General features: G+C 42.1%; 2 protein-coding genes across 3 annotated transcripts; both read left to right on the top strand.

The window, feature by feature from the left end:
- The first annotated feature begins 39,448 nt into the window (after window positions 1–39,448).
- Window positions 39,449–43,484, top strand: LOC135167169 (uncharacterized). Of its 2 annotated transcripts, none has more exons than XM_064130063.1 (3): window positions 39,449–39,946; window positions 40,446–41,535; window positions 42,629–42,730. In XM_064130063.1, the coding sequence occupies exons 1-2, from the start codon at window positions 39,823–39,825 to the stop codon at window positions 41,531–41,533; spliced, it is 1,212 nt and encodes a 403-aa protein (XP_063986133.1). In that variant the 5' UTR covers window positions 39,449–39,822; the 3' UTR covers window positions 41,534–41,535; window positions 42,629–42,730. The 2 variants fall into 2 exon arrangements, with proteins under 2 accessions (XP_063986133.1, XP_063986132.1); XM_064130062.1 differs by lacking the exon at window positions 42,629–42,730 and adding an exon at window positions 43,347–43,484 and having other exon boundaries at window positions 39,450–39,946.
- On the top strand, window positions 41,810–44,937 carry LOC135167121 (uncharacterized). Its single transcript, XM_064129967.1, has 6 exons — window positions 41,810–41,818; window positions 41,864–41,899; window positions 41,947–43,236; window positions 43,347–44,340; window positions 44,563–44,847; window positions 44,894–44,937. Exons 1-6 carry the CDS (start codon window positions 41,810–41,812, stop codon window positions 44,935–44,937), a joined length of 2,658 nt encoding a protein of 885 aa, XP_063986037.1.
- The last annotated feature ends 27,152 nt before the right edge of the window (window positions 44,938–72,089 follow it).

Here is a 72,089-nt window from a genome sequence, read left to right as displayed (position 1 = left end):
TTAATCTCCTTAAGGACAATGTATTTTTAATTAACATAAATGAGGAACTAGTGATGCTGTGACACTACAGGTTTTTTTTCATTCCGAAGGAAAAATGCGAATCCACTCAAAAAATTACGATATTGACTTAAAAAAAATTCTCAGGTTATTCCGTAATCATCGAGCGAATTACTGAATTTTTTGAGTAATTTAAAATAAGAAATCCGATTGCAAAAAATAAAAAAAAGGGTCGTAACCCCCAGGGTCGAACTGGGAAATGTACAAAAAATTTTCAATCCCATTGATTTTTTTATTCCGCAAAAAAAATCCTTGTAATGCAAGTGCGATTACACGTTGGTATGAATTCTTGTGGTTGTTATGCAGAAAATGGTAGCAGTGGGGCCTGGGTTTCGGTCGGTTGGCAAGGTAGCCTTTGAAACACCCCACAAGGGGCTCGTTTATCTACCTCCCTACCTAACCTACCACCCCACCTCTCTCTCCCTTCTCTTCCCTCGTGTTCTCTATCTCCTTACGTTTATAACCGCCACCGCCACTGTTCGGCCCACATCTCACGCCGCCAAGACTCAAATTGTGAATAATGCTGATTATGTAAAAACACTATGTTACCGCCGTTATTGCGATTACAGTGTTTTATGAGGGCTACCAGCCCTTCCTAATCCAGTATTTTACGCCGCGTGCCCTCACGGAACGGATTACTTATTACAAACGAGTGGATCTTGTTAATTGCTCATTAGTTAATCGTTAACGAATACTATTTTGACTGGCGAGTAATTTTGAAAGAATTTTCGGCGTCATGTTGGCTTCCAGTAAGTCCCATAAACCAAAAAAAGTAAAGAAAAAATTATTTGGAAGAAAGAACCGCATAAAACATGGATTTTTGACCAATTTTTTTCGTGTAAAATAATTTTGGTTAGATTGCATCGTTAAATGGAAGAGTGGCGATGAATAGTTTGATGGTGGGTGTAGCGATGCGCTACGGAGATATCGTAGATTGGCCAAGCACAGGTTATACCATCCCTACAGTACCAACCAACCAGTGTGGCCAAACGTGCCTGGCTAGTGCTGATACGGTCAGCCCCCGGATAAAGTAGATATTAACACGAGATGATCCGTTAATGAAGCGTATGTTCTCCGCGTCGACGCTAACCTACCACCTATTACCCGCAGCCTTTCCTGTTATCTTACCCGGACACAGTTTCCCGCCGTTTCGAGCCAACCGCGAATTATATTAAAACCCTTTCCCCCCACCTCAGGTTACCCTGGCCCACGGGTAACGTTCAAAAACAGGGTCCTCTTTCCCACTGTAACCCATGGACAACCTAACCCCGGACATTTTCATCCGCTCAAACCCTAATTAGGCTCAACCAACCGACCACTAAACTTTATTAACTTTTAAATGTCCATTCACGTTAATTTATCCAGCCAGAGAAGCGGAATGACGAGGAAAAAAAAGAGGGGAGGGGGGGGGGGAAATAGATGGATTAAAGAAACGGATGCACGTGTAGTCGGTGAGACCTATTAATAAAACGTGAGTGCGACGAGATGCCAGGAGTTAACGTACGAAGAGGCGAATAGGGAGATGAAAATGCAGTTGGTAACGAGCTGTTGGGTAATAAAGATTCCTGTGGAGACCAGTCGAGCACACACAGTAAATGTTATGTACATCGAAGCTGATTAGGGAGTCAGTGATGACGTACTTGCGAATCAACGACTACATGGATTCTTACATGAATGTGCAGAACGAATGTACTATGAACTATTCAGAATGATAAATTTGAATTATAACACACGAGGGGAGTGAATACTCAACAGATTTATATAGATTTTGGTATTCTGACTGTCTTGATTTAAATGTGCGGAGAAAAGGGCAATGGGACAGAGACCTATGGACTGATGGAACGGATGAGTTATTGTTAATGAATGGATTGAAATTTTTTAATCATAAAGTCTCTAATGGTTCAGTAATCTCTATCATTCGCGTTTCTCGGTCTGGAAATTGTTACGTCAACACAAATTGATGGAATTTAGTGGTGAACAATGGGGATTATTGGGGACAGGACCTACCGCATACGATAAATTTATTCCATAACGCCAGATAAATCGTATAACGAGCTCGTTAAAGTAATTAATTGGGAGCGATAAAATTGGTTATGCGATTGTGTGTAGGTGAGGGGTGATGTTACGTCCGGTGAAGAAAGAGGAGATTAAAAAATAAGAGAAGTTTGAACGCGTGTTCTCGTTACAGCCGTGTAAATCGGCTGTGCAGGGGGCTGAGGGAGGGGGAGGTAGGTAGGAACAGAGGTGAGACCATGTCGAAGAGGCTGCGACGAGATGGAAAGGTGTGCACTGGAGAATTCAAACGTTTTTCGAGGCATATCAATGTAGGCATCTTTGGGACGGCGCCAAGGACACAGTTAACGAGGTACCTGAGTTTGTGGTGTTGAATACTGACGTCATTGAGTTTTAAGATGTCCAGAGAATGATGTTGATCCACTCAAAGATGAGTTAAAGTGAATTTTTCGGTTAAATAAAAAATTGAGTAATAGGGAACGATGAGAGATTTTTTTTATTTCAATTTTATCTACAGTTTTATGACTTCCTTTTTCATTAGACAAAAAATGTATCTTTTTGGAAGGGAGACATTAATCTGAGGCCTATAAAAAAATAATTTACGTCTCTCTAATGGCTGTTTTATATCTGGAATATTGTTACTGATGTCTATCTAAATTTTGAAATCAACATCAAAAGGAACATTTTATCTCTGTATTCATTCACTCGTTCATTCAGAAAAATCATTCGGAAACCTGAGACCCCGGCGTCGACACTTTATTGCTTCTTCTACAAAAGTTATCTCATGGCTGAGACAAAGACCGGGGGAGTGACGAGGGGACATTGAAATCAGAGATAAGGAGGGGGAAAAAAAACATTCGAAAAAAAAGGGACAGTTCTGGAGAGAAAAAGATTAAAATGAGAATCAAGTGGAACGAAAAGAAGTGAGAGAAGCTGAGAAACCATTCACGCACACTCCGTAGTTACCTGGAAACGGCGCTAATGATATGCCCCGGACCGTTCTCAATGGACCTTTCGGGAATTCTCCGACGGTTTCGAAGAATTAGGAATTCCGAGGTCGCGCCTGTGCCATCGTCCCACACTCGTATCCATAAAGATGATACCGAGTGTGTGGGAGAGGGAGAGCCGAAAAAAGTCGGGCGGAGGAGCGAGAGAGAGAGGGAGAGGGAGAGGGAGGGAGTGAATTTGAGGGTGTGAGTGTGGCTTTGTAAGAGTTCTTCTCATCTTCCTCCTCGCGCTTTTTGGCGTCACCCTACCTCGCAATTCTCCCCCGTTTTTTTTTCTTCCCTCTCGCCGTTCTCATCGCCATCCGCACCGTGCGAGATTTATAAGCGCGAACGATCCTTTTCAGGGACCCGCCACGGTTCATCTTCGAATGGGAACAATTTGGCGTGTAAGCGGCATTCCCCGGGTTCCTCTTTACGCCCTTTTTTTCGTCAACCGAATAGAAGCTTTTGTCTCATCTCAGTGGAGAGAGAAAAAATGGTGAATGAAAATTTCGGGTTTTTTAAGTTTCAATTAAAAATTTAACTCCAGTATTCCCTGGGCATTTGTTGAAATATGCGAAAATGATCTTTTACATTCAGAAATTTTACGTGACAGTATCCGATTTTTTCACTAACGATTCAGATAAAAATTAAGAGTTCTAGAAAATTTAAACTTTCAGTTCCTCGACTGCTGTCGATGAGGAATGACCTGAGACTAAATGAGTTAATTACTCTGATTAAAATTTCTACTTCACTTATTGCGTCCCTCACTTGTCTCCCATATTCCAACACAATTTGAAGTCAATCACTTCGCTGGTTCTTTAAAGTGGCACTCATTAGCTCAATGATAATTACTCACCGCTCGTGGGATGAGTGAAAGCACAGGCTGATGTATATTCTCCATGATGTATTCCACCAGGCGAGAAGCTGAAGTTATTCAGTGGACAACGCGCGAAACCTGAGGGCTACGTGAAACGCCTGCGGAACAGGTTTACAGATTTTACATTTTTCAGTGTAAGTCAATTGTTTTATAGCTTTGAATCGTACCAATTCCCTCTGCTTCTCTGTCGGTTTTCTTTTGTGCCCGTGTATTGCTGGACTTGTCTTGTCCGGTGTCTGTGAATATTCCGACTGGGTGGCGCCATTGCTGGACAACTGAAAAAAAAACAATTTGCTTGAGTTATTTGTTTGGAGGAATTGTGATGGCTAATGATTATGTGGAGGGGCGATCCATATCCCGGAAAAATTGAGAGATTCTTTTAGTTTCCATTTTTGGGTAAGTTATCGACACATCAACTGTGACGATTCTTAACGCCGGCTCGTGCCCAAAAATGCTATAAAGCCTCTTACTTTTCTTATAATTTATACGTTAAAACATCCAAAGTTGGACTGACTGAATGACCCTCGGGATAATATCGAATGTTATCTCATTTGGCTTTTAAAATTTATTTCAATTTTCAGTGTTGAGTCCGGCGTATTTTAATAGTGACAGCAGTTGTCGAGGACATTCAGATAGTAGAATAGGAAACTGGAGTTTTCACCTGTTGCACCTGCCATAGTTGGGTCAATGTCGAATAGTCCCACTTCGATGAACCACTTCAGGGCGGCGGACAAGGTGGGAAGTTGTTGATCAGGTGAGAAGTTCGATAGATCTTTCATTGCAGTGGTAGCAGGTTCTCAGTGAACACACGACGGGTTCCAAGTACAGTGTGCCTTTGCCATAGTGTAATTACGGAATTTCCTAATTAATTGACAGGTCAGCTATAAAATTTAGGAAATATCATTTTGACACATTTTTTCGTGAAAAAATTTCAGAATTCAACTTTATCGATTGTGGAAGTCATTGGCAAAGTTCAAGTGACGATATCCTATTTATTCACTAACGAAAATCCCTAACAATTCCGTACAATTTTCCTTAACAATTTTTCGTATGGGAAATCCGGAAAAGAAATCGCTGTTGCTGAACCCTTCAAAACTATCATTCGAATTCCCTATAATTTCGGTAGGGGAAGTTGCACACCCCCACTACTTACTCTGTCATGCAAGTAGTGGTAAGTGTATGTACCCCTTTGCGCAGTGAGAATGCGCCGTGTCTCTCTACAGCCAGTGAAACAACCAGACTCCACTCCCACTTCGTTTCCCTCCTCAAGTCGCGTAATCCACGGAAGAATGGGGGGATTCCCGGTAGTTTCAGTACCCAGACTTTCTATCCCCAAAGACGAAATACTAAAGAGATTATTCTAGTAAAAATATGTCAGAACATCTGTACCCGAGATGTTCCTTAAAATTAATTTCCAAATACTGTTCAGTCATTCACTCCCTGATGTGGAATATTTAATTCCGTTGGCATTCCGCGACAAAATAGGGCCCCAAAATTTGCGACATTGCTTCAATAAAAGAAATTCTCAAGACTTCCCCTGAGACAACATTAATAGCCGTTGATGGAGCACATCCCAAAAACAGATGTACTCTTTTTCTCGCCGACAAACTTCGAGTTATGTGTCGTCTTTAAACCATTTCCCCAGTGATTTCCCCCAGACACTAGAAACACGCCCAGTCGATGTTAAAATCTCTGTCTCACCTCACTCGAAAAAAAACAAAAAAAAATTATCGTAAAACAAAATAAAAATAGTCTTAACACTCTGAAAGGGTGGTTAAAGACGAAATAAACATGTGGGGGTCGCAATGGCACAAGGCGTAACGCACGTATGTAGAACGCAGATCGAGCATGCGATGCATGTAGTTTTGGAGTAACGCCCAGTCAACAAATCATCGACACGTTGTGTGCAACTCTCACTGACAAAGACGCTCAGCGTCGCTGGGAATAGTATCGACGCTTCTGTACACTGTGTTCTCATCGGTGTTTAGGACGCACATGTAAACGGCAAAAGTCTTCGAGACATTCTTCATCTTCTTCTATTTTTATGGCACTGACTGAAATGTCTTGCGATCGTTCTTCCAAAGGGACTTCAATTTTCGATTGATGACATTTTTTCTATATTCGCCGGAGTGGGAGATAATTTTTGAGGGGGAGGTAAATGTTTCTCCTTCAGTCACCCCTCGAATAAACCGCAATAATTATGAGCATTAAATAATAATCCAAATCCTTTCCTCAAGAAAATAACAATTTTGGAAAAAATGAATATTTCCCTGAAGTAAAAATTTAGCAAAAATAATTTTTGTTCTCCGAGTAGTCTCCGGACGGTGCGAGGAATTCCAACCGGCGGATGTTAACGTCTGGCTCCTCGCTCCTCGGCTCCTGTCATTTTTCCTCTTTCCTCGATCATCTCGTTCTTTTTCAGAAATAAATGAACGATGAAAGCAAAGCAGAGTTGCGTTTTCAGTGTAAGCAAGAGAAGAAGCAGAAGAGAGTGCGACGTCGCGGGGGGGATGACGAGGGAGACGAAAGAATGAAAAGTTGATGCCTGATGCTTTCTCGAGTTCCTTCCACGGTTTTGCACGGGTGCGCGACGAGAATTATTTAAATGGATTACCGTCCGCTCTGCCAGTGTGGGCAAAAGTTTTCCAGAATCTGGCTGATCCGCTCTTAAAATTTAGATGGATTATGAGTACGAACGAGTACCGCCTCGGCTACCCCACTCCCTCCCTTTCGCTATTAAACTAGGGTGTTGGTTACACTCTCCTTCGTATTTTCCCTCCGCCAACATTCCTTTTCCCTTCTTCAACGTTAGCACCACCCGCGACTTGGTACTTATTATACTTAAGGAATGAGTTGAGATGGAGGAAAATGTCTTTTTAGGTATAAGGGAAAACTAACAAAGAGGGATCGGGTTGGACCCGTGGAAAGATGTTTAATGCCGTGGAAAGTAAACGCGCGGGTAATTAATATCCATTATCCACTGCTACCGTCATCTAATTACCCTCTCCTCAAGAATATCCTTTTGGAGTGCGAGACCAGGAGAAAAGTAAAACGCCATTGAATTTTGAAATTTTTTGGCTAAAGTCTCACGGTCTTTTTTTAGATTTTTAGCACATGACAATTCACTAAAATTCCAGGGAATTTTATTATTTACCACTGACCTGACGAATGCCTGATCGAGTCGTCACCCTCATCAGTCGATTTTCCCTGCGACCAGGCCAACCGACCAATCGCTGCCCCCGTGCTGCCCTCTACCCTCCACTTTCCCTCCTAGTCCTGAAATGACGTGAAAAACACATGACTCCGATCGCGTGTGACTAACAACGTACAACATTAGTCACAGCAAAATAAGGAAATAAATAAAAATTATTTGTTTACCCGTATTGCCATTACTTATCGCCCCCGGGGTGTACATGAATGCGAACAAGTTCGATAACGACTTCGCTTGATGGAGATAATAAGGGCAATCATCGGTATATGATACTATTTTGCAAAGTGACTCGTTAAACGACAATTTATAATCGACGAAGGAGGTAAGTGCATTTTGAAACCTGTGTCCCCTCTGACTTTGAGTTATTTTATCGCAGCCCATGTTCTTCTGCCTGACTTATCTCAGACGATACTGTGCGAGAGACAGAGAGAGAATGATTTTTTTGATGTACGGAAAACGCGTTTCATCCAGCGGTGGTTCATACGCATGTTGACGCTGTTAAACTCGTGGGCCCGTACGCCCTGCAAACGTAATCGTACGAGAGATCCCATTGCATGAATATAATTTGCATACAAGTTGGTTATATGGCGGCATCAGCTGGCACGCCCGTATAAACGATTATGGTGCCAACAGATGTAGGCGTACGAGAAACGGCTCACGAGGAAAATGTACACATTCACCTAACACTGTTGTATGTAACCCAATGTGATTGGACGCTTTTGGTTTATATATGTGTGTATGACTTTTATACCACATTGCTCTCACTGTGTTATCAACGTAATGCCCTGCTAATGGCACCGAATAATTTACGATTTCAGGTGTTGAGGTATTAACGAGTGCGTGATCCTTCATCCCTCCAATGATTTTGCAATTTTAGTTTATTATTTTTATCCCAAGTGGGTCTTAATGGCACTAATTAATATTCCTATCGGGTAAGAGTGAGAGATAATTTCCACTCAAATGGTCACACGGGGGCATTGAAGGGGGAAAGAGATTTTTTTCTCGTGATGTTGGCGGTTTCAAGGGTTCAGTCCAACCAATTATGGTATGACGGTCTATTGGACCAGGATTCACTCCGACTATCCTGAACATACCTCTTCTCCGGAAGGGCACAATGTTGTTTTTTTTTTTTTTCAAATTACACCAGAATTGTTAATGGACTCTATTAAAAGGCAATTTGATAACGCAGTTGTGATACAGTTTCTTCACTATTTTTTGGTTTATTGTACACTGGTACATCGTACCATTGTTTAGGGACTCATGGACTGTATCCCATCGCAGTCGGAAATTCGCGGAAACCATGGGAAGACCTCAGTCGTGAAGTCAGTCGATAATGCAGGTACCCCACTGTATCCACTCACCAATTTAACCTCTTTGAAGCTCGTGAAGCGATGGTTTTCCATTCTTTCGACAACAAACTGACAAATCTCACCAAAAAGTTGATAAAACCCATCAAATATTTTCAGAAATTTCTCCCTCCATACAGATAACCAATAGAAATCCACATACCTCAAACATTTTCAATTCCTCTGATGGTAACCCCATCATTTCATTTCGGAAATCGAAAGTTCCTTGAGTGAATGGAACCCGACACATCATTAAGTCACTGGTGGTCATGTTCCGCAGATTCCAGGGTGTTTATTCGAAACGGCCGCCATCGTCGCTTGGTTGGACTCTCCGGTAACATGTATCTCTCCTCTTTCCTATAATACAAGATTCTCAGGCCACCTAATTTAATGGGAGAGACAACGGAATAGGAGAGACTGGGGTGGGCAAGGGGGGAAACATTTTAGTGGATATCTCGATTGTCACTCGAGAAGAGGCACTGACTGGGGTTCAGTGGGAGGACTTGCTGAGTGGTTCAGGGATGGGGAAGGGGTTTAGAGAGGGGGGGGGTGCGGTGGAGGGGCAGAAGGGGGCAAGGGCTAGAGATACGAGAACAGGCTGAGCTCTTTGATGCAGCCGCCGCCACTTGTTGGTTCGATCGCGGCAGCTCTCACTGGACCCCCTTTAAATCCGATCGCCAGCTTCTTCACTTCACCCCGTCCTTCTTCAGCCCATACTCCTCACCATTCTCATCTGCACTTACATATACAAGAATTGTAGAGGCGCCCCCTTTTAGGGGACGATCCACGACTCGTTTCCTTGCGCCTCACCGGCTACAGGGAACGTTACACATTTTTGTTTACGTTTTATGAGATCCAAGAAATGCAGTGATAAATCGTCCTGACTTTAACCATCTACTTTAACCGTGAATTTATTTTCAAATTTTTATTTTTATATTTTTTCCATTTTTTTACAAGCCAGTCTGTCTCTCACTGACTTTATCCACTCGACACTCATTTATTTCCACGTGATTTACCGAAACCATCAAAAGACGCGGAGGGAAAAATCCTGGGGAATGTTCATGACTAATCACGTGATCGTCGCCTGGAGAATCATTTCAGTCATTTGTTTAATGTCATGATAAGAATTAGAGACGGACTGGCAGTTGTATTATTTGTAAATTTTTCTCTTCGTGTACTAATTTTCCCCATTTCGTCCCACGTTTAGTTATCAAACGTAAATTTTACAGAACTTCTCACGTACTTTTTCCAGTATTTTTTCCTCCCCTCACAAATGAAAATAATATCTGGGTAATTCTTGAATGAACCTCAGAGGGAGTAAAATTTTATTTGAAGGGTGATAAACGCAGGATTACCACTGGTATCGGAGGGTCTCGATGTTTCGGAAGCTGAGTAAGGGTATGAGGACTATCTATATGCGCCCATGTACTCGATAGTGTCTGGACAAAGTGCGGTGAACAGGTTACAAGGATAACCAAAAATGAGAAGAAGCCTGGTTTGGAGGATGGAAGAGGCTTTATCAGGCCCCCCTGAAACGGTTGTTCGAGGTGAGGCCGAAAAAAAAAAATCCCACCTTAAAAAAAAAAATACATACCGACGATGCGGGGGGTGGTGAGGGGTGAGGGAGGAAGGTAGAGGCGCAGCCATGTTGAAAGGGAGGGAGTTGAGGCGCCGCTTGGTCGCCAATGTGTCCATCGAGCTTCGTGTGTGTTTAAAACCCCCCCAGCACATACGATCGTGGCGGTTAGTGGTGAACGCGAGTGAACTCCATCTTGTTAACAGCCGAGTTTTTTCCCATCGGCGTCGACGCCGATAGGCCTGTGCCGTTCGAAGTGGGCGTTCTTTCCTCTTATTTCTATTTTGTTCACTCTTACTTTTGCTCCGCCTCGATTTTATCCTGCGGTTTTTGGGGTAACTACTGCACTCCCAAAAACCAGTGGCACGCAAAGAAGAAAAAAAAATTTTTAAAAACCACCCCCTGATGTACCTAGTCAGCATTATTTTTTTACCCTCTAGAGAAAAAACAGAAAGCAATGGGAATGGGGGGAGGGGGGGGTATTGTATGCGAAGTTAGCGGGAGGAAAGGCGGAGAGTACGAGTGTCTGCTGTAATTCAGAGGAGAAACGAATAACGAATAAGGGTAGAAAGATACACATCCATTACCATCAGCATGCAAATTAGATCGGGGGATTAGTGAAAATCCTTTCGTAACAATCCATGGGACCACGAGGAAGAGGGGAAGGAGTGCGAGTGGTCTCGGGTATATCCACCGGGGCCACCAACCCTCCTCATCCCCTTTCGTTCATTTTTTTGTTCTCTGCGGTACCGAGAATCGGGTGAAATCGAGGGTTGGAAAAGAGAGAGGAAAGTTACAAGTAAAATATTCTTACTCTGTGTGTGTGTGTTTAAAACGTAGCAAACGCAGCGGTGGAAGACACCGGGGGTAGAGATAAAGGCTAGGTGGGGGTGGGGGAACTCTTAACGGAACTTAATTAACGTCTGCCATTGCTGGCTGACGCTTTCGAGGGGTTTACGAGGCTGAGGAACCCGAGTTTTCTGGCTGCGCTAAGCCGGTTCTTCTCCACTGCGGTCCAAGAAAAGCGATGTTGGATGAGTCCAACAATTCAATTACTCATTTGAATACCAATGAGTCTCGGAGAGAATTCCTCGTGGCTCCCTCCCCCCCCGTTTCCCCTTCCCCTGATCCTTTTGTGTCCACGATATCCATTATCGTTTGACTCGCTCTAATCGGGGCTAATCACCCTTAGGCCTTCTACCAACTAATAAATTTCAATTTCAATGATGTTTCGGTCTGGAATCGGACAACAGACCACATTGAGGGACCTCGTATGTCTAATCTCGATGGTTTTATGATCGCTCGTGTGGTTGAGTTGATGAAACCGGAAGGAGAACTCGTAAAGAAAAGGGCCTTCATTCATTCACGCGTTTCCATTCATAGCTTTTTATTTGGATATTTTTTTTTTCTCTTTGGAGTCGTCATTACCTCCTCAAGTGAATCTCGTTCTCTTATCGCTGAATTTTATGATTATTGTTACAGGCTGACATATACACTGGGACGATGCAGTTTCGTGAAGGGGTGGAAAATGAATCCGAGAGGGATTATATCATGCAACAGCCGGGCCTACAAAGATAAGGTGAAGCAGAATATTTTGATTATTTTTTTTTGCTTTTGTATTTTTGTTTTTTGTTTCTCTCAACTCGAACTACAGATATCGTTTCGTTTACGATTGCTGCTTCGCACTGCGGGGAATTGTTGGCGTGTTATCGAGACACTCGAGCGGCTTGTTTAGGCTCCAGAGAGATATAAAAATATATCGGTGAACTGAGAGTGAAGCAAGAAAGTATCAATGGCAAACGTACAAAGTAACTTAAATTACTGGGAATGTTTTGGATTTTGTTATCGTGCCGTTATTCATTCTGTCAATTTGGACTCACTGGCTGCGGGTAAATGAACCCGTCAGGAGCTGCTCGAGTGGAAAGTCAGGTCAGGTGCTGATCAAGCATCAAATCAGACCTGACGATGGGTGAAAGGGGGATTGAATAGTTGGACCAGGTCCTGACCAGTTGGGTAAAGAGGTGCCTGAATGTACCCAATTATATTCCGCAGAAATACTTCAAGGATAATTAATGATAATTAATTATTGGGGAATTGTCGGACAATTCGAAGGGTTGATCGAGGTCCCTCGGTGAAGCCTCGATCTAAGTTGAAAACACCCGGAGAAAATATAATTTTGACAATCATATTTTTTTTGACAACCAAATGCCCGAAATTTTTATTGGAAAATCTGTTTTAAAGTCCTATCAAGAGAATATTTAATTGGCCAAATTATATTTTTGTGTCTCGGTGAGTTTTCCAACTTCATCTAAGCTCGGTTCAACCTTGATTCACATTAGTATATCGGTGGGCTACGTTGGAGTATATCCTACTGGCTATAAGGTGGTACATAACGTGGTGTGTTCGTTATAAGTCTCCGCAAACAAACTGGAAAGAGAGCGTGAAACGTATGACACTTGGCTCGAGGCACTCGTAATATATCAGGAAGGGTGGAGGGAGGAAAGGGGGGGATTGTGCTCGACGATAGACTACGACTCCTCACACAACCGGAGTCTCAAGTATAAGGCGTCTATATACATTTGTCAGATTATATTTTATCCGTAAACATTTGGGGATTTATATCACCCGAGGAGCTTCATCTTCCGGTCGTAAATTCTTCACTTTTGGGGCTTTATACACTTTAATACAGCCAGTGCTTGATGAGTCAAAAGGCTGTTTGGATGGGGTAATTTGTCAGGGTAATAAAAAAAACTGATGCTTATTCATTTTATGTGATGTCTGAATGGAAACAATAAGGCACAAACATCAAACAGTTTTTGAATTATTGGTAGGGGAAAAGTGTTATTTGAATGAAAAATAAACTCAATGATTTAAGATCAAGATTTAAGGTTGGACTGATTGAAGGCATTAGTTATTGTTAATGAATGGATTTTGATTGTTTGTGAGAAGTTGTAATTTTCTCACGAGCCAAAAATTATTATTTCACGAACATTATATCATTGTTTCATCACAATCTGTAAAAAAAGGAGTTTCAGAGACGAAGCGCCTAAAAAGTTACTTTTTCTTACAGCGTAATGAAATGGGGTATTTTATAATGAGTGCAATAGGATTTTTAGCGAGTGGGAAGTTCAGCGGCGGATAGAAATAATCCACTGTCCGATGCTAATGAGTCATGAAAATCACAAAGTCAGTCGCCAATTCATCTTGCAATTCTAATTAATTAACTCACAAATTCACAAATCAAATTGGGTTAAAAAAATCGATTGTCTTTCACTGGCCTGTGATTAGACTGTGAAATTAGAAACTGAAGATAACTACGTGAGAAGAAAATGTAAATGCTGAAAGCATTGTTTTCTTGACCTTGGGTGATCGGTATGACCCGAAGAGGATGACGGCTAATTATTCGGTGGTAATTAAGCGCTTTGCGGAGAGTTGTCGCCGGTGGCGACATTGTGTGCCGCGGTACCAGTAGTACAGGCCCTTCAGAGGGTCAGACCATGAAGAGAATTCACGCGTGCAAATGGGAGGAGTGAGCTCACAATGGCAACCGATCGTTGCACGCGTGTATATGGGATACAAACACCTCTGACTATTACTAAGCTTGTCTCGTACTGGCTTGATTCAACGGCCTTGGAATGCTTGCGAATTCCCCTCGGGGGAGTAACGCATCGCCAAGCGTTTCAATTATGAGTTCACTTTCGAATCATTTGAATCATTAGGGAGTATACAGACGCCCTTTATGAGTGGAAGATGAAGAAGTACGGAACCATAAAGGTTTTATTAAATTTGAGAAGGAATTCCAACTCAATGAACCTCGATTTTACGTTTCGATGAATGAAAAAAAGGGGAAAAAAGCGCAAGAAAAAGCTTTGATCTCTCCGAAGCTCATCGAACAGTAGAAACGATAGTCCATCGAGTAATCTTTAAATTCATGTATCTCATGTATAATCTCAGTCCGTTACCAAAATTAATTAAAACGATGGTCGTCAGTAAATTCACCTCTCCTCTATCACAAATGGATCAATTAAATTTAATTAAAGTAAGATGTTTTCCGAGTCATCTAAAATACCCCATTACTCATAGTTTCACTGTATTTAACAGATAATAGGTTAGAGTTACCTTTAACGATCTCTCTCGGTGCATTTGACCGTTAATTTATAGACTCACCGCCAATTGCTGATAATGATTCGACGATTGTGGTTACCGATAATCGAGTGCCGCGTATGTACACGAACATTTACGCCTGTGAAACGTATAATATAAACCCGAGCGATAGAAATGAGGAGAGGGAGTGCTGAATAGGTTATATACTGTTTGACCATGTGGAGACATATATATGTGTATATCGATTAATCGTAAATTATACGAGGGAGCAGTGCTGCCGGCATTCGGTGCCAGTGTATTTCCGCGTTTGTAAACCAGCGTATCGATAAATACCGATGGCACATCAGTACGGAGGGCCACTTTCAGCGATATAAAATCGTGTTTATTAAACCTAAGTTAGCCAACAACCGGGGTAATCCTGACGGATGCGTTTATTAACATCATAATTCAGATTGTAAAATTTTTACGATATCGATAACGAGCGGTGAGGCCCATTATCCCGCCGTCAGTGAAGGCGGGGAGAAATTTCTGAGGAAAATTCTCCGGGTGGAACTGGAAGAGTGAATTTGTCTAGGATTTTTGTGGACATTTTTGCAGAATTCTGCTTGTAATTTACTGGATTAGTGATTATTGGAATGCGTCAAGTGACAGAAGCCACGCGAAACAAGAGGACAAGTTTTCCACTTGACTTGGACATATATACTTGTATATTTCAGTTTCTTCGTGCGTCTGGTTAATGTCGCTTCGTTCCTTCCATATCCTCGGAGCGACTTATCGATGTTTATGTTAAACCGACACATTTAACAGCCGAGCAGTTTATCTCAGCGATAAATAACGCTTGCGATTATTCAGAGGAGGGTATTATTCTGGTTTATACGAGTTAACGTGATTTTGCGGTCATTCGATGTTTGGGTTTTACAAATTTTTGGGGACTTGAGGGAAAATTCACTTGGAAAAATCATTTTCCACTCCCACAATCAAAATTAATCTTCCCCGAGGGATTATAATTTTTTATAGCACCAGAATTTTTATAGAAAAATTCTATAGGTAAGTGGAAGGCTACGAAAAAATTGTTATTTCAGTTGAATATGAATACAAAATTTTTCCAACAACACTTGACCTACAAATGGGTTCATTATCATTGCCTCCCACGTTTCGCCCTCTAGAGGTCTAATTTTTCTCCAAAATTTCTTTCCCTGTGTGGGTATTCCACGTGAAATATATTCGAAAGTGTTATTTACTCAAATCTTAATTTTTTTCTGTAAAATATCAAAACTTTTCATCACAATCTTGAAGGATTCGTATCGCACCGACCTCGTCAGTTCATTATTTTCTCAGAAACCATAAAGTTTATCCAAAAGATACAAACAATAAATTTCCGAGAATCCACCACATGTGTATACGTGAATCTCCTTCGCTTACTAATCAGCCATTGCTATACCCAGAGCATTAAAGTTAATGCTATAATTAACGATGGCTTGGTTGAGGCATGCGCGTAACGAGCCGACCCGTAATTACTGCATCAATCGTCGTGGCTCGCGCCGAAAGGCCAGTGCCTCAGATACCCCAGGATTCAGGATATATCTTTTCCCTGACTTTGATCTGCCACCAGGGTACGCAAACGAGCAATGATCCATGTAAGACCCTCGTTAATATCTTGCTGAGAAAATAACCGTCAACATTTTCTGTGTTTGACGATAATTTTTTTTTAATCCTCGTCTTCCGCTGGAGGTGGGGAAGGGAAACCGGAGGAGTTGAGGATTTCTGTTGTGCCTGCAAAGTATTTTCAGACATCCGCGACATCACTTTGTGTCGCACGAGAAATGCACATGCTATTCGTTTGACGGCGTTTGAGGCATAAATTTGGACTTTGCTTAGGCATTTTCTCGGCTTGTCACCTTTGTCATTTGTTGCTTATAAATACCGGAGTTTTACGAATTGTCCTCTGCTCGATAATTAATCCAACACGGACAAATAGTTCAATAAAAATTGAGGGGAACTTCCGGAATTCCCTAGTGGAAACAAAGGTTCGATAAAAAGTAGAAAATGTTCTGGAAAAATTACGTAATTAACTGTCTGGAAGGCCGGGACCTTTCGTAATTTTTACGAAATATTTCTCCGTGTGAATACACGCAGATAAATATTTAATAAACATTACGAATTGTTGCAATAATTCGAGAGCGAAGTGCGGCAGTAGAAAATTTTAAATTTCTATAATTTTTATCTGAATTGTCAATGAAAAAATCACGATAATCCCACGTGAAATGTCTCCGTCGATTACGTAATCAGTGAGTGGACTGAGAGTTCCGTAATGTTTCGGGAATATTTCTCTTCGGGTGATTAAAATTATCAATTATTCGTTAATTGCAGCCTTTATCCGCGATTCTGGTATTTCGTTAACGATTCAGTAACATATGACACGCTTCGTTGGTACCGTGGCATTCAAAGAGGTATTAAAGATGAAATAGTTCTCGAAGAGAGTTGGGTTAACGACGGAGGAGGCAACATTCGAGGAGCCCTCCGACAGTACCACACTAGCGTTGACAGACACTCAACATGCGCTTCTACGAGTATATTCTCCAACTTCTTTTCTCATCTTTTTTTTTGTCACATTTATGAGGCTGCTTGGGCCAGAAATATGGCCATTAACCGGGGGACGAGGTCGGGAGATGGTGAAAAAAATGAAAATGACACGATGAGGTGCCTGTAAACACGAGGAGAGGATGCGGGCGTCGAGTTGTACGACTTTATAATCCACTGCTCTTGACTGCTTTGACGTGTGAAAATGTATATTCACTATTTCATAATTTTTCCCAACGAGACAGCCAGTTTTTATTTAATTTTTTCGCGAGGGTTGAAACATCAAACACAGTCGCAAAACAATGACACTAGAACGCAATTGGAAGTTGGTATTTTTTTTTCTCCCGCGTTTTCATTACATCTGAGGGAACGGAAAAATAGAAAATGCAAAAAAAAAAACGGAGAAAAGTTTGGAGAGTTTACACGAATGTGCGATGTTTCGAGCTTTATCAACTGCCTCAGCCAACACTCGACTTCTCCAGTTTTAAAATCCGTCGGGTTTGCCAAACTGAGAAACAGTAAACACTATTTTTCAGAAAATTTTCTCCCCTTTTTCGGCATTTTCGGCTCCTCTTCTCATCCACTTTGGGATTTATCTGTTGACCTGCAACTTTACCTTATACGTGCGACTCGGTGTTTACTGGGGGATCGACTTATTTACCTCCCGCATATTTTTTCATGTACACAGTAGATCTCTGAAGTAGACCTTTTGGCTTTTCTCTTGTTTTATCATAACAAGCATGAAATTTTTATACTGTTCGGAAGGATAAACAAAATGTACACTTTTCAGTGGACCAAAATTTGGGGATTCTAGTAAGAAATGGTGAAACACATTGCCTTAAGCATAAATTATGAAATATTTTTACCTGAATAACTATTAAAATGACAAGTAACGGTATCTTAAACGTAAGATACGCTTCGTTTGAGCGTAATTTAACTTTTTATTGTGACGATAAAGCATGTCTTTTTAACGCCTAAATTCCGATTTTCATGGTGAAATAAAGTCACCCGACATCACACGGTTGTTAACCGTAAATTACACTTAACAAAATTTAATTTACATTTAAGTATTTCCATGTGCTGAGTTTGCTCCACTCCATCTTTTCCAGTAAATTATCTCCCCATTGATTTAAAAAATTTCAACAGATGTTTCATTTAATTATCGTCCCCAACTATTGCCTGTAATTTAATCATTTCTCATAGACTCCAAACCATGAAAACCCTTTTTCTCCGCATATTTACCAGCTCATGTAGTCGTTCATCAAGATCTCATTATCATTATCATCATAAACTCAGTCCCGCGGTTCTGCAAACGAGAAATACAACTCCCAATGCACAATATGACATTATGGAACAATACAATTTTCAATCACGACAATAATACGCCTATTGAAATCAATTATCGACGGAATAAACTGTCGATCGGTCATTGGATTTCACTGAAAATATCGTATGCACAAACCTCGGGGCGTGCGGCACGCGAATTATCAGAGGTGATCTCCTGTCACGCCTCACAATAAATCAACCTCAGCAAAAAGGAATTCAACGTTTATACCCATAAACCAGTGCTATTAGACCTTACATAGTAGACGATATGGAGGACAAGTCCAATGCTCGTATAATCAGTTGTGTGACAAAACTTATAGGCGAGAGTTCAACCACACGCGAGCCAGTGATTTTACCGAATAGCGCATACACTGTCTGTAATCAAACTCGTGCATTTACTTGCGTAATTGAGAACGTAAAAGACACGTTAAGAGGTGATTTAATGAGTATTTGAATATTGATTTTTCAAAAAAAACGACCCAAGGAGTTTCATAAAATTTCCAATTACTTTTTTCTTCCCCAGGGAGATTTGTGCTTTTTTTACCCCAAGATTTTATGCATAAAAACAATATTCAATAGTCAATATTCACACAATACATAACTTAACAAGTAGTATTAAAAAAAATTTTTACATAAATTTAATTGATTTATTAGAAATGATTTTTTAGCCCACGATTACGTCATTAGTCACGTACTTTTTCCTGTATTTTTCTCACCGTGTTGTTCTTGAAATATTTACACTGAGAATTGTCGCCAGTCGGCGAATAAAAATGCGACAAAAATACAGGGGAGAAACGGTGACGATGGGCGACAAAACTCACAGCTAAGATGTGCAAGTGAGACAGAGAGGGGGCGACATACCGGTGAGTCTACAAGCTGTCGGGATGCGATAGCATCGCCTATCGAGACCTAGGATCGCCCGAAGAGGTTTTCCGTGTTCTTCTTCGTTATACGATCTTGTACGTTTCGTACGAGAAGTGAGGAGGGGGCGGGAGGGGGGGACTATGCAGGTAACAAACACCCCCCAATTATGTCAGACTGAATTAGTACTGCCCAGGCTATTTCGAGGCTAACGAGCCGGAGATACCGGCGCTATGAGAGCGTCTAACCAGTGTCACCGGAAAACAATTTTTCATTTTTGAAGAGCCTTCGAGTGTCTACAGTAGCTATTTCATCCAAATTACTTCGTCACATATTTTCGGTGGCTTATTTAAGTTCATTCATTGATTTGTAAATGATGTTTTTGGGGTGACGAATGACCCTGGGGTAGGTTGAATGTGAAAAAAATGATGGAAAAAAAGGTTAAAAGGTTTTCTTGGCAGGGGTCGGGGGGGACAGGCGGGTGGCGAATGTCGGCATTGTGCAATGGCCAATTGACGTTGGTCATGGTGGTCAGTTTTACGTTTCTCTCGGGGATCCGCTGGGCAATGCTTCCTTTCTAATACACTTTTTCTACTGGTTTGTCCCCCTCAACTTGATGTGATCCAGTTCCTGAGGATTGGTAATACACCCCCTCGGTGGATCATTGCCGAGGTTCAATGTGTTCTGCATTGAGGAGGTGGGGTATGCAGTACTTTAGGGACTGACATGTGGGGTGGGGTCATTTATTTTTTTTGGGGGATTTGAGGGACTTTCGAATCTGAAAAAATGAATATTTTTTTTTAAGTAAATCGACATTTGGGTAAAATATATTTTTTTCTCTGAAAAATTTTATACTTTTCTTTCTAGTTAACGATTACGTGTCTCATTTTGTAGCTTTTCTTCACATTTCCTCAGCCGAAGCCCCTGAAATTTCACCTGGGTCTTCTCTCTTAACTTCCCAGGGATCCTCTTATCAGAGTGACCACGATGTAACGTGATATTTAGGAATGTTCACAGGATCAGTCATCAGGTCATTTATTGTGGCGCCCTGGATAAAGTCGGGGATAAGAAATGTCTGTCCGCTGAGGCTCAGGTATGATGGCCATATGCTTAAATGAGCCACATGTATTTGACAAAAGCCCATGTGCTCTCAACGAGCACCAACAAGATAAGAAATTGAGCACGTGAATGCCACTATTAGTCGCTCAGAATTTTTCCCTTGTCTTTTCTCTTCTCAGGAGAAGGGAGAATTCACCAGGGACCTCTTCTTGGGTTCCTCAACGACAAGATAAGCCTCGCGTCGAGCATACAGCACCCCCGTTGTGCCTGTGAAAACGCACAACGACAGGTAACTAGAACGAGAAAGCATTCTCGTGTTTTCACGTCACTTCGATTTGTAACAGGAAAATTGAAAAGACGGGAGAAGTGAAATTTTCTTGCTCGCTTTTCCTCTGTATTTTTTGTTCAACAATTAGAGGAAAATCGTACACCGTTTCAATGATGGATGTCATTATACCATTGAGTAATCGTTGTATAATGTGGGGTGGAATGTTATTGTCCTTTCCAGATTTTTTTGAATTTTTACCGCATAGCAGACCAGAAAAAAATTATTCTATTGATTTAAAAATCCTGTGAATAGAAAAATCACTCAACTATTTCTTTTCAATAGGAAAAAATTTCCTGACGGAGTTTAGGATGGTCTAATCTCCACCCGTCTTCAAACTCCAAAATTGAGAAATAAAGTAGAATCACCACTCGATTTTCAACGTAATTGAACCGGCGCAGAAAAAAAAGTAAATGAATCGCTTAGCTGGAAGTGGAATTAAATCGTTGAAGGCAGAGAGAGAGAGAGAGAGAGAGAGAGAGAGTTAGGTCGTTGAGACGCATAATGGTTGAAAGTATAGTGGAAACGCTGTAAACAAATCGTAAAAAGAATGAAAGAGGCCTTTACATTTGGCCTCACCACGACAATGTCCCTCTGTAGAATTTCAGCGTTGTGCCATCGAGTTGAGTCCAACGTCGGCGAAGAGGCGGGTGGCTTATAAAAACCTTTTGCTTTTCTCAAGCTATACCTTTTCTTCCTGGCCCTCCCCCATCATCATCAAAACACTTTTTTAACGCGTCTCCACAGTGATCGTTACAGTCGTTAACGCTATCGTTACCAGACTGAAAATTCCACACTCTAAGGTCGTTTATCTTCAAACTCTTAACATTGTCAGCCGTTGTATATACAGTAATACAAAATGATTAAAATGACAGGAGTATTTATTTGACTAGTTCAAACAAGTGTTCGACATTTTTTATTTTCCATCGCGTTGATGGCTTACATTGATGGAGAATGTTATTTTACCGAGTCTGTTTATTCAATATTTTTTTTTCTCCAACAATAATGCCTACATTGTATGAAGTATCAGGCGAGAGGACAATCGTGACCCCGATACTTTACCCCCAGCTCCACTCTCATCCACAAACACCCATCGATATCAAGACCAACCGCATCACAACGTTAATTAAAGTTAAATACAGACGATGAGTCGATGAGTGTTGGGTGTCATCCCTCCATTCTAGATCTTCGTGCTATCCAGCACCACCGACGACTTAGTCCTCCTCTTTTTCATCCCCAACAAATATTTAACCCACCGATCACTTCACCATCATTTCTCGTTTCCTTTTGACAAATTAATTTCTACCGAAATTTCATCGCTGTCATCTCCTCCGGTCCCTCATCACTTACACAATTGTATTTCGGAGCCCATTATCACTCGGCAATTAGTCCAAGGTCATTTTAGAAATTCATAACATGGGATATTTTCACATGTGACTCGGTAAATTGTATTTTAAATGGACGGTAGATGTGTTACCGTGAATTTAAGACAATTTTTGATGAGGATATGAGGCATTAGGTCCCTTTTTTTTGCAAAATTTGGCATCCAAAAGCTGTCCAAAAGCATCAAATTCGGTGGGTAATAGATCGACTCACCAGTACAGCTGCTTTAAGGTAAAATTTACCGTGGCCCATGTGAACAAACAGACAACTCATAAAGCACCTCCATATTAGTTAATCCCAAATATGAGTCACTTCTCGTTTCGTTGAAGAAAAATGGTCCATTCGTTGGATGTACATTTCACGAGAGTGGCCATTCAGAGTTTCGGAGTGTAACACACGTACACACGCCCACACGTGCATATGAATTTCAATACACAACAGGAAAAGAGACAAGAGACGGTGTAAAAGAAGCGATAGGCCACCCGGGAGGTGAGAGCGACGTGGATGTTTCTCAGGAGCATCGGTAGGACACCACACACATGGACACGGTTTCTCCGTCATCTTGTTCTTAGAATGAGTGTCCTCTTTCTTCATTCACAGCTCTCAGTAATGTGGGTATATGGCTGTTGCCCACCGGGGCTACCTGTTCCTGTTCCTTCACATTATCTCTCCCCCTGGTCTCCCTCTCCCCTCTCTCTCTCTTCCTTCCACTTGTATTTTTTTTTATTCGGCTATTTCACTCACTCGGCTCGTCCGCATCATCAGTCATTCCTCGGAGACGCTTTTCACGCGGCCCACGACGCTGTCCAGGACTGCCCAGGAGGCACCACCATTATTCGTCATTACACGCTCACTCGTGAAAACATTTCACTCTCATTCTTCTTTCTGGGGTTGATATATATTGTTTGGTCCCCTCCCCCCGTGGTGCTTGGAGGAGCCATGGAGAATGTATTTATCCTCGATTTCATTGTCAATTGACCGAAATTGTGGTGGGTCATGTCAATATTTGGATTCAACCGAAAACTGATCGATGAGCATCGATCATTCTTTCATTCCACTTAAATTCGTATTTCCGAGACGAAAATCCAGGAAATTCGGGGGGATGAGGGTGGCGGGTGAGGGCTCTTGGTGAATGTGGGGGTGAGAATTTATTGCATGGGACCGGATGTGTGTGTTTACAGGTGGAAACGATTTTTTTGGGGAAAGGAAGAGTCGGTGGGAATCTGGGAACGAAACGTGAGGCAATTGAAAGAGATGTTTTTTTGTTCACCACACTGATAGATATTTATGATAGAAACAACCCTATGGGCCCATAAAAGTGTGTCGTGAGTCATCGTTACCTCATTTCTATCTTGAAACTTAGTGAAAAGGATAAAAAAATTTTTACTCAAGTACTAAATTGCTCCGATGATGAAATCCGTTATTTGCTGTCAACATAAATCGGTAATTGGTAACAAATGGGATAAGTGAAGACCAAAACCTCGATGTTCGCTGATCATGAATAAATGATTTAGTGGAGAGCTAAAATAGGTGAATTTAAGCACAAAAAATAGAACTGAGCATTCAACGAAATAAACTCATTATTAACGAATAACCTGTTCTTTCGAGTGCATCAGTGAAAGAAATCTAATTGAAAATTAAATTTCAAGTGCTGAACGTTAAAAAGGAACATAAAAATTCAGGTCAATACCTGAATAAATTATTAGTAATTTGAGGGTTTAACACCGCTCTCTATTTAATAGTATTATTTGAAATTGCAAGCTCCGGCCTTAATTGAGTAATTTTGTCTTCTAGTGCTCCCTGTGAATTAACAATTTGCTGGTTTATTCTCGCTGATTGCATTCAAATGAAGCACGACGCAGTGTTACAGATTACGTAACACCCCCAGCTCACTTTTATTTTTATTCGGTTACTGATAAATTATCAAAGTGCATTGATATAACGATTGAGTTACTATTACTGAGAGCTTCTAAATATTAATGGTATTCTAGCTATTTCAATTCGAATGGAATATTTTTGAAATCTGACCTTTCACATCAGGTCAATTTGACCGTAATTTTTAAAAATTCGTGTTGAACCATTAGAAACCTTTTTTTAACATCTAAAAAATATAGAAAATTTATTTTAAATAAGCTCTAGAGGGAGTTAGTAATCGTTTGGCCAAATACTTTAATCATTTAAATTTTGGCGAAAGTATTTATAACTAGAAATTAATGGACACTGTCAACAGTAGTAGACGGTAAAAATTGTAAGCTTTTGCTGTTTTATCACCAGCACTCCCTGTTCTACGGCTAATAAAATTTGTCTCCAATTTTTCTCCTAACAGCCACGTGAAACCAAGCCCATTTGGGAAATGACCCAAACATTTCGCACGTACCCCGAGCAATTCAACCAGTACGTGCAGCTCTCACTGTTTCCAACTATCATCGAGAAATTGTAACTTATGTCCCCACCATTATATACTCAGAAAGTATAATTGAATCAGGGTGATTTCTCCATGGGTGTATCCCAGATTATATCCCCCGAGAAAAGAGCGTCTGGTGACCAGTCTAATCACAACTTGGCATTAGGAGAAGAGAGGAGCAGTGGCCAACACAGCCCATTGGTCCTTATGTTCATTAGACCTATCACAACGCTCCTCGCATTCTGATGATCTCATGCCAATATTCCAACGGTCACGTCATCTATTTTCAAAGTTTCATCATCGATTCTATCCACTCATATACAGGAAGATTCACAACGTATACGTGGCATTGACGTTATTTCATCTGGCAATTAGTGGAACTCTAAAACACTAATGGTCAATTAAACTTATCGTGACTAGATTGTTACCGAGAAATTCACAATGCCGACAAAGAGCCTCACTGTTCAGTTGGGTTGAGGAATCCATCTGACCTACTGGTATTTATCCATCACATGCTTGTAACCTCTCAGACAAATAATCAATTGAATTATTCACCTTAATATATGTATAAATGATTCACAAATTGATAGTTCAAGCTCATCAATACATTGTCGTTAAATTTCCGATGTTCATTCAGTCACAAAAGAAATAATTCCGCCATAAAAAATCAATCGGAACAGTATTCTATTATTTATCTCATGAATAAATTAAAAATAAAAATATAAAATTATAAAATTAATTCTTGTACACAGCACTCGTTCAAACTGAAAGACATCTCACTAGAAATCATTGCCTCTCCCAGTCTATCAATAATCGACCATTGTCAATCGCCTCCCCCTTACCCCCCGCCGCTCACTCATCGAAAAAATACGACACACGAGATCTGCAAATTGGGGCACTCCAACAGGTCGTAAACCAGCCTGATAAACAATCACCAAAATACAATCAATCGCCTGCTAACCTCAATCGTCACTACCACCTTCTCATCATCCATTTTATCAATCCCCCCTTAAAACAATCATTCATCCCTCCCACCCCCTTCCAACTCATCATTCATCCCCAACTAGACCCGTCAATCGGCGAGTCACTTCAATTCTCCAATATTACTTAATATTTCACAACGCCGAATTGCTCATGTGAATAAACGAATCCCATGGCACTCTTCAATCCAACCGGCGTGGGGGTGGGGGTTGGAATGACGTGCAGGGTGTGAAGAAAAGTGGTGATGAGCGCATTGAGGTAAAATGATAAAAAAAAAAGCCAACGATGGACTAACGGCCACTAGCCGATCGGACGGGCGAGCGCTTCTGCATCCGTTGGAATAAATAATTCGTGAGGTGCAGAGTGAACCCCTCCACCCCCTGTGACCCTCCCCACCCCACCAGACCCCCCGTGGCCGTCGATGACTCCAGTATGTCTCTGTATACCGTGGGGTCAGAGGTAAAGTGAGGCTATCGTCGGCGAGAGTTCTCTCTCTGCACCCCTCACCCTCACTCCTCCCCTCAATCCACCCCCAGTGGACAGGGCCAAATGTGTTCAAGCCTATCTATATGTATTGCGATTTCATTGGAGGCACAGAGTGGCGTTTGACCGACGTGTGATATGCACCAGAGGTCGGACGACGTCGGGGTAAGGGGGTGAGAGGAGGGATGAGGGAGTGCGCGTCACACGTTTCTATCCCCTTTTGCAGTAGCGCTGCAGTCCTCCTCCTCCCCCCCAACCCCTCACAATTCCCATGCACACTCGTTCCCTCTTTCTCCTCGTCTCATCCTCCCCCCCAACCCCTGACGAGCCTTTCAAACGACCGATGCAATATTCAGCGCCTCTCGACGCTTCAACGCCACGTAGAGAGGATCGGCAACAGCCACGGCGGGACAGTGGGTGTAGGGGGGTACCGGAGGGGGTGAGGGGTCGTTGGGACAATCGGCGGCACAGAGAGTGCGGTAGAAAATAAAATAACAAAAAAAAAATTGCAGTGGGGGTTTGAAAAAAAAAATTTACTAAAAAAAAGGGAGAACTCACGCGGCCGAAGCCTGCGACCGTCAAATTGGCGCCGCTGTCCATCACCGGTGCGCCGCACAGACTGCGTTCTCTTCTCTCTTTCTCTCACGCGAATGTACCCAGTTGATGGACGTCGATCCATCCGAGCGCAGAGGACGAAGTTGCAACACCTCATCCCCATATACTCGCAGCCTCAGATATATACCGTGCGAATCGAGCGATTGCATTCGAATCTCTCATGCGAAACCGATCTTTTTCAGCCTCTAAAGTTCATTTTTTTTTTATCCAGTTATTTTCATTTATTCTGTTTCAATTTAACTCGTTGGTTTTCGACTGTCCACCCTTTTTCGGAATTTTCCGGGGGATGATTGTTTATAAATGAGACTGAATTCGATTTGCTCCTTTGTTTTGTCGTGTTATTTCGAGAGGGACGAGGGAGAAAGGGAAGAAAAAAATATAAGTAGAGAACTAAGTATACAGTGCAGGTATGGGGGTGAGAAGTAAGGAGTTGAGGAAAACATAAAAGACTCGACACTACGTTATAATAAAGTCCCGCACACACACCCCTTGGAAGCCTTCACTTTTCCCTTTCCAATTCATCCCCTCCCGCCGTTCCCCAACCCTTGGCCCCATCTTTCGCTTCTTTCTCCAGGGTTTTCTTCTCTTCGTGGCGGCATTACGCCACCCAACTTACTTTGTTCCTCAACTTTATTAATTTTTCCCTGAGTCTTGGGGGAGCAACTCGACGTTGGTGGTATATACACTACTTCTCTTTATTCGAGTAAAGCTGTCTCACTTTTGCGGGTTATGAGGGAGTGAGAGACGTTCGGAAGGGATAAGGATGGCCTCGAGGGTGGTCGGGGGGGGGGGGGGTGGGGGGGATGAAGTACAGCGTGGAAAGAAAGGGTTCGGGGCTTGGGGAGGAGGGGGTGGTTTGAGGAAGGGGTTTGGCGCGGCTTGTGACGGGAAATTTTAAAATCTGTCTACGCGTTGTCGAACCACCGAAGGAAACTTTATTATTAGCGATGGGGTAGGTGGTAACAGAGGGGAGTTTCTCCATTGAATTGTGTACAGATATATAACTGTAGAGTTGTTCTCTGTCTCTCTTTTGTGTCTCTCCCTCTACTCTCTGAGATATTGCCTTTATAAACTCATTTGCAGCCGCGGCAAGACTACCCTTCCCGCTATCGTCTTCTTGTCTCTCTCTCTCTCTCGCTCCCCCCCCCCCCCGGTCTCTGCACCAACGGCAAACTTTTGACCGCCATCTTGAAAAGATGCTGCAGGAGAAAAGATCTGGGAGGAGAGACTTTCACCACACGCACTGAGGAACGTTGGGACGTGGACAAAGTGACAAGACCAGTGGTGATTGATGCTCAGACCGAGCCACCCTGTCGTTCTTTTCTTCAGTCACTCACCCCTGGTGGAAGGATGGTCTTTTGCGAGCCGCTAAAGACTCCGACGTTGCCGAATAATTAGCACCCCTCGGTGTACTTGGACACTTTGCCCTCGAGGTGTTAACTTTTCGAGAGGACCTTTTAGGATTTAAAGAATTTGATTTAAAGACCTCGAATGTTGGGGGATGATTCGGGGGAGTTTTTTTTAATCAGTGCAATGTCAGTCTGGTTCTCTTCTTGGGGATGATTTTTGGGTAATTGAGGGACAGCGATTCTTATGAATTTACTGCGTTTGGAGGGGAGATGCGGGGTTGAATTGCGCGGAGAGAAGTTCAGGAAATTTCGGAAAAATTACGGATTCTTTACGAACTTCTGAAGAATTCTGGTAAATGTTTGGCACACATCAATTTTTCTACGTGGAAATAAATTCCTATTTTCACGATATCATTAATCTCCTCAACAACAAACAACGCTAATTTTTTTTGTTGATAAATATCATCCTATTTTACTTATAAAACGAACAAAAGAAAGAATCGTTTGATACAGGATTTACCCCAGCACGTTTTAGTTGTTTTCCAACATAAAAGGAAGATCAATACCAGATATTTCAAAAAAAAAAATCCAATTGTGACATCTCGTGAACCGATTAACGCAGCCACTTCCCCGTTTTTGTATCCGTGAGGCATAAATATTTACGACTCATTCACGTAGCTAATATAAATGCGATTTGGGCATTTGCTCTTTTTAGTGTATGCTCTAATCGGCTTATATCGTAGAGAATAAGGTGGGGTAGACGAGGACAAACTGGAGATCTCGTAGCCATGTGAAAGGGAGACAAAGCTATTACAATGGAGGTTTTGAATGCATTGTTGTGTCGTCGAGCCCACCTTACCTAGAAAGGGGTCCCTGTTAGCCCCCTCCCCTTCCCGCCCCTCTCACCGTACCCTCTATTTTGGGTCGCTGACGCGGATTTAGTCGCTCCACAGCCTCTCCACCGAGGAAATACATCGCACGTTGGCCTTTTGCCTGTCCAGAAACATTCTCCCCCCTCGCCTTACCCCCTCCCCCCCATGATCGACCTATTGTTGACATTTTCCGTGTCAAGCATATGGTGAATCAAAAATCTTCCCCAAAAAGCCCAAAGTACACCTATGAATCTATTACCCAACAATTAAATTATTCCACCACTTCTGTCATCTTTCGTTCGACCATTTGTCATAACCGTCGATATCATTTACTCTATTCTCATTTTTTTTGTCCCACGAAAATGCGTTTGTGTAAATGGATATAAGTTAGAGAAAGCGAGTAGTGGTTTTGTCATTTTTATCGCCTCCCTCTGTATTAAGAAGGTGGAGTCTTGCTACTCCTACATAGGTACCTCTCTTTTATCACAAACACTCATCGATTCTCTCTTATTATTCAGGTGTGTGTGTGTGTCAAAAAATGGTTCTACTTCCACTAATATTTCGTATTCAATTCCTGATTATTCCAACGATTAAATAATTTCAATAAAAAATCAATGATGTATTCATACCTCGTGTAGACTCAGAAACAAATTCTCTTCTTAAAAAATCTTTCCAACAAATGAAAATAAAATCCCTAAAAAAACCTGGGATTCACTCCGACTGAAAAAGAAAGGAAAACAGGCAGAAGAGTGTCGATGACAATTTGACAAGCGTGTTGGAGTTGAAAAGCAAGAGGGATAGTAACAGTGGGCGAATGGTAAAGGCCCTCAGAGGTCAGCAATGTCCAGTGGTTTCAGCGTCTTACACCGATCTCCACTCCGCCTCGGGCTCAATAATGGAGGAGCAGAAGCTGTCCCTTTCCTGGGTTATATCCGTTTCCCCCTTTACACCAGCGTTTCCATCTCTCTTACCACTGCTGTGACCACCACGAAGACGCGGCACGACCGCGTGTCCGAGCAATGTTACGGTGGACAGGCCATCGGGTCGCAAGGCCAGGGGCTGAATTCTCATCTCCTCCCCTCATCCACATTCACCCACACATCCTTTAAATCCATGTACGTGTTGAAGAAGAGCTACCAACTCTATCGCCCTTCTCTGCCTTTATCTTCCGTCGATATCAGCCGCCAAAGCTGTAAGACCTCGGGGTACAACCGGCATCTTCTGCCTCTCATTCTTCCTCTCTCTCTCTCCTGCTATATCGCAAGGATCCAATAACATATTTGATGGCGTCAGGAGAGGGTCCGTGAAATCGGATTGACCAGCGTCCATCCATATTGGCTTCATCCCTTCTCTCGTCTCCTTATGCTCGTTTTATTTTCTTCAACTCTACGACCCTTTTTTCACTCAGGGGATTACTCGATGCCCACATGCTCCGTCGCTCCGCACTCCTTTTTCCTGGGTGAAGGGATATAAAATGGGTGAAGGTTGGAATTTACAAATATCTCTACTGGATTACGAGGGTAGACTACTTCTAGTTAGAACATCCACAGTTAATAAATTTTTCGCTGAATTATGCAATACACTTTTCGAAAATGTTTAAATACTATAACGAGGGAAAAATGTAGTAAAGGGGATGGATTATTTTCTTATTCGACCGCTCAGTGGATTTTAATGTATCGCATTCCGTCGATCTGAATATTTATTGTATGTGTAATGACTCATTTTCAAAGGAACCCACTTTTATGAGAAAACATATATGCAACAAAATATATTCTGATTCACCTAACAATGACAGAACTTTCAGGAGAAATTCCCTGACAGAATTACGGTAAAGATACGCAATTTTTATTGAATATTTTTCTTCATGTAGACTGTGTACAAAATTCCGGATGCACTGTGGATTTATCGATATTTATTGATTATTTGTCGATAGGCTAGACTGCAAATAGACTCGTGAGTGGCAGTACTTCACTGTATAATCGGTTCTATTCTGGGAATGAAGGACATTCGATTGAAAATTTTGCAATCGATTCAGAATTTTCATCTCTGTGCTCATTGTTCTGCTATTTCTCTATAAATACACAGGGTTATCCTTGTTTAGAAAATCGCAATTCCGAGGTTTGACACAAACATCGTCTATTATATGAAGAATAATTATTTAATTTCCACACAATTGTCTCCGTTCAATAAAATTTCCATCGCGATATTCTCCTTTTATAAAAATTATTTTCATTTCCTTTTTCGAGTAATTCCCTCCCGCTCATCCCCACCCCTCCCAAATACTTACGTTCAGTATTTCGCAAGGAAATAATAAACCAGCATTGACGCAATTGAGTTGATTAAAACGTAGAGAATCGAGGTAAATAAACCTCGCCATTAAACCAGATGAACCCCTGACACTCCACTCACCCGTATTCACCGGGTTTTATTTCACCAGGAAAATTCCACCTAAGTATAATATACCGTTGCCACAACCAGTCGCAGTATATACACTCATTTATTTACTCGTTGAAAAACGAAACACGTATATAAAGGTAGAGAGTTTGTCCAGAGAAGTAGTAAGATTTCTCTCCTCCACTGCTATCCACCCCCTCGTCCACCCCCTCATTCGCTGGTATCACTCATTGTCGACTATATTTCGTGGAGGGGTGTTGCCGGAGAAAGAAGGGAGAATAAATTGATTTTGTTGAATCAACCAGCCGTAACGCCCCCTTGGCATGATATCAACCCTAAGCTTCCAGTTATCTTCATTCCAAATTTTCCTTTTTCCCCTCTCATTCCCACTACTTTCGATAACTGTGAGATTATACAGAGTTGTCAGTAACGTTGAGTTCCCTCTCGAAATATTTCCATAAATATGAATTAAGCAAATGAATAATTCGTAAATAAAAGACTGAAAAAAGGGGAGAATTACACCTCGCGGTTATCACTGTAATCAGCTATGGTTTTTTACGGCGCCATTCGTGGCTGAGTAAACACACTGCTCTCTCCCTATCTACTGATTCATTTTTTTTTTCTGTTATCATTTGACATAAAAATATATATCTTACATCAGTCATTGAACTATTTCGATTTTTTTTTCCTGTACGTAACTATCACCGGTCGCTTTATTCCGGAAAAAAAAATCAATTTTGTCGTGTGAACACAGGGCTATTATATCAGAGGCTCCAAGTACAGTGCGGTTGGATTTTAGGATCGCTGTTAGGCATTAACGACCCGGGTAGTTATGCTGAGAAAGACCTAGGCCCGTCGTTACACGCAGATCGAGGTGAATACGGAGGCTTGATGGTCTTTGATGGCGATTCGACAAGCCTCGAGTATCCACTGCGTTACGTACTCCCTTTATCTACCCCCCTTCCTCCTCATCCCCCCCTCCCTGGCCCTATCAACCCTGTGTACTCACTGGAAGGGCTGTCCCTTCCATCTACCTCTCAAAGCGATGTTCACGGTTTGCCGTAATTGACATCACAGCGGGTGTAAATAATGGCACGTGCGAATAACGACACTGCAGTCATCGTTAATGTTATAACGATTCTGGAGAATTTTTAAGAGGAAAAAAAAAATTTACATTCGTGCAACGACGGACAGGAGGCGTTAGAAAGGGAAATGTCCGGTAGTAATTATCTTGGCGGTGTATAAATGGGAATGTTATTGGAAAAAGGGGGAAAATTTTGGCGGGAAAAGTCGGGGGGGAAGGAAAGTTCAGGGCGAACCTTCGGAATTCTTCGCACGGTGAGAAATAGGGAAATCAAATGTAAGAAAATTCCGTAATTCTTGAGTGAGGTGAGAGGTGAGATAAAAATTATGTAGAGTTCAGTCGAAGGGTCAAAGGGTGCGCAGAAATTTCTATGAGAATTTGGGGATGAAAATTTTATTGGCTTAAATGCAAATGTTCCCGGAATTTCTGTGGAAATTTTTAGATTTTAAATTTCCAACAATTTTGCCGGAAATCTCAAGACATTTTATTTTAATAACATTAAATTTTCTCAACATAAAGGGATCATTCGCTCTTCCACTACCAATACCATGATATTTATAAAAAATTCCCTCTATATAAAAAAAAATCATCAAACCAAGAGATGATATGAAATTTAAGTCGACGTTTTTCATTCCCCGATTAGTCTATCATTTCTTCGCTATATCTGACTATACGATGAAAAATTCTCCTGAGTCTAGTGACAGTTATGGCGTATCACAAAATTGTTGAACCTCTTTAATTGAGCCATAGAATTCCGTCTAAAAATCAAGAATAACTTCATCACTTGCGACTCTTTTAACCCCAGAAAATTAATTCTGATTGACGTTCACATCGAACTAACATCGTCTTGCGTTCAAGAATACCTCCCTTTAAATTTTCAATGAAAATATCACGATGTCAGTATGGCAATTGTGATGGGAGTGGAGGAAGGATGGAGAGGACTTGAGTGGAATAATCGTACAGGAATATGCAATGAGATCTCGAGGCATTCACCCTGTTGCCAAGGAATATATTCTGGTATTACATCTAGTAGACGAGTGTATACTAGGTTTAGTTCGGTCCGCGTAGCAAATCCGAGTATAGAGTATCGTTGTACCATCCCCGGGTATATCCTCGTGGTAGACCCATTCTCCCCCACCTCCCTACCTCCCCCTTCTCACCCCTGGCCACTGGACGTTGACGGGCCAAACACCGATTTAATTAATTGCCAAGAGTAATATAGATAGAACCTTCCCGCACAGAAGTGATAAACTTTCCTTCTGAGATTACACTTGGGACAATCAAATGTCCTTTGCAATGCCAGCCCTTATTCAATTGTAAATCATCCCATGACCGGTAACTACTGTTCCTGATAATAAACGTGACAATGATCGCAACAATAACACGAGTGTCAGATTAATCGTTTTACTGAAAAATCAGGTCGATAAGAAACGTTTTAAATAATAATCACCCCGAGATAAATACTGGACTTAACTGTTAATTAAAAATTGACTTATTTTTCAATCAATTTTCGACGAATTTTCCGATAAAATTGATGAGGATTTTTTTTTTAATTTGAGAAGTTTCGGATCGAAAATGATTGACTTCTCACATGATGAACTTTAATGCAATACTATCCTTCTTATTTCTCCAAAAAACCCATCCCTGTGAATAGAATTATTTCCTTTCCTTCACTCATCTCTACCACCACAAAAAACTTCAATCAATTCCCATAAATAACCTCCCACCAATCTAGTATACCCCTGAGCTCAAAAAAAAATTCTTTGCAACTTTATTCTTGCCTCGAAAATAAATCATCTTAAGGATAGTAACTAGTGTCACTGACAATAAACGATGACAATGACCACGACAATGACACGACTTCTAGACAAATGGCTTTGGCTGAAAAGTGAATAGAGCATAACCCACGAATACACCACTGGTGAAGACTTTTTAATAATAATAATAATAATAATAATTCAGTGACTAACAGAGTGAGAGAGTGGTTGGAACAAATGGGACTTGAGAGCGTGCGCATGAATATAATAAAACGTTTCCTCAGCTATACACACCCACTCGTTGTATATGCCAACGCACACGTATTCACCACCAGAAAACATGGGGTCCAAGAAGGTACAAAAGAAAATTGAACAGACACTGGAAATATTACAATAATGAAGGATCGTCCATTTCTCAGAGTGTCAACTGCACTGTAAATTGAATGATCCGTGTCCAAGGGGGACACCATCATCGTAGATATTCCTCGGGGGAGTAATTCACGACTTGCCAGTGAGGGTGAGACTTCATCAGTGGATATTAAAGGATTTGCATTGCATCGATGTGAGAGCTGACACTAGTGTACGTATGTTAAAATTCATCCAATATAACACGAATGAATGATGCTGGGTTTGCACGTAGTGTCTTGGGGCGTGGTTGAATGAGGGTGAGAGAGAAGTCAAAAAAATACAAGTAGGGGTAGCCGGGGCATGATGGGGTATTGTGAACGTATTCGAAACTTTGAATAACTGTTTTTCATATAAAATAATTGCATAACGTAAACTAAAAGACTAAAATTATTTGGGATAATTCAGCGATTACTAAAGGTCAAGTCTCGGACATGATTAAAAGTAATTTAGGCATTAAAAAATATTCTAAGTATTTGAATACACATCAGCAAACAAAAAAAAATTATTTTTTATTTTTCCTGGAGCTCCATCGTACCCCAGATGGAACTATCGATACATTCGATGGTTTGCATCGATTGAAAACTTCCTTCTCCTCATGTTTCTGACAACTAAACCTAAAAAACCGGAATTAAACCTAAATTTTTTTAGTTTGTTAACACCACCCCATTAGGCCGCCATCCCCAGTGCATTAGAGACCTGAATTAACCACTTCAGGGTTGAAAAACGACTCGAGAAGAATAGATTTGTCCATGATGGATGAATCGAAATGCCTGTCCTTCTCTTAGGTACCCCATCATACCCCCTCCTCCCCTAAAGCCACATCTGTGTATGAAAAGGGCAGCACACCCCCTTACCCCATCGAATCTAATATCAAACTCAACTTTATTGCGTACCAATTTGCTTATTAACTAGCATTTAGCATTTGCGTGTGTTGCCTTCGATTAATTAATCGAGAATGAGATCCCCGAGTGTCGCCAGATGTGTTGCGAATCCCCTCCGTCTCTCCCCCCATCGCCCCTATTTTATCACGCCCACTAGCAAAAACACGTACGTATGTGGATAATTTTGTCATTCAGGGGGTTAAGTGATTGTGCCACTTGCTCGGTCTAGTTCAAACCTGGATGAGAGTACATTTAATTCTCACGTTGCACTGAGGCTTTTCCACTAGTAGAAAACTTTATACCGTGTTGGGGTGCCAGAGAGGGAGGGGGGAGGAGGGAAAGAGAAACAGGGAGGTTTTCTCAGCGCCTCGAGGGGGGTGGAAATGGGGTTGGGCTGTGCGACACCCACGACAAGATAAATTTCACGGGAAAATGGAACACAGTGAGCCCCCTTCCCCTTACTCCTCACCCCACCACCCCCTTGTTGCTTTCTCTCTCTGGTATTTCGCTTTCGTCGTCAAAGTTACCGGGAATGTTGGGTTACTCTACAACTGAGAGATGCGCAAGTAGCGCTTTTATTTACATAAATGGAAACAACCCTCGCGGCTTCCTACTTCTAGTTCAGCTCATCTCACCCTCAATTGGCAGCGCCGTTCAACCACTGCACGAATAAAAATCGCTGGTGAAGATGGTTAAGGAATTATTTTTTGCTAATTTTTGGGGAATCGTGGTGCAAATGAACATTCGACGTTATCGATCTATCGATTATCAATATAAAAATGACTGGGGAATCATTCTTCTACATTTGTCCGCCCCCATCATTCACTTGATGCTCAAAATTAAGTGAATTAATTACAAAGTTATTCAGAACTTTGGATGTTGTCCCAAATATCGAACGTATTCGATTTTATTGGATTCCCATTTTCTCGTGAACTTGTTTGAGTATTTTTCTCATTCAAATTTCGCGTTATTGCCGTATTAATTTAATGGATTAACTAGGCACTAAATTTTCCAAATTGAACCTTGGAATCCATCCCTTAGGATCCTCCCCCGTGTTGTGGCGCTGCCGCGCTGTCTGTCGAAAGCGGCGGCTGGAAGATTTTTACCGGAAAAAGGGAGGGAGAAAACCGCGACCTGAGTAGGGGCGGAGGGATGAAGTTATGACAAAGTATATGCGCACTTGGTCGTCAATTCAGAAGCGATCAGCTCCTTAACGGTGAGGAGTAACGATCCGAGTATAACCTGACGCCCTTTCAGTAAGCGATCACTCCACTCGGTAATCTCCCCATCAAAACTTAACGTCATCGTATAAGAAAGAGGCAATAACTGCTCACAAACTTCTCGTCATAGGGCCCCCTTTTCTCCTGTGTCACCTGAATCTTACAGTTTTGGTCGCACTCACAAGCCGGTTAGAGTGGCCGTTTTGGAGGGTAAAGTGCCAACTTGAAAGCGATACTTTGAATAATTATAGGGTCTTTCAGTGTTCAACACAGAGACTGCGAGACCCTGACGGTTCGAGGTGGGTGATAGGGGTTGTTGACAGAGGGAGTACAAAAAAACGTACATTGACAGAAGCATTAGAGTTAGAACAGCTCAATGTTCATTAAGCGGCGAAGTTCATCGAAAAGAAACAATTCGATAATTGCAGATTTCCTGAAGATCTTTTCGTGAAGATCTCTCGCGGACGAAAATTCTTCGACGACGACTGGAAATCGATACAGATTGCCCATCGCGAGAACACCCAGGGGGTGGGAATATTTCAAACATCCATCGAGCCCTCCTCCCCCTCACCAACTCCTTCACAGAAGCGCCTGCACCGGCTTTTTCCTCCCCCTCGTTTTTCGTCGACGTCGGACGCGTCTCCTCCGGTTATTCGCACTTTTATGATCCCAGAGACCGAGAAACATTTTTTATCGACTGCCCCCCTCCCTCCCCCCGATGTACCCCGACACGGGCAGTAAACTTTTCCTTCGCTATATATATTTTTTCAACTTCTACATTTTTCTTCCGCTTCCACGAGAAATACGGAAAAGAAGAAAAGCCCCTTTTTCTTCTAACCAATGTTCCACTTGTAAGTTTCTCCACCATTTTATTCAAGCAGTTGCAAATGCCACCGAGATATCAAAACAATCTGCGTTTACCCAGAGTTTATTCCTGGAATTGAAATGATGAATTTTCATACCGAATCGTCTGATGGAGATTGAAAAAACATCATCGAAAGACATAAAATCGAGTGGAAATAGACTAATTGATCTCCCAAGTTGATTTAGTACGTCTGCAAAAAATCGTCTGACGTTTGAATAATAACAAATGTCTTCTCCCTGAGTCCCACTTGATTAAATTATCAAAACGGATATTCTCAAGTCTTATTCAGATGCCAGTTATCCTCAATAAACTGCGAGCCAAAAATATTTATATTCCACTCACGTGTTAACGTTTTCCGAAGTGAGAGGCGACCGGGGATAAAATGGAAGTCGACGAGACAGAGACAGAGAAAGAAAAAAAAAACGGAGTGATTTTTCTCCGGTTGTGATGTCAGAATGACCACTGGTGAATCCTCAGGGGGAACTTGGAAAATGTTACCAACGAGAGAGCCCCGATGAAGTGAGTGAAAAAGACTGGGTGAAATGGAGAAATTGTTATATATCCGAGGGGTTGGTTCGGCCAACAACGTCCGTCAGGAGGTAATTGAATACCTCTAGCCGTGTCAAAGAGGACTTCACCACCTCGGGATTACGCCAGACTAGCATATACACGGTGAGTGTTTTGAGAGTATGCGGTTCAGGGGTGAGAGAGTCCACTGTACCCGGAGGGGATGGCCCAGGGGATGCGCGGGACATTTGTCAACGAGACGAGCGGCGAGTTGAGTGGACCTTCAGACCTCTGCCATCTAGTCTTCGTTGCCCTCCACCCCCATACCCGCCCTCTTCGCCACCACTTTTTTCATCCCTCTGAGTCTCACGTACGTGTATCCCTTCGAGACACCTTCGTGTGTCCAAGTCAGGCATATTAACGGGAAGGGGAGGCCGGGGCATGACGGGGTACCTAAGAGAAGGACAGCCACATTGGTTTATCTATCATGCACAAATCTCTTCCTTTCGCGTCCTTTGTTAATCGTTAAGGGAGTGATTTTAAGAGAAAATGTCAAGAAATCTTTTTTGTAGGCAACGAAATTTTTTTGCAAAAACGTGTCTTGACATTTTCGTGTAAAATCTCTCGTTCCATAGATAAATACTTAATTAAAGGAAATTTCAATATTGACTATTCACTTTGTTACTGATATGACTAATTAATTTACATTACCCCCCGATTTTCTCTAACTAATATAGAAAGAAAGGGATATTTATTTATCAAGTTTAGTCTTATCATTGGACCATCCCTTGGTGACTCAACAATAGGCAATTTTCTACGACCCACTGTACACTGAATTGAAAATAGAACACAGTCAGGGTTGGATGATACGTGAAATGAACAGGAGAGTTTTGGTGCGGGTTACGGTGGGGGTGTGTCTGGAAACAAGGAACGGGCGGATTCTGAATCTCACTGCTGAGCTGGCTGACTCGCGTCTCTCGTTTGCCAACAATGTTCTCCCCTTTATTTGATTACAGGGCATTCGTATACATGATTTAGTTCAAACCTATGGAAAATCTCGAGGGTTTTTTGTTCGGTCGTTTTGGATGTGATTTTTTTCCATGTCAACGGCCTGCAAAGGGGTGGGGAACTCATTTCGCTGGCACTAATCATGAATCCTGAGTGTTTGAATAAAAAAATAATCCCTTTGCTACATTTTTCTCTCAGCGTAGGGTTAATTAAATGATACATGGCAAACGGGGCTGAGAGGTGGGAGGAGACGTTTCTACTGGTTTTCTAACAGATGAAACATTAGGCGAGATAATGGGCCCCATTTCCCAGTGGGGGTAGTACGCTCTGAGAACACGAGTTGAGATAGGGGTTTTGATAGTAACATGGGGTCAGAATATTTCTACAAATCATTACTTTTAATTCGCTCTTTCCCGCTCCCTTTATCAAGACTAATGTACCGGTATTTTGTTGTCTGAATGTGGATTGAAAGCTCCTCCTGCCGAGGGATGAAAAGAGAGAGAGTCGTCGTTGGTAACTGATGAAAGAAAAAAAATGTCTGGGGGTACAATGGGGATGCGGATGTGATTAGCAACATCTTCATAAGTTCTGGGTGTCACGGTGATGCGTTACCCAGTACAAAAACACAAAATTTATCTGTATACACCGTTGGATTCCTTCCGTAAGTTAATGCCACCATGGGGTTCACGTGTCCCTGAATGTATGTGGGGTAAAAGCAGCTGGCATCACTGCGGGATATCATCGCGCACGCCAGTGGGTCGGGATTGCCTTTTGACTCTTTCCATCTTCCAATGTATTTTGTTATGCGAAGATACCCTATGAAATCTATACTTGTGTTTGGAGCCAATTCAATGGTATAACACTATAATTTTTCATGGGCTAAAGATAAAAAGAGATGAACGGAGGGTGGGCTATTCATTAGATCCGGCTCGGTTGGTTCACACGTTGTTGGTGGGATGGTGAGCATCTTCTTTGGAATATGACACCTTAATATACAACCGCCCAGTTTGATGTTATATATTAGTGTAATCGTTATAATCCACGTGATTCGAAAAAAATTGTATTGCGCGCCTCTTCCTCAAGATGAACAACGTAGTACTCTTTGTACCGACCGAGGCACCACAAGTTTATAGCTAGAAACAAAAATGTATCGACCCCCCACCTATGCGTCCCCTGCATCGGGGCCTGCCTCCCGAGACTCATTCTTTATACTTGTGCCGAGGTGACCACGTTAAAAAATTTTTATAAAAAACTGTGTTTTCGGTGAAGAATTGTGAGGTGTAAATCATGGGGAAAAGGAAACATCAAAGTGCGCACAAGGATTTTGTGGACGAAGTCCTAGTGAAAAAATTCAAGAAGTTGGAGAGGAAATTTAAAAAACTAGAAAAATTGCGGCGTACGTCAAGATCAAGTAAGTTTTTTTTTTGGGGTTTTCTATTCCACTGAATATTCGGCCAATAGAATGGTAGATTGTCATTTCGCGAAGTCTCAAAAAAAAAAAAGAAGAAGAACATAATTATAAAAATGGAACAAGAGAAATGCACTTGTCTTAAAAAAGTTTTCTGTCTTGTGGCTATGCTCGAGCATTTTATGCGTAGAGCATGGTTTACCTTGTGACGTCACTGGGCGCTTACCCAGTGAACGACTGACAAGCTCTTACTTGTCAGAGAGAATTCTCAGAATCTCATAACACAAGGGGCCTCCCTTGTTGGGTGGGGAGGCCAAGAACTCTCGATTTTTTAATCGATAATGGAATTTTTAATTCCTTAATGACGGAATTTTTTAATTCCTTAACAACGGAATTTTTTCTTAATTCCTTAATTCATATTTATATACGTATTATATATATTTATATATTTAATAGTCAAGACAAGTAGGCAAGTGAATATTTCTTGATTCCTTGATTTTAGGGAGATCAGATTCAGAAAGTGAATCACATGAGGAGACGAGATCATTTCGATCGGGACATCGATCCCAAATTTCCTCACCTCCATCTTCTGTGGGGGATGGTAATGACTCTCGTTTGTTTTCTCCGGCGAGATCACAAATTTTGGGTGTTGAGGACGGTGATGAGCCCGCGATAAATCTAGAGGACACAACAGCCCAGATAATTTCTACACAGGCAGAGATTCATCCTGATCCGAAGACGGTTTCAGAACTGCCTAACCCTCAGGTTGACCAGAACACTAATTCTGGAGAACCTGAGGTGGTGTTGGAAGATCTGGACAATGAAATTCTAGAATTGATTGGGGATAGAGTGACCGAAGATAGAGTTCTGGGGCCAGTCATTCCGAACAGCATTGCTATCCGTCTTACGGACATTCTAAAAAACGGTTTACCCAAAGAGGAAAAAACCAAGTTATTAAAAGCTCATGCACCACCCAAAAATTGCCTCGTGATAGATCCCCCGCGGTTGAATGAAGAGGTTAAAGCCTTCATGAATGAAGCAGCATTAAAACGGGACGCAAGAATTGTTGAGAAACAAAAGAAAATTTGTTCTTGCTTAGCCCTAGTGTGTAACTCCATTTGTCGCACTCTTGATAAAGGCAAAGATACTAAGGAGAACAAAATAAGCACGGATGGGGATTTAGTGAAATCACTCAGCGAAACGGCGCGTCTACTTGCGGATCTTCAGAGGGATGAGACATTCACACGTAGAAGTTTAATTCTGGCGACTATTGCTAGTTCGCAAAAAGATATTTTGGATGCGTCTCCAGCTGACGAATGGCTTTTTGGCGAAAAATTGGGTGATAGGCTGAAAGCTGCCAAGCTGATTGAAAAATCAGGGAAAGATCTAAAAGGCAAAGTTCTGCACCAAAATAAGCCAAAAAACTCCAGATTCCCGCCTCTGCGTCATCCACTCAGACAGCTGCCCTCGGGCGGGAACAAGGGCAGACCAATTTCGGGCCGACCTTTCAGGAAGAATTGGTCCAACCAATCCAAGGGGACTCGCAGCAACCTGCAGAATCCCGCTTTGTCGCAGACAACGAAATCTTAGATGTAAGTAGGCCCGCTGGTAGACTAAGATTCTTTGATAAAAATTGGAAGAAAATCACTTCCGATTCGAGAGTCCTTGAGTGGATTCAGGGCTATAAAATCCCCTTTGTGGAACCACCACATCAAGTCTCAGTTCCCCGTGAACGTCCCTGGACTTTTCATGAAAAAAAGTTAGCTTCAGATCAGGTTAATAGATTAATTCAAAAAAGGGTCATTAGCGAGTGTCTTCCCGATTCGGATCAGTTCATATCAAGTATATTTCTCATTCCGAAAGCTGATGGTTCAAGTAGACTCATCTTAAACCTCAAAAACTTAAATAAATTTATTGTAGCAGAACATTTTAAAATTGAAGATTGTAAAATGGCTTGTAAGTTAGTTTCTGATAATTGTTTCATGGGAAAACTCGATTTGAAGGACGCTTATTACTTAGTTCCTATTAATGTGCAGTTTCGAAAATATTTAAGATTTTATTTCGATGGAAACCTTTATGAGTTCAATTGTTTACCGTTTGGTCTAAATACTGCCCCTTATCTTTTTACAAAGATTATGAAACCCGTTGTTGGGTATCTGAGAAACTTGGGTTTTTTATCGGTTGTCTATCTTGATGATATTCTGCTCATTGCAGATTCAAAATTAGCTTGCCTAAAAAACATTAATTTTACAGTTGAGTTACTGAATGAGCTAGGTTTTATTATCAACGAAGAAAAGAGTGTTCGAATTCCCTCGCAATCGTGCTTGTTTCTGGGATTCATTTTGAATTCGCAAAAAATGAGCTTAGAACTTCCTCTTGAGAAAAGGAAAAAAATTATTAAAGAGATTGCTCATTATAAGAAATTAGGCAAATGTAAAATTAGAGAGTTTGCTCATTTCATAGGGTGCTTGGTTTCCTGTTGCCCAGCTATTCCGTATGGTTACGCTCATATTAAAAATTTTGAGAGGTTAAAATATTTGGCGTTGTTAAAATCAGGGGGAAAGTTTGATGAAGTAATGGAGTTAAAGGTTCAACTGCAGGATGATTTCCAATGGTGGGAAACGAATATTAGTTGGAGAATTGCTAATATTGCAGTTAAAAAATATAGTTTAACTATTTTTTCAGATGCGTCTGGAACTGGGTGGGGGGCAGTGTGTAATGGAAAAACAGCCCACGGTTTCTGGAGTGAGACAGAAATTAAATTTCATATTAATTATCTTGAACTTCTCGCAGCCTTTCTAGGATTAAAATACTTTGCCGAAAAGTTCAAGGATTGTAATATTTTGCTTAGAGTTGATAACACGACTGCGATTTCTTATATTAATCGCATGGGGGGTGTTCGTTTTACAAAATTAAGTAATCTCTCCCGATCTATTTGGGAGTGGTGCGAACAACGAGGTCTAACAATTTTTGCCTCTTACATTTCTTCTAAGGACAATTCGGAGGCAGATTTTGAATCCAGAAGATTGAAGAGTGATACCGAGTTTGAGTTGTCAAAGTCGGCGTTCAATAAAATAGTTGAAACGTTCGGAAAACCGGATATTGATCTTTTCGCGTCAAAGAATAATAAAAAATGTAAAAATTATATTGCTTGGAAGCCGGATCCAAACTCGGTGGCAGTTGATGCGTTTACGATTGGATGGGAAAAAATGTTCTTCTACGCGTTTCCACCCTTCATCTTAATTCCTAAAGTTTTACAAAAAATCAAGTCCGAAGGTTCTCGAGGAATTGTGGTGGTTCCCCAATGGCCGGCCCAACCATGGTTTCCATTATTTTATTCCTTACTGGAATCTGAGCCTTTAATTATCGATCAAAATTCATATCCTTTATCTTCGATTGACAGAAAATCACATTTATGGAAGAATCTTACCCTGGTGGTCGGCAGGTTATCAGGGAAGCATTCAAGAAGAGAGGTATTCCAGAAGACTCGTTGAATATTTCTTTATCGTCTTTGAGTGACTCTTCAATTAAACAATACGACCATGCCTTGCGGAAGTGGTGGAATTTTGGCGTATCAAATAAATTGTCTGTTTATAATGCCGATACGTCCACCATACTTAAGTTTTTAACTTCAGAATTCGAAAGAGGAGCCTCTTACGGTACACTGAATACCATAAGGTCAGCTATTGCACTCATTCTTGGCCCAGATATTGGGCAAAATGAGATTATTAAAAGATTTTTCAAAGGTTTATCAAAATTAAGACCATCTCAACCAAAGTATGAATCCACATGGGATCCAAAGATAGTTTTAGATTATTTTAAGGATTTTTCGAATGAAGACTTGCCTTTAGATGTATTGAGTAAAAAATTAGTTACTTTATTAGCATTAGTTACTGGCCAAAGGATGCAAACCTTAGCTCTAATTGATGTAAGAAATATTAGAATTAAGAATGAATTAGTAGAGATTAAGATTGACAGTAGGATCAAAACTTCGAAGCCTGGAACGAAACAACCAGTATTAATTTTACCATTTTTTAAAGAAAACCAAAACATCTGTCCTGCCAAGACGCTTCAGAAATACCTGAATATCTCAAAAGATATTAGAAATAAGAGTCATGCACTGTTCATTTCATTTAAGAAACCGTATCATAAGGTTTCGACTCAAACATTGAGTAGATGGGTGAAAGATACCCTTCAGGAATGTGGCGTTGATACAGAGATTTTCTCTGCTCATAGCACCAGACATGCTTCTACTTCTTCTGCAAAAAAGCTGGGAGTAGGCATTGATCTGATAAAGAAATGTGCTGGCTGGACAGAAAATTCGTCGGTTTTTGCTAAGTTTTATAATAGACCTATTATTCAAGATCCTAGTTTATTTGCTAAGACTATTTTGAGAGGTTGAGGGCCTTCTTCAACGAAGATCCTGATATTTTAATAGATAAATTTTCTTGTGGTTTAATTATTTTATACTATGGATTTCATTAAATTCTATTATATTGAGGAATTCAATTTATTTTATATTTATTTATCATCCGTAGCCATCTCTAAACATCTACGTTGTTCATCTTGAGGAAGAGGCGCGCAATACAATTGTATGATTAAACGAACTTACCTGTAAGTGAAGTTCTATCATAATTGTATGAAGCGCCTCTTCCGAAAAGATGAGTCCCTCCCAATACCCTTAGTCCTGTGGACACCCATTTTAATATTTGGCTACGGATGCACTTTAAAGATAATGAGTCTCGGGAGGCAGGCCCCGATGCAGGGGACGCATAGGTGGGGGGTCGATACATTTTTGTTTCTAGCTATAAACTTGTGGTGCCTCGGTCGGTACAAAGAGTACTACGTTGTTCATCTTTTCGGAAGAGGCGCTTCATACAATTATGATAGAACTTCACTTACAGGTAAGTTCGTTTAATCATACAATTATGATTCATTTCGGTCTTTCAGGGATTTTTGTGGAGATGAATCTATTTTATATTTTTAAGGATTAGATGAGTGAAGGCAGATCTATTGTATTTTTGCAGAGAACCAATTTTTTAATAATTTTTAATGAGAAGAAAATATAAATTTGCCGATCGTATTTGGCTTCATAATCGAACGCCCAAAAGTTGTGTTTTAAAGGAAGATTTTAATTCTTGTGGGAAGATTATTTTATCAGTAGAATTATTGGTAAAATAATAGCATATTCCTATAGAAGAGCTCTACAAACTCTGATATATTTATGCAATTCAAAAATACGAAATTACCCCGTCATTTTTATTTAACTATGTCTCCCCGGGGAGGTGGCTAACCCGTCGAATCGTTGTGATCGCTAAACTAAAATTAATTTCCGACTTTATTTCTCCTGTTTTTTTATTCACGATGATGAACTTATGCAATCCCCTATAAATACAAATGTTTTGCAAAACATCTTGGTCAGAAACATAGGAAATGAGTGGCCAGAGTGTTATTGGTCACCCGTAGTGCTGGCGCGAGAGTGCATATCGCCGAGGGTATAAGTCACGGGCACCCCGTGGTGTACCATCCGGTAACTCGACACCGTCGTTTGTACAGTGGATATGGCTAACGTTCTCTGGCAATGGCCAAACATTTTCACAAAAACATACGTATGAATAACCCACACAATAGCAAGTTTTTACACCACTACGTAGGGCCCCGAGTTGGAGAAAGCAGTTTGAAGACAAAGAGAAGAGTAACATTCACCGGCTGTTCGTGTATTCTAGTATCGGGGATGTCCATATAGTCTGACATTAGTTACTATTTAAGGATTAATATAGCCATAAATAAGATTGACTCGCGTTGACGTCGTGGAGGCCAACAATGGACGATCCGCTGTCACTGGATGTGCAGTAGATGTGGCGTGTTTGGGATTAAACGACTAAAAAGATGGGAGAAAAAAAATGAGGGGTTAAAAAACGAGTTGAGGATGAACTATCGAAGCCACCGGGCTCCGTGCGATTCGATAATTAATTACTGCTAACGGGGGTGGAGATCCGTCGGGCTTAATGCGTTGGTGCATTCATCATAATAAGCGAGAGAGACTATGGGAGTCGATAAATATTTGATTTTTCTTGTTCCGCCACACGTGCTACGTTTATTTTTAGTTATAAATAATTTTTCTGTAAATTTAAATCATCGAAATCTCCAGCCAAACGATCGATACTATAAATATTCACATGTTAATCACGCAAAGGTTATGAGTTCGATCCTTTCTGAAGTCATTTTCAACAAATGAAATCACCGATATATATTGTATATTATATATTGTATACATATATACACGCGGTAAAAATGATGTGATCTGCAATCGTTAATTTTTCATTGACATTTCCGTGGCGTTCAGTGTGTCATTCTTGCGAAGCACAATAAAAGGGCCCAGTGAATGAACGGCCAGGGATTGGACTGAGTGAATTCAGTTGCTCTGATACTGATAATACGCGAGTAAAAATGGAGCAGTGGGAGGTATAGAAAGGCTATCAGTTGGTTTTATGGCATCACCTAACGTGGTGAAAACACAATTGGTATTAATGCATCGTCGGGGCCCCGCGAGACTGAGATAAATGATCACTGGATGGTTTCACATTCTTCTCGTTATATTCTTGTTTTTCTCATTCGAATGGAAAAGGGATATTAATGGAAAACAGTGAACGGTCACTGGCCCATCAGGATCTTCTAACTTATGGTGGAGGAAGTATTTCTCTTAGGGTCTTACAGCTGAGACAATTTGTCAGGGGGATACCGTGTAGATGCAGGAATTTGTTAACACCTCTGTTGAATTATTCGTTTTGACTTTCGGGGAGTCGTAAACGTTAATCAAATTATTCAGATTTATCTGTCGATTATGAATTTGAATATGTAATAAATAGTATTGAGCAATTATTGTGTCAAATTGAACGATTTCTTACATCATCTGCATAATTCAATAGTTGGAAATTCGTTGGCGGAATATTTTTCAAAATAGAAACTCTGAAAATTTTTTTTCAACGTAATATTTTAAATACAGATATAAAATTTTTGTTCGATAACCATAATGGTGATGCAGTCTGTATTAGCATCATTACAACCCAGCCTTCTGAAACAATCGTCTCAACTGAAATGTAAATGTCAGCAATCATGAATTTTCCTCGAATAAAAAATGCAACTGATAAAATTAATGAGGTCTCCTCCAATAAAAACCATTACCAAGAACGGCTTAATAAAGCAAACATTAAGATAATCCTGACCATGCGCAATCTGTGATGCTTTGGAGACAGAAATAAGGTATGCTTCAATTGAAATAAAGATACCAAAGTAGTTAAAAATCCAGTAAACATTCATAAAAATGCAACCGTCGAGTCACTCCAGAAGAATTTCACTCTTTCAAAATGATTTCAATTTTTTCACGAGGAGAAAAGAGATGTCCCCCCTTTTTGGGGGAAATCCGCAGCGTGGAATCTTTTTCTTTAATACCATAATAGAAAGGACCCATAGTAACAAATAAATAATTATTTCCTAAATTCGGAAACATAAAAACATTAGAGGAGTGAATTTTGACCTCCGGGAAACCTAGCGAAATCCAACAGTTACAAAATGCGTGGGCATGGAACTCCTCTAACGGCCAAGAGTGGGGTTGAAAAGTTGTCGTGTTGGTGACTCGTAAAAGAAATTGCAGATAGTGGCACGAGGATTGCATGTCAGGTAAAAGAGGAGTGAGTAGAATACTGGTAAAGCCAAGTGGCCAGGAGAGCCACCAGTCATCGTTAGAGGATTTCCAACGTGTCTAAACCCAAGTCCAAATAATGGACTCTCGTATTATACACGTTTACACTATAGCAGTGTGCACGCGAGCCTCGTTTTCTTGATTCAATAAAAGCTACTCCGCGTTATAATACGCCAAGCTGAGTCGTGATGGTGTCGAGGCGTTAGATATCAGTTTTTCAAATGCTCATGTGACACGTGAATATCGCATACCGCTATCCCCGTTGCAACTCGAAGATTAATATTTTTTTAAAACCGGGAAGAAATTATTTGAACTTCATCCAGAAGTTTTTTATACTTCTTATATTATTTGATATGGAATCTGTACATAAGATTCATTTACGCTGTCCATGTAATGCGCAAATTACATTATTATTTACAAATTAAATTTACCAGGGATTTGAAGCTTTTTAGATTTGGCTAAAAAAAAATAATAATTCAATTCATCAATATTTTTTCAATCATCAGTAATTAGACGGGAAGAATTTTTTTTCAGGAGAATCGATATATATTCTTTTATCACATAATTACCACTATCGATTATGAATTAAGTCCCTCCGAATCGATATTAACACTATTATTCATTTCATATCAAATATGCGCAGATTAATCAATGAATTCTCAACCCTTACCTTCTAGTTATTGAAATTCACCGAATAATTTTCTCCCCGCAGTGTCGACGTAATCATTCGAAACATATCTTATGACTTTTTCCAGCTTGGCCTCTATTTTTATTACCACTGAAAATGCCAAGACTGAGTTATTCACATGTATAACGCGAGCGATAAGCTAATCAATCTGCCTCACGGGAATGTCTTTAAATGGTTATAAATGCCTCACACGAAGTTTTCCAGCTGTACTGCTATACACTCTCCTACATCTACATGAATATCATTAGCCCCTTAACGATCGCCACCGCTCTCATTATCAGTCAGACATTGCCGTATAAGTTGGCGTTGAAATAGTCCAACCACAGTGAACAATACCATTGAGACTGACCAATACTATTTCTCGATGACGAGTTCAGTCTGACTCATCGTACGTGTCTCGAAGATAATTGGCTTTCCAGTGAATTCATTTAAAATTGACTCTGAACGGAGCACATGGGGGAGGGGGAGAGGGGGCGGTGGGGTGTGTGGGGGAATAGACGATACCACTTCTGAATTTAACGGTTCGTCTATTTTCCGGTTTATCTGATTTTACCAGTCCCTGTGTCCAACTGACAATTGAGTGCATCAGTTGATCTGGGTGCCAATGACACTGGTAATACTGAATTGACTCCCCATCCCTCGAAAAATCATTGGAAACACTCGAATGTTATTAATGGGCGGGAGTGACCACAGGGGCAAAGTCGTTTGTCGTGTTTCTGCCACTGGATGCGATTCCATAGATTATCGTTTACGGTGAATTCTGATAGCTGAGTAACGGACAGACAAAATATTTTCGACAAATGGACGAGGCCTCACTGTCTGTTGTCGAAAGTATGGAGCGGTCTATCATGGTAACAGCATCGGGACCATCGGGATCGAAGGTCTGCAGCAGATGGTCAATTATCCTGTCAAATAATAAACACTGTTTACTGGCAGAAGATGTGGGATGATAGTCCTCTTGTGCTGGAGACCCAGCGCCTTTCAATGGTTTAATTTGGGAATTGAGAAGATTATTTAATTGATTTTTTGGGTTAGGGGTTCAGGAGGTGCTGATAGTATTCAGTATATGTTAAATATAAGTTTAGATGGATAACATTTTTTGATAAAACTACTCAACAGTTTTATGACAGTTAATTGCAGGAACCAGGACATCGTAATTATCATGTGAATTCATTGATAATTAACGGGTCGTAGTAATAGTTGAGAAAACTTCTTTGATGAAACTAAATCGTTCCTCCTGTTCTATTAGTGCATCAGGATGTACGGAATGTCAATAAGCTAAGTGTCACAGCAGACGGTCAATTATCCCCGAACTAATAAACACAATTTAATTTTATATTCATTTGGAGATGAAACATTTCCCAACACAACTGGTAATCCATCAACATCAGTGGAGTCGGGGTATCGGGATTACTCGGAACTGTCGTTCGACTGTCATTGGCTGTATATCGTCGTGGTATATAACTATCTGGACTACCACAATGCGCGAATTCGACCTCGTTTTACAAATGCCAACATCAAATAATCCTCGATCCCCCACGTTCGATACACAACTCCAACACTTTAATGTACCTGGGTATTGTTACATATTTATGCAATGTGTCTGACAATTTCGAAAGCTTTAATCCCCCCAGGACAATAACCAATTTTTTAAATATCCTCTTCCTGGTCAGCCTTTGCAAATGATTTTTGTTAAAAAAAAAACTTTTCAAATTTAAAACTACTAATTTAACTCAGCTACTCCCACCGGGTGCGTCGAGACTCTCCATGGGATTTCTCTCCTCTTCTTATGCAAATTGACTAAGGAGGGATGAAAAAAAAAACGAGGGTAGAGAGGTGGCTCGCGTGTTTTTCAGCGTGTTTTAATTATTCAAGCGACAACTTTTCCCAATGAAATTAGTGCCCTCGCGAGGGGCTGACTGTTGCAGTTTCGAGTTCTTCGGAGGGGGTGACAAGTGTTTTGCTCACTGGCCTCACCACCCCCTCCCGGAGAGGGCAATAATAACCGGTAGACTTTATATATAAACGTAATACCCAGTATTTCAAAGCATATACGAGTGTCTCAGACTTTGTTACGAATATTCCCGCAGGGGAATGGTGAAATAAATTCACCCTGGAGGACAAAAAAAATCATTTTTAAGGAGCCCCAGTCCCTTTTTGATACTCTGACTAAATTTCTCTCAAACATTTTCCCCTGAACACCCTTCCATAAACCAATATTCGACGCTTTCTGTAAAAATCTTTCAATTCAATTACCATTTTGTCACTAACAAATTTTGAAAGAGGCCCTTCGGGGGAAAAATTCGTCTTCCAGATTTTTTAGAGAAGTTAGTCAGAGAAATTCAACCCTAGACCCTTTTTTTGGTGTTAGAGTGTGAAAATTTGAAGGCTGAAACGTGCCGTACAAGTATCCGGTTTTGTTGGTGAGGATGGTGGAGAGATGTAGTGGGTGGGTCGTTCGGCGAAGGGCGAGGGGGGAAGAGAGGTAGTGGGGGGAGGGGTCTGTCGTAGTTATTTGGCAGTAACAATAACAGTCGTGCCACGCGGAGCATACAGAGTGGCGGTATTTGGTGCCGCGTTGTATGAATGAAATTATTCGCTTCTGGGAATACCCCGGGGTCGAGACCCCGAGGTGTTGATTGCGAGGCAGCAGCTGTGTTTTATACGACTGTTGGTATACAGTAATATACTATACAAAATGCCAGGGTTTACCAAAAGGAGTCAGCCTGCATCTTGGTCCTTCACTCGGTCCTTGCTGTCAATTCTTATTGTTTAATGGTCGTGTTGAACGCGCCTTGGGGGTGAATCGAATATCATTTCTGGGGTCAACATATTCTATTGGCGTCTTTAAACTACCGACGGATGAGGACACAGTGGGTGAAAGGGGAGGGGGGAGACGGGGAGAATTTGCTGAGTGATCCAATGGGGATCCTCGGGGGGAGAATAACAGCCCCTGTCTGTGTGCGGTCACTTCCGTTTCCCTCGTCGACGTGGCCCTGACCGTTAAACGCATAACCATCTCATCCCGCGTCACAGGATCACATCCCTGCGGTAAGGCAGCATTGCCACACCTAGTTTGTATCATCCTGCCTGATTCATGATGATTAACGGCACCCTGGTGACTGGCCGAGTGTCTATTATCTTCTCGGGCCCTTTACCACTGGTCTTTCGTATCAAGTTACTTCCTGAATATTATCAAGCTTAGCTTGACGTCGACGAATGATATCAAATGGGTTGTCTAATGCGTTGTGTGCGTATGTGGTGAAAAAAAAAGGAAGAGAACAAAACTTGACAAACTACCGTGGAAATGTAACTCGTTAAAAATTCACAAAATAATTTATATCAACTGTTACCGGTCTTCTAACGGAACCTTCCATCGTGTCTAAAAAATGCTTGAAATTTCAATCAAACTTTATCACCATCTCACGTTATAATTATATCTGCTACCGCGTACCTCTCCCCAATGCTGAATTAAATAGATTTCAAAAGTTTTCGACGTCGAGTTCACCGTCTGGCGGGCAAAAGGGCTGGGAGAAAATTAAATATCAGATGTTGACAAATTGCAAGGAGGCGTCGCTACAACGGATATTAATGGCATCAGGACAAAAAGTGAGTTACTCCCACCATAATATATATTTTTTTTCATCTCCACCCAACCTTTTGACTTACAGCTGTGGATGAAGAGAAACGAGACGTGTTACTGACGAGTCTCGAGAGGAGTGAAATGAGAGTAAAACTTTTACCTCCCATAGTTTTGCCGAGTGGACTAGTGGGTGTCTTGACAAGACAACGATAGGGAGAAGAATCGGCAAGATGGTAAAGGGGAATGGAATGCCCAGTGGAATTTTTACACTCAATGTTGGTGGAGAATCATGGAAAGAATAGACGGTAAAGGGCTGCTGATGGAAGCGACCGCGAATCCCCATCAATAACGCCTCACAAGGCGTCCTGTGCGACCATAAGATTAATCACCCTTCTTCCTTCATTCTCTCTCACAATCACCCCTCGCCCCTCCCCCCCCCCCACACTCTGGACACTGTCTATCCCATTAATTTAATGATGTACTATTGATTTCATTCCCGGGAGATTCGCCAAAAAATTCTCCAGCAAGTGAGAAAAACCAACGAACGCGAGTGAAAAAAAAAATTGGACTGATCGAACCGAAAGGAGTGCGAGAGGAACCTATTTCTCCTGAATTTACGATCGACCTCCACGAGTTTGAGGAGGTGGAGGTTGCGGTTGGATGTCGTCCGCGGGAGTTGAGCTTAAATTTATCTGGTAGCAGCACTGATAGAGACGCTCATGAATAGATCTGCGCATTTTCCAAGCCCAATAGAAGTGTGAAACGCAAGGTGGTATGAGTGTATGCGCATTTCACGGAGTAGAGGGCCATCCAAAGAGGGTATATCGTCTCGTAACCCGTGGGGGTATCTCTCCCTTTTGGATATATTCCCACCTTTCTTCCGCCCCATCCGACGTTTTCTCACAAACCGATGGCGCTTTCTCGAAACGTTGGAGAAAAGCTCACCGAGGGAAACACCAACTGAGAGACAGAGAGATACCCGTGGTAGTTCAGGTGGTGAGGGGGGGGAATGGTATGGGGTACAGCCATGAATATTTCGCCACCGCACTTATTTATGCAATACTTTGCACTGGCAGCTTTACGGCCTGGCTCACCCTCTTGGCTGTCCGTGTGGTTGGGGGTTTCCAAGGCATGCGCCACACACAGCATAAAATACACAGCAACCGTGTGTACCTCTTCTCTTTACCAAACGAGCCCCGTGGATTCATCCAACGTCTCTCCTACGTCGTTTACCTACAGACTACACCCATACAACCAATCTCTTTCCTCCCCCCCCTTCCCCTCTTCTTTTACCACCCTATCGCTTACGTTCATACACGCGGAGAAAAGCCAAGCAAATGTGCGAGTCTGTAATATATTACGTTCGAGCATTTTCGAGCTGTTTAGACGCTTTTGCGAGATATATAAACGGAAAAGGGAGAGTACCGTATTTGGACCCCCTCGATGGACTGGATATACCTCTGTCTTCCATCCAACCACCCTCCCCCCCCCCTCCGTTACCACCCGAACCCCCTGCCACCCCTGGCCGATACGGCCCCCTCACGGATGCTCGCGCAATAGTTTCCGAATAAATCCCCGATTCTCGAACGTTGCCTGCTTTTCCTGCTTGGATTTACCCGCCCATATCTACCTATCTGTATACGTACACCCCAGTGCAAAATACCCGAGGTCCCGTGTGCACATATAGCTGAATGTCGGTAGCTAGTTGTGTCGTATAGCCACCCATCCTCCCCCCGCGGCGGCCCTTCGCCGCCAATCGTACCTCTCTGATTCGCTTTACTGAGGTTACGTCGGTGTATATACAATGGAAGGGAAAGAGAGGAGCAATGTGAGGGTTGGAGGATGGCGGCCATTACTCCATGAGGAAGTACAAGCATCCCTCTCCCTCTACCCCCTCTGCCCATTCCTGGTTCATTTCTTCGTTGTCCCATTCCAACTCTTGAGGGGGGAGGGCCTTTGTTGCGGCAATTGGCTAAACGTTCCGGCAAAACAAACGACTGTCGATAGGTAAGATCCCTTTTGTATAAGTACGACCCATTGGTTAACATTGATCACTGTATGGGGTGAGTACTTCTTTTGTTGGTGGTGAAGGATGTGAGTATGGGGGTACAAGGGTGGGGAATATTTTTGCAAATTTGATTATTTATGGATCGAGATATATTGACGTTGGTTAAGGGGTGGTTGAATGAAGCAATTATTCCAGATGGAATTCGTTAGTTATTAGTGAATGGTAGATTTGGGTATGAAAATTTAACTATTCGTTAATAGTTAAGGTATATATTCATTAACTATTGACTTATATTTAATACTTATGGTTAACGTCATTTGTACTACTATATAATAATTACCTTGAAGAGCAAGAAAAATCATGGACCATATTCTTATGCTGAAATCTGTAGTATAATTTCTACCATTCACGGTTCTCGGTGTAGTTGCTCCAGGGGGTGGGTTTTACCTTCTCTCGTTCTCCAGAATTTCTCTCCCCGGTTTTTTCAGGCTTTTGCCAGAGCGACGTATGAACTGTGAATATATATGCTGTGATACAAAAAAGGGAGGGGAATGGGTGGAAAAAGGGCTGGGACTGCGGGGGTGGAAGAAGAGAACGAGGTGGACAGAGGCGAGACGAGTGGTAGGTTTGTGATTGACAGGAGGCAATATGGCACTGTGTGCAAGCCAGCATTCACCGGCCTCTTTTCCCTTTTACTCTTTGCGCGTTACGCAAGCTGTTGCACCCGCATCTGCGCACTCATGCAGAGTCGAACCATCCATCCACGATCTCTATTGCTTTTCCCTTTTGCACCCCTTGAATCGGTCAGTTGTCTTCTTCCGTATATATTCCTCATTCCGCGCTCAATCTCGCCGATAAACTCCTCTCCCGGGGCTTTTTTTTTGTTTTATCGTTACGCTTTTGGCTAAAAAATAAAGCCAATAAAATCAGAGGGAAGGGATTTTTTTTCGGATGCGATCTGGCGGAAAAAAAATCGAGAGAGCCAATCGAGACTGAGTGTTTCACCGTTTTTTTCTGATCTTTTTCGTCAGTATCGACGACCTGGAGTTCAGGTGGGATAGGCATATGTGACTGGCTGCAGTGCCAAAGTGAAAATGCAGATGGAAATTCGGGGAGAATATACGTAGCCACAATTTTCTGGAATCTGTAACGCACTCCAACCGCTTGACAAGGGGAATACCGTGAAATGTCGGGAATAGTCATGAAAAGGTGTGACAGAATGGCTGAGTTGACTGATTGACAGCTCTATGGGGATATGGCTCAAACCAATTTTCAAGTTGTGAGGAAGATTGTGAGAGTCGTAATACTCGATTGGTGAGTGTGATTTTAGGCGGGCGAATATCGAGAAATGTATTCATGAATTCTTGTCCTCTTCCGGTCCTTGAGATGATGCATGAGGGTGGGAAAATGTCAGGGATATTAAAACTGAAAATCTGACGAGATAATTTCATTCATTTCATGGATCAGTCTTGATGCGGTACGGAGAATCATTAAACAGCGATGATTGCACTCGGTAAAATACGGAAAATGAGACATCACCGGAGCCAGAGGCAGGTGGTGGTAATGAAGGTGATGGGTCAGCCACACATGCGATTCATTTTCCTTTTTCACTCGTGTGACATTTCACTTTTCCCATTGACTGACTCCATTGAGCCGCTGTACAAACTCACTGCGGTGGTCTTCTTGCCATTCATCCAAAGAGCGTCAAATGAATATGATTCACAAAGATGTAAGGTAAGAATAAGAAAAAAAAAATGTCCAAGAGTTCTTTCATGGTGGACAAAAATATAACTGAGAGCTCGAATCACTGTCCCAGGTCAATGCTGAATTCAATAAATCACAGCGCTCAGGGTGGTCAGGTTCTTGTCTGTGCCAATTTCTGAAGAGACACCCCTCGTTGTTTGGGGTGGCTCTTATACAACGACGAATAGAAATGTGGAAATAGTCATCATCGGTTTTAGGACAGGCGATGGTCAATGCTGTCATTCGGTAATATTTAGTAACGTCTTTGTGATTGTCACCCAGTCCAACTCAGGTACATTGATAGAACGATTTATTTATTCCAAAAGCGAGTCGTTAACCATTAACGACTGGTAGAGTTGCATATGACCAAATGATTAGTCCATAGTTAGCAAATGGTTCACTTGGATGACCATGTCAAGTCACAATGAAAATAGAACCGGCTCCACTGCCTCCTACCCCCGCAGGACTCATACAATCATCAATCTCAGTAATTTAAACTCATGAATATGTTGCCCTATCGGTCTAAGTCACAATGACAACGTGTAAGACTCACGAATATCTCAAACCTCCAAAAAAGGAAGTCACAGGGTCATTACGATCGCCAAAAATTTTTTCTTTCACTTCTCAAAACACCTCCAGATGAGAAGTTAACGACCACCCAATGATCCAACCATTCAGACAACACTATCCGAAGAACAAAAACATTTCGAGACATTGAAAACTAATGAATCGTCCGAGTGAGAATGTGCTGAACAAATGTGAAATAGTTTGGCTGATCATGTAACATGACCACCCATAAACTTCCTGGTACCATTCACACCCTGAAGAAATTCATATGTATATGTCCTCTGCATTCATGAAGAAGTAGTTGGGGACCCCCTCGTGATGTTTAGGACACATTTAGTGGCTCTTTCATTTCCACTAACGTTCTCATTGTGGACTCTGGTCACAACAGAGCGTTCACAGTTCTCCAGCACCCCGCTGCTCTGTCATACGACTCGAAGGCAGGAAGCCCAAGGCAATTACTCCGTTCCATCTTCTCACATCTCTCTTTTTGTCATTCTCATCTCATCCCCCAGTTCCTGTATCATCCAAACACATGCTCTCCAGGGACATTTGAAAAAAAATATATATATATTTCAATAAAATGGGATATTCAATACAAGTGTTGGTGGAGTCGTTCGTGCCCTAGTCAGACTACCTGGATTGAGAATGAAAAACGCTTCCGTTTCATGTAAAATATCGCCGAGTGCGTGGTGGACCGAGGAGTAGAAAAATAGAGAGGGACGAAAAAAATCCCAAAGAGAGGAGATTGAAAATATCATAGACACACGCACGCATCACCAGGAGGGCCAGGACTGGGCTGGGGGGCCCTACGTTAGACAGCCCCATCTGTCAAAAAGTCAAAATATACGAAAGGGGCGTCATTGTTACTGATTCCTGTGGGATCGCTACTTAGCGTTCTCGTATTTCCAACGATGGCTTTCATTATTATGAGCAACGGAGCATTACTATAGCTGTTTTGTACGACATCTGTATCCTGGCTGATGCACATTCGGTGGCACAGCACTGATTTCAATGGTGTTACATCCCCTCGTCAGCCGATTCAGGGATGTTTTTTTTTCCACGGAGATCATGGATGAGGCGTAGATAAAGGTGGGAGCCATTGGATGATTTCATTCCGAAATTGAGTTATTTTTATTCGGGTCATTTCGTCAGGAATGAGATCAGTTATCGGCAGATGCCAATTGAACAGGTTATTTCGATTTTTTTATTGCAACTTTCAATAAATTTTACATAAAGGGGTCAGAGTAGATGAGAGTATCCGCTGAATTTGGACAATTAAGCAGAAACCAGCCTGATTTGTCACTTGAAGGACTTCCCTTCTCCCTCATTGGCCGACACTGCTGCGACACGAAAGTCGCACCCAACATGGCTGCTTATCTGATTTCACTGGGGTTTACTACCATTTTCTAACAATCGTATATTTCTACTAAAATGAGGAGGGGGAAGATTGAATAACGAAAAAAAGGCGCTAGATCAACATTTTTATAAACCTCTTAGTATTCATAGGTTTCGGCGGGCGGTGTGGACTCGTATAAAATTCACCGGCTTCGATTCACAGCATTTTCTGAGTAAATGTATTCTGGTAAGCTCTCGTGCAGTTGCAATAATTTTTATAATTTGAGAATTTATTCTTTTTTATCGGAATTTTATTGTTTCTTTTTTTATGGGAAGCAATGGGGAACAAACAATTCACTGGCGTTTGGTCGTTGTTGTCAACGTTTCTCATCGATATTCAACATTAAATTTGCATCGCACTCACGTTCGCGTTTCGAAATTCGTGAGTGAGATAGAGATTTTACCCCACTGCCTACTCAGATTTTCGAGTGGGAGGAGGGCTTTTGGGGTGGAGTTTAGGGTAAAACAATCACGCAAGGCTCATGCATGTTAATGCGTTGTTAGGATGGGTGGGCTGGCGAGTGAGGGTGCGTGAGAGAATGGGGGTTGACTAGGATTGAGTGGCCAATATCAGCGGTGAAATTCAAACCCCTCGGGGGTTTTTTTTTTGGTGGAGACGATTGGCTCTCTATCTCTACTCGTCACGTTTTCAAATCCCTCTGACAAACAGGAGCGAAAGATAAAATTGTAATGATCGGGAAATTGGAGATGGGACAAGACGAATTGATACACAGAATCAATCACATCATTTTGGGAAAGTTATCGTCAAAGGGAATTGACATCTCCAAGTTCTGGAGGCACTTGAGTTCTACCCGCACAGACGGCGTCTCATACATTAGCGATAAGAAATGTTTATTGAATATTTCCCATTGCACATCCACCGAAGTACATTCTCCAAAAATATTTCCAAGAAAATCGCCTGAACGTACCAAAATCACAGCCCTTAACGCTCACAAAATCCCCCACCCCCAGCGCCCACCTCTAATAATTCTCCCAAAATCACGTGTTCATTTCTGACAATATCACTGATGCATTTGTCATGTTTGCACTCACAAGTTTCTGAGTGATGCTGGGATCCCCGAATTGTAGGTACTGTACTTGAGCAAACCGGAGACACGGGCCACCTCAATACACATCAAAGACCCTGGTATACCTCTAGAAGGGATAGCCATACAGTACACATCAAGCTTCTCCTTGCCAACGATTCCCCATACATAATCATGGATCGTCTTTGTCCCCCGAAATTGATTTATTATTCAAAGTGACGCGTGTTTCACAATGTGTATTTACCACAGTTACTATTCAAGTTGAATTCTCCCCCCATTTACCCTCCTCAACAATACAATATCTCACCAGAGTAAATAATCACAAGGCAATAATGAAAGTTCCGGGGTTATTTTTGTAACCCTGGAAAGCCTCATGATCGATATTTTCTCCTGTTTTTCTCCCCCCCTCTCTCTCTCTCCCATGCAGTTGCATTTTCACGCAGCATCGAGAAGCTCTCGGTGAGGAATCATCGGACGGTAGCTTTCACGAGGCGCGCACACGGATCTGGGGGGAGGGGGAGAGAAAAAATATTGACGGAAAACAAGCCTCGAGAGTTAATTAAACTCGGCAAGAACCCGTTTCTGGTTGTCTAGACCCGGCCTTGTTCACCTCTCTCTTTTCATCTCCCTCATCCTCTCACTCTCTCTCTCACTTCGAGTGGTAATTTCCTGATAGCGTGCGGGCAACTGAACGAGGTGGACAAACACGGTATACGAAATACTACTCTCTCGTCTCTCGTTGTTGTTTCCCTCCTGGGCAACTGGAAATTCTGTCCTCATGATCAAACACGATACAAGTGGATACGAAACTTGTATTTTTTTTTTTACTCTCATCATCTTGCCGTTTTCCAATGGAATTTCGTGAATGTCGGACAATTGAATTTCGAGTAATTTTCAACAGACGGCGCCGCAGGAACCACACGACCATTTGCTCGTAAGAGGGTGAAAGGGGGAGGGGGTGGAGGGTGGTAATAACCGCGTTTAATCTTGTTCTAATACCCGTCGTATGAGTGTTCGGTGGAAGTCTAACTCAAGGGTCAGGTCGAGACGCCATAGTTGGAATTCCTAGCGACGCCAGTCGGTGAATTCATCCCCACCCCCGCTCATTACACGTGCTGGTGTTACACCCCCTCGACTTCAAGATGTTCAATCTCACTTCTACGGTTTTGCAATTACGAAAAAAAGGGTAATCGTTCGTCTGAATATTCACGTGGTGGGGGATGACTATAATTTAAACACTACTATGTTATAGTAATGATTATTATGGGGATGGTAACGGTGATAAAAATGTAACGTTTCGTAATTTTTATCTGTCACGTCAAATTTCCCGAATGATTCCGTAATCGATGAGCGAAGTGAGCGTTCCGTAATATTTACTGAATATTTATTTCTGTGCAGTGTGGTAGATTTGAAAAATCGTAGGTTTATTCATTCCATTCCACTCGTTCGAAATGATGCAGACTGGACTCCACGCACAGTACCCGAAAATAAGATTTCCATCTATTCCCCTCTGACACTCAGCCGGCCTTATAATCCTGAGATATGAGCGCGTATTATATGGAATTGTGTGTCGTGCGAGAGTGACTACTCGGGGGGTCCCTCGTAGTAGCCACAACGGGAGCTGTGGGGGATTGGTGTGAACTCCCTGTAACCCACCCAATGAACATGTATATATTTTCCATCTTCTTTGCTATGGGGGTTATATTCTCAAAGCCTTTTGAAAAGGCGAGATGTGAAGATTATGAGTGAAAATAAATCAAGATCAGGTAGTCGTAAAGTCGTCATTTTTGGTGTAGAAGGAAAGATTGAGGGGGGAGTACAAGTGTCCAGAAAGAATAAAAAATTATAAACAACATAATCGGGGAATTGGAGGAAAATCAAATATTACATTGTGAGAGAGGGGCCTCAAGGGACTGGTTATAATTACCGTAAAGTTTTATCAACAGATGACTCTTAATTTTTAGGACTAGGACATTGAATATGACTTAGGAATCTAAAAGTCATTCATTCATTTATTTATTTAACTTTATAATCTAATGCAACTATTCCCTATTTTCTGGTTCCCTTCACTTCCAAGGAAGATTAAAATAAAAATTTACACTTTCAAATGTTAATGAAATTACAAGACCTCAAAAATTCCCGAAATTCCCCACTCTCCCTCCCCTACTCCTTAATCACCCCATCCCTTAATTACTCCACCCCCATCATCTTCACCTCACCGCCCGCGAACCCACCTAACAACGTAATAACCCTCACCATCGCCGTATCACAGACATAAATTAATTAGCACTCATGCATACAACAATGAACAATTTGTAATAAGCATTCATCCGATCCTTTCCATAGGTGGGCCCCTGCCACGAGAGAGAGACGTATATTAAAAATAAAAAGCTGAGCTTGATCCGCTGGTGGAGGCAGATGACGCGTCAGATAAAGGGATCCTTAGGCTTAGCTTAGGTAGCTACCGTGCTGCGCAAGGACCACCCCACAAGGACTCTAGGATTTCATCCTTCCAGTATTTCTTTCTCACCACATTCAACAATTCAACCGAATGAGATAGTCGTTGAATCTCCACTGGGCATCGGCAAGTGTGGATGAAGAAGAAAACGATGAAAGAAATCGTTGAAGAAAAGAGAAGTGAGCCCATATCGCGTGTAACTGGAATTATTGTAACACAATGGCCACCACCAACGCCCACGTCATTCTCTGTGTATCCTCTGGTCCTGTGTGTGGAGTATCCAAGGGGATGAGGGGGAAGAGGGGGTGGAGAAGCGATTGTGGTCCTTGTTGGCTCGTTGTAACCGTGCCAGAAACCGAGACGTGTGGTGGCTGCTGGAAGAAGAAGACAAAAAGTCCTCTCTCTCCCCCTCATCCTACCTCCCCCCCCCCCCCGCACAGACTCCCAGCCCTTTCTTCCTCTCACTGTGAGTGGAAGAAAAGGCAAGAAAGGCCAACAATGCGCCTTCCAACGGTATCACCCGGGGGATCAACTCGGGGGATACATCAACTCATAACTCATAACCATGTGGAGTAAAATATCCTCATCCCCCATGTGCCCATCTAAATCTCCAGCGAAACAGTGGATTTGACGTTTGGCTTGGATATGCACTGTATATGGTGTTCTATTATGCCGAAAGAATCAAGACCATGATGTACTGAATGAATCCTTCCGGGATATCGGTACCACGGGACCTGAATGGTTGGGGTTTTAAATTGTTTTCTCGGGTAGAAGAGAGGGAGAGATGGTTTGATAAAAATTACGCGACAGTTCCGTAATTCCCGAGTGAAAACAAGGGTTCAATAGAAATTACGAAGGGTCCGATAAAGTGTACGAAATGGTCCGTCAATAGCAGGGAGGGGGTTTCGTAATTTTTACGGGGCGGTGGGTACTTTTTATTAGATCGTTTGTAATTTTTATCGGATTTTCGTTCCCTCTCGAGACTTCTGGAGCTTCCACGTAATTTTTTACTGATTTCCGGTGAAAATTCAATTTTTTCCAGTCCCGAAAATTCAGAAATGATTGGAAAACTTCAATTCCGTTCCTTCCTGTCCCGAAAAATGGTCAATTCCATGATTTCTCACCCCCAAATTCCATTTCCTTCCCCCCCCCTAAATATTCCTGATCAACTATCCTCAAGAGTTCATCTCTTCAACCCTCTCCCCTCAGAAATCCATAAATATTCCCCATTAAAAATTCTCAAGAAAGTGAAAAGAATCGATTTCTTGATTCCCATTCATTTTGTAATGGGACAATGGCTATTCTCAGCAATGGAATTTCTCGTTCGTCCACAATCCCCAGGATTCTACTCGTATGTCGTAATGGAAGAACCGAAAATAAAAAGAAACAGAAGGAGAAATAACGCGGACATTTGGCTAAGAGAGAGTGGTGTACTCGTGACGGGCCCCCGAGACATCGGCGGCTCGATTACACGGTCCTTGGGTCTTTCGTCGGCGTACGAAAGGGGAACGAGGAGAGAAATCGAGGAAGAGGCCCTTGGCATCTTTGGCATAATGTTCTTGTCCATAAAAAGGGGTGAGAGGGCTTGAAGAAGAACGATACAAACGGATTTTTGGTATACAAGAACGGATTCCCCCGCTTCCTCCCTTCTCCCTCGCCCCTCTTCCACCTACCCCCTCTCCGTTCACCCCTTTGTCTTGTGTATGTGTTGGAAGGCAAGCAAAATGCGGTATCGTCGTGTGTCTCATGTGACCCATGAGCCCGCCGGGTTAGATTCCTACGTAAAATGTATACAATGCGAGTTATTGCAGCAACGGACGAGCTGTGGCCTGGCGCCACTGGCGCGATGCCGCATAAATCCCCTCCCCCCCCGCCCTCCTCCAGCCCGTTGCCCCTGGAAGTGAGGGCTACCACTCCTTGCTGAAGAAGAGAAAAAAAATATGGAGAAAAAATGATGTTACAGAAGGAAGATGAAATGAAGAATACTATGTACGAGTATATATGTATGCACATTTCAATGGTTAAGGAGAAAATGTTTATACACTTGAGAGTGTGAATAGAGTGGAAATTATGAGTGTTGGCGAGGGGCTCAATGAAAGTCAGATGGAGAATGAGATGAAAACCATGGAACGAGGAGGGAGGTGAGGTTGAAGTGATGGTGGGAACTGTGCGGATGCGGAGAGGATGAAGAGAAAAATTTGGTCTTGTTGGAGTCATATCGGAAAATCTCATCGGTCTCAGACTGGCGACGGTCTGATTGGGGAACAGGAACTTTGGCGCATGCCGGTCTTCAACCTGCTGGTGAGGACACTTGAGTTATGACCGGAAGCATTATCTTGGCGACAATCGAATTGTTCCCGTTGGAGAACACTGGAACGACTGGAACGGTGAGTAGGAAAATTGGGGGGAGGGAGCGTGGGGACGAATATTTTGGAGTAATTTTGTGGGAAAAGTTGGAAATTGTGGAGTTGGCGGTCAGAGGGATTTGGGGGGAGGGGAATGGTGGTTAAAATTTTGAAAGTTGGTGAATGGATTTAGTGGCGTAGGTTGTAACGACGGTTTTTTAGAAATTTAATGCTGATTACTGGGTGGGGATTTTTCAACCCTTAAATCGCATGCGGTGCGACAAATGTCCGAAAAATTCCTGGTCAACTGTCCACAAACTTTCATCCCGGCATTTTCTCCGAAATCCTTTCCTCACATTATCATCATTCCCCCCCACCAAATTTGAATGATTAGATTCAATTGAATCCCGCCTTTTTCTGCGGGTAAAATCGAAGGGACAAGTGATTCGCCGTCGACCTTTTGCGGCTCATCAGGCCATTACCAAAGTCCCCCGAGCATTCACCTAATTAAGTCTATTTATCGGAAAACGATGGAAACCACGGGACATTCTCCCCACCCCCAAGCGCCTCTGGCTGAAAATGAAAGAAATTAAATCCCCCCAACGTCGATTCCTCCGGAAAAAAATACATCACCACCAACTCCTATTCTCCTTTCTCCCGACAAATTCTGAATATGTAAAAGACCGGCATAAACGTGACTGGAAAAATCCACCATTTAGAATATACCCCGAAGTTAAATAATTCACGTGAAACCACACGAGCGTGATTTTCCGGGATAAAATGATTGGAAGCTCCGGTGCATATATACCCCAAGAATGAAAAGAAGATGAAGTCTAGGGGATGAGGCAGTGCGGTATACTCTCGGGCCTATCAGCAAAATTGAAAAATGTTGCCTTTACGTGTGGAATTCTCCTCATTCCCCTCCACCTCCCCCTCGCCCCCTTTCCCACCCCGAAATCCAAGAGTTGGCGGTCCGTCGTTATAGGAATCGTCTCAACGATTCGCATAATTCATTCCTCTTCACCGTTCTCACCGGAAATCGCATTCGAGTGATTCTTGAGGAAAGCGAGGTAGACTAGCGTCTTGCGGAGGGGTGCAAAACGTACTGAGGGAGGATGAAAAAAAAAAACGGCCAAGAGTTTGGGGATGAAAAAGGAAGCCCGGAGGAGTCGAGGTTCCTCGGTAGATAATATACTTCGTCCAAGTACGCTCGTCAAACACAAGCGCGAGCAAGCCGGCCGGATATATTAGGATGCATCTCCATAAAAGTTGGAGGCCTCCCTCAGAGCACCAGAGTCAACATTCCGGCTCTCTTCCGGCTCGGCAACTATCCTTACTCTCTCTTTGGTTGGAGGAGAACGGGATGTGGAAAGCGCCTGAAGCGTCTTGCCACAGCAATCACCGATATTGAGGCTTTCATTTCGCTCTTCTCCTCCATCTCAGCTTGCCCTCCTCCCCACGGTGGGGGTAAAGAAATGGAACGAGAGCTAAAGGTGGAGTGAATTCTACTCAAGTATGTGCGCCATTGCGATGAGAAGGGGATGAATAAGAGAAAAAAAAATGAGAGATGAAAAGTTATCGTCAAACGAGGAGAATAGCTAGACTTTTATTTGTCCAGGGAAAAGCCGTTTCATGGGGTGAGTGGAGTCAAAAGTTCTTGATTCTTTTGATGATTATTAGGGGTGGAGGATTTTTTAGGTAATTTATTGGGAATACAGTGGTGGGACAGATGAAATCAGTTTATTCGGAGAATATAAATGGAATGGTGTTAGAAAGTTTTTGGCCTTTTGCCGGGATCGAGTCGATGCCAGAGAGCAGAGTTTTCACCCCGTGGGTCGTGTTTACCCCGCAGTGACAAAGCTCGACTTATCCAGCAGACCCCTAAGGGCTGCAAGACTGTGGAAGGTATGACTGACGTGCTAGTACACGAAAATGTAGGTAAAGGAGTGAGGGTGACTAGAGGGAGATGCATCTCTGGTATTCTATTTTACCAGTGCACCACTGGGGGAGGGAAACTTTGCCAACAATTCAGGTCATATATACACCCTTACATTCATCCCCCTAGAACTTTGTAAAATCGCGACAGGTATGAGTACAAGAAGACGATTTTTTCCGCAAGCAAAAACATGTTTTTTTATTATTCTTATTATTTACGGTATTGACTGTTGATTTTTAATTTTCTTTTAAATATTAACAAATGGTTCTTCCCACGAGTCTCTTATTTACTGTAAAGGGATGAAATAGTTGAAATTCAAAATATTTCACCCCTTTCTCTTTATAAATATTCATAGCTTATGTCAAAATCGTATTCGTTGTACCAGACATGAAAAAACATGTACAACAAATTTTTATCTTATTAGAAGCCATAGAAACTTGAAAAATCCTCAGAAGGTGTCAACGTACAAATTTAATCCCCCATCGATTTGACTCTGACGAGGATTTGGACAGGTTTAATCCTGAAATAAAGACGAATGTTTGGTGGCTCTGGGTGAGAATGGGGGGGTGGCAAGGATTAGTCCTAAAATGTCATGCGAAAAAATTTAAAAACGGAAAATACAAATCAAAATTTCAAATGGGAACACAACAAAACAGGGCACGGGTTATGTGCCAGGGTGACCGGCCATCAAGGCTTGCAACTCTTTACCCTATAATCCCGTTGGGGTATTCACTGTAGGATTGGCACAATGTCCGAGTTATAGACGCACTCTAATCCGGCTGATCTGCGCTCAGCCGAGGTGACGCGCCACGCCTGCTGGACTGGGGCTTCTGGATCATCATCTTCGACTTTTTTCAATACAGATGTGAAGAGTGACATACGGGTTGAGGTTTTCCTGGGCTTATCTGGATGTCGCAAGCATAATCGCGATGAGGGGAGGAACCACATCCCGATCAAACAGTTTGATGAGGAAGTGGTTGGAAGACAACTGAGACTGATTGACTTTAGGTGAATCAGTGGACAGCGCCCCCATCTGACACTTTTTATGAATGATAAATTGTTTTTTTTAATGGTATTATTTATTCTTCTATAAAGAGGTCATGAACCAAATCCATATCCGAATCATCCAATTAATAATTACCCTCAAAAGCCCTTCATTACGATATAAATATTATCATCTAATCATCCCTCCAATACACGAAAATAAATTTTGCATAAAAATTAGACCTCTAGAGGGCAAACTACATTTCAGGTGAAGTTTTATCGCGATAACACCAACCCTCGTCTCTCGTTTCCCTCCCTGGAGGTCTAATTATTACCTAAAATTTCTTTCCATGTACCGAAATAATTTCTCAATTACCGATTTTCCCGGTAATTCTTCAACCAACAAAAATTCAATCTATTTTTAAGAAAAGTGACTCTAACTGACTGAACCGTCTGGGGAGATACATCAAACAGACTGGTAACAAAATCCCCAGCATATACCACCAGATAGTTTCACCCTCGGACTGTTCTTCCCGTCCATACCCAACGTGTCCAATCGCAAATCCCTTTAATTCGTTCTTTACAGTATAAGTTTAATCCGAATTAAACTGCAACGGACGGACCATAAATTGCTGAATTCTTCTTTTTGCCTCGTTGCGCATTTTTCTATATTTTTTTTTCCTCGTCCTGATTTGCTTTTTTTCATCAGTCCCGCCCCTCCACTTTTCTACCCTTATAAAATCTCTCGGTGCACAAACTAGGAGTACAGCCCCCCAGTATATTCGCCTCTGGTGGCCTCCAGGTATCTGAAAAAAGCCGCGTATGTGTGGCGGAGAGGGCCAGAAGGAGGGAAAGGGGGAGGGAGGATGAGGGGTGGGGGTGGAGAGAACGCCCGGTTTCACAATGTGCTCGCATGTATCACTGGACCTCTGTACACAGCCGCTGATACCGGAGCTATGAGGCCATCGGCATTTATTCACTGAGATCTATCGTCCGTACCATACCAACCATGTCCATTACGTTATATTACCCACGTTCGTTAGACTATCACTGACCACTATTTCTCGTTAAAAAAAAAATTCTCTTGTTTTATTGTGGGAAAAGAATAAATCACGAATCGATTTGGAGAAAAATGCTGATTTTTAACGGCGAGCGGTATCGTATTGCGGAGGAAACGGATATTAGAATTGAGGTTTGTGGAAAACAGGAAGGGGAGTTGAATTACTTGGGGTAAGCAGAGTAATTTATTTGTGGAAATAATTTAGGATTCATTGACACTGCTTATAAATGGAATCGTTGAGTTCGAGTTGTCATCATTTTTTTAGGAGAGGGTTCGGCAATTAGGTTTTTTTGTTCATTTTTGAGGAGTTACTCTGAGAGAAATAAATCGTTTTCGAAGGGATTAAATGTCGAAGTGATTGGTCTTCACGGAAGTCGAATAAATTCTCATTTGCTGCTATCGTTTCATGAATATTTTACATATCGAAACGTCCATGAAGAGAAATTTCCTATTAAACTGTTAATAGGGGACTGGATAAAATTTCAATCGAATGGAGTTAAAGCGGAATTTCTCAGGGCTCCTTAAGGATTTTCTGAAACATCGTAAAGATTTTCGTAAAGAAAAATAAATAATCTTTCCACATCTTCCCCTCAGCGTCTTACGGCATATCCATAACCCCTCCACTCCCTTCCCTCCTTCCGGCAATTCCCCAAATAACAAAACAAATAATAAAAAAGAAAAAATAGAAAAACCACGTTCCCAAGCTTCAAACCACCCGAAACGCAAAAATTCCAAACTCATGTAAACATCCCCCAAAATCATAACCCAATCCCATCGAAAACCCCACCATAGAGGGGGGGGAAAAAATTGTATGTTGAACTCGGGCATTAACAAAACCTCGATCGTCATCGTGATCATTGAGTCGATGTGCGTGGTGAACGGGATCGTCAAACAGCGCGCGTGTCCACTGGTGAATGGGCTTAATGAGTGGCACGCGTGCGCCCCCCGATCATCCACACACTCCCGAACCCCAAACCCCCGCACCAATACACCCACCCCCGCCTCCCCTCATGCACTTTATGGGCCCGAACATTGCATTATGATTATTCACGCAACACTGTGTTTTATTGTGCCGACACTGAGCACTCGTGACGCCCTAACTACCCCATCAAAATCCAAAAAAAAAAAATAAAAATAAATCCGGAAAGTGGTCCCCTCGATTTGACAACTCCGAGGCGTGATGTTTACCGTATCCGTGACTAATTCCTCCCCATCTTGAAAACATATCCCACGCTTGACACTAGCTATGTGAATGTGAAGCTGCAGAATCATTAGTTATCGGATTTCACGGTACAGGAGCGCGTGGGGGTGGAGGGTGCGAGGATGAGAGGAGGAGGTGAATGGGAAAAGAGAGGTATGAAAAATATGAACGGATGTTTGCGGAGGACAAAACGCCGGGGACAGAATATTGGGATCATATATGGCCATTGGTACAAGCAATAATATCGAAAGAGGGGTGAGGAAAATCGTGGAGCAATGGGGTGGGGACGGAGGGGTGGGTGGTTGGGGGGAGAGGCGAAAGCTCCCCACATATGAAAACGGAGTGCACGAGCGAGTCCAGCGTGCCGAGGCTCATTCATCGCATATCACCGATGTCCGGCTATTTCCGATATGAGATATCGTACCAATGCGATAATCCACATAAGTCACTGACGTTATATTGCCGTCCATACCTCACGCAACTCTGCTGACATACCTCGTCACACCCACGTCATTACTTTACTCAATCATTATGACTTCTGCTATGTCCCTTTCATCAGGTGAATTCGTGTAATTCAGCAATAATTTTTGTTCCACCCTTCGACCCTTATTTACGAGGTTAAAACAGTCGGGGGAGCATTTGATATTGGGAATTGATGTCAAATTTTCATGACGAGTGCTGAGTAAATATTTGTTGTAATTGAAACGAGGTAAATAGAAGGTTTGCTGAGCTCTTCTTGCAGCCCTTTGACTTTAGAATTTTTCTCATTTCCCCCTTGGACTGGCTGACGATGTGAAGAGGCTTTCTGATCTTATTATTTTCACCAGGCTATTCTAGGGAATTAATAGCCTGACTAAATGGCGGTTAAATTATAGCATCGTAAATATATCTCACTCCGCCCTCTTTCAGTGTCCGCGTGTCTGCCTTTTCGATTCGTTCTCGGACGAGGGTGAGAATACGATTTTTTCCCGATTGTTATTTACCCGAGTCTGGTAAACCACTCGAGGGGGGTGGCAATGTCCTGTCTCGAAAGACAAAATTATTCTAGGGAGATGATTAATTTTCTGTCAGTATTTTTAGGAGAAAAATATTCGGTTAAAATAACGGAACTTAAGTTCGCTTACTAATTACAAAAGTGACTGAGAAAATTGACCAAAGCTACTACCCCCATTACCACCATTTGAACTCAATCATTTCAACAATTAGATTCCGCCCATCGTTTTAAATTCTCAAGAGAGGTCCCAGCCACTGCAAAACGCCGAGACAGGAATGATCAGAATTTTCTTGTGGTTCGCCAACGGGGGTCGGGGATGGGGGGAGGTTACGGGTGGTATGTTCGTCCAAAAGAGGAGAAAAATGGGTAGTACAACTGGGATTTTGGGAGTCAGTGATGGTGGCGGCGCTTGGTGAACATTGAACATTCGCGAGGCCCGAGGGGCAGAGGGTGCTGGAGAATGGGATAACATGGACAGGCGGTACCGAAGCGTCTCCCCCACGTCTCCACCTTTTTATTGTGAAGCGCCAGAGGCAGAAGACAACAAACGAGAGTGGGAAAAAAAAAGGGCAGCACTGAGTAAGGAGAGAGAGAAGAACAGCCAGTACTTATTCGGGGGTCCAAAATCCAAAGCCAGTGGCAGTAGGCACTGGCTTTATTTATCGCTTGTTGGCCATTGAGTGGCGCTAGTGCGGCATTTTAATTGCGCTCTTATAACCAACAAGAGCTTGAAGCAGTGGAGGCGGCACTGGGGATGGTCGTGTTGTCGGTGAATTTCGAATTATCTCTGGTCTTTCTCGACTTTTCGACTGGGAGTCACTCGTGTTGGTGAATTCGCTTGGATGCACGGGGTTGCACTCGTCGTTGGGGCTGGGGGGTTGCCGGGTGCTCTGGGGGTAGATGAGGTGAGGGTAATATATGTAGGTCTCCTCACTTTGCTAACCAACCCCCTTACCCCCGTGCTGAGGATACTGAGAGGTCCATGCGATGGCGTATTTCAAGCCGGTTATCATCAGCAGATCTACCAGGCGAGAGAGACCTACGTGAGAAATTATTTATTAGAGCGGGACACCTCCTTCGTCAAGCTCGTGTTCTATAGGCTCCTTCGGGGGTGTTTTTTTTTAGGGTGTGAGAACGACCGTAAAAAAGATTAACGAGCCCAGAGCGAAACTACGGAGTTTCACTGGACGTTCACGAAACTCTCGGCTCTTCACTGAAATCGAATGATTGAGGTGAACTAATGGGTGGTGAATTATTTTTGAATCGGGGGAGGATAGAGGAATTAATTTTAGGTTGCGATAGTGTATAGTGGTGTAGGATCACTATCAAATTAAAGGATAAGTGATTAATTTATTTTACGAAGGGTTACAGAATATTATAAAGTCACACAGTAAAAATTATCTTAGGAGGATGAGACGAATATCCTCACGCGTCCGCGGTCAGGTCACAACTTAAACTCAAAACACACTAAAACTCATACCGCAGCTCACACCCGAAAATGCCCTATCTTCTGTCCTTTTCTTCTATTGCGCGTTTTCTTCCCTGAGTCCTTAAACAATACAGGGTCTGTCCCATGAGTGATCCCACATGGCCGGACAACACTCACCATTATTTTAGAAAAAATCCTTAGAACTCGAAACACAACTAACACAGATCTCTCACGTTCGAGACACACGTCTCCTTTTCCTCGCATTCCTTACATTAAACAAAACATATAAATTACCTCAAAATCTTAACGTCTAAACAAATCTTAACGTCCACTAGAGTCACATTCTTCCACACGTGCACAAACATTCGAAATAACAAAAAGTTCACTCATTCATTGTTCATTAATCTCACACATTCCACACTCTGCCATCCTGCACAGGTATCGGCCTCGATACCAGGTTAGACTGGATGGATATCTCCATCCAAGTCAACCTCATCACCACAGAACCGCTCGGCATATCTTCTAGAAGTCTTAGCCCAAGGCTTCATACAATCAGCTGCTGCGCCCATGTGGTTGGGACCCACGTGGTCTCCAACCTTCTCCACCAAGTAACGATTGTTCCTCATCACTGTCACGACTTTGTATGGGCCGAAAAACTTAGGGTACAGCTTAAGGCCCCTTCTAAACTGTCTCCTCCGAATTGCGACTAAATCGCCAACCGCATACCTCTTAGCCGGAACACTTTGCACCTGTTTGATTGTCTTTGGAACCGGAAAACTCACCACTATGTCACGTAATTCACTTTTAATGTTTGCATCAGTCACATGCTGGATCGAAATGTCATAATCACTAATATTGTCTTCACACACACTTACATTCAGCTCTTCGTTCCGTCCAGGGTCATCGGTTTTAACTAAATCTTCCTCAGAGTCAATTCTTTTCAAAATAGCTTGTCTGTGTCTCACTCGCACTTCCGCATAATCCGACAATTCAGCACCAATCAACAT

The sequence above is a fragment of the Diachasmimorpha longicaudata genome, chromosome 11 (assembly GCF_034640455.1).
Source record: "Diachasmimorpha longicaudata isolate KC_UGA_2023 chromosome 11, iyDiaLong2, whole genome shotgun sequence".
NCBI classification, from domain to species: Eukaryota; Metazoa; Arthropoda; class Insecta; order Hymenoptera; family Braconidae; genus Diachasmimorpha; species Diachasmimorpha longicaudata.
The sequence above is the reverse complement of the archived record's forward strand: the minus strand, read 5'-3'. Positions and strand labels throughout refer to the sequence as shown.

What these genes read in the sequence shown, in the direction of transcription:
- LOC135167169 (XM_064130062.1), top strand. Translation starts at nt 39,823, where the DNA reads ATGGGGAAAAGGAAACATCAAAGTGCGCACAAGGATTTTGTGGACGAA. An exon ending in GCGGCGTACGTCAAGATCAA is followed by an intron (nt 39,947 to 40,445) that starts GTAAGTTTTTTT and finishes CCTTGATTTTAG; the next exon opens with GGAGATCAGATTCAGAAAGT.
- LOC135167121 (XM_064129967.1), top strand. An exon ending in AAGGTTCTCGAGGAATTGTG is followed by an intron (nt 43,237 to 43,346) that starts GTGGTTCCCCAA and finishes TTCGATTGACAG; the next exon opens with AAAATCACATTTATGGAAGA. An exon ending in TGATAGAACTTCACTTACAG is followed by an intron (nt 44,848 to 44,893) that starts GTAAGTTCGTTT and finishes TCGGTCTTTCAG; the next exon opens with GGATTTTTGTGGAGATGAAT.